The following is a 58,067-nucleotide window of genomic DNA, read 5'->3' as shown; positions in this document are numbered from 1 at the left end:
GGAGGTGCCTGCTAGCAGCCATCGCATGCTCTCATCGTCTCATCTCATCTCATCTCTGTCTGTTTCTCCTCTCATCCTCATCTTTCCCCTTTGCTCCCATCCTGGTTGTAATTGGGTTTTTTATCGATGTTTCCTGCTAGTTTCGTCGTCTGCTGTTCCATCCACCGTCATTATGGGTTATACTACTACGTTTTCCAATGGGTTCCTATAGAAGGTGTTTGCCTCTAAGGCTAGACTCTGCAAGGTTCTGTTGCCGTTGAGTTCAATGATTCTACCACCCTTGGGTTATAGTCTGTCCTTATGATGGGTTCTACTGCCTCTGGATTCTATTGCCATTGAGTTCTCAACAGGTTCTGCTTTAAGTTACATTGCAGCTTGCTTCCGTCATGGGTTCCACTGTCGTTTGGTTCTGCTTTGTGTTATGCCGTTGCTGAGGTTTGCTATGGGTTCTGCCACCGATGGCTTCTTTATGGGTTCCATTGGTACTCGTGCTTTTCGTAGATCTTTGTCTTTACGGTTGGTTTCTTTTGGTTGGACTGCCATTGATCTTTTGATTGTATTTGGATTTTTGTACACCTGGTTTCTATCGAACGCCCGTTGCAGGATGGTGTTTAAGGAATGCTCTCTCTCTCTCTCTCTTAAAAAATGTCTTCTACGAAAGAACAATAGAGAAACAAGAAAACACCACATAGGCATTACCAAGGTTAACATGGTTTGACTCGTTTACAGTCTACTTTCATGACCAAAAGCTTTCTCTTAAGGTGTATCCTGAGTAGATGCTTACTTGATATATATATATATATATATATATATATATGGATAGATGCCGTGAACGTTCATTTGGTTCCTTTTTATGCATTAATTGACCCGTCAAGTTACATCATTGCACCAAATTATCTATTTGCTTACCTATCAATGGATGCACAGCCTATGCATATAACCAGCGATCAATCCCTATTATGGGCGAGCAGTACCTTCCTCATGCAACATTGTTGGTCTGTAACGATCTGACGTGGTTAGCGTGAGCGGCTTCCATACTTTCATGCGTGTTTTACTATGCTAAGATATGATCTTCTCAATATAGCTAAAAAAAGGAGGAGCCAGAGATGTACCATTGAATCATTCAAAAGGAAAATTACAAAGTAAAGTTCCAAATTAATCACTATAATAAAGCATCTTGGACAAACATATTAATTTGATCAACTTCAATGGAACATTCTAAAGAAAAAAGAACTTACGTCGGGACTTCCGATTACGCAGCTGACACTTATAACCAGTGTCATGCATATTATCTATTCATGACAGAAACAATGTGCTAAATAGCCTTCCCCCTTTGAATGTAAGCCCATTCTTGTACTGAATCAACTACTTTAGCCACTATCGATCCCTTCATTAGTAAAAAAAGAACCGTCATATTTGCTTCAATAATAATATATAATAGGTTCTTCTAATTTTAAGTGGAAAAATATTTGCAAAATGTGGTATACGCTGAGTCGATAATACTCTCATCGGACAATGTTGTTTTAAACTAAAAAACCAGAGAAAAGGACTGCAGATTAGGTGTTTCAGTCAAAAAATGTGATTTGTCAGGTCTTATGATCTGCTTAAAGTTTTACATCTTCCGTGCATGGGTGCGCCAGCATATAGATTAGTAATATTGTTATTATTGTTGTATTAGACTACAACATTAATATATTTACTAGTGGAAAAGTCATTTTCTATTAAAATGAGATTAACTTATTGCTCTATGACAAGAGAGAATTGGCCTTTTCCTGTCTAACAAAATTACTATTGCCAGATCATCAGCTTCCCCACGTGTCCCTGTTCTTCGTTAGTTTTTACGTCGTGGAGGATGATTCTGCCTTCCCGCTATAGAGAGAATGAGAAGAATAGGTAGACAGAGATAGCGATTCCTTGTTTTTAGAGAGAGAAAGAAGATAAAGGGTTGGAAGAGAGAGAGAGAGAGAGAGAGATGGTGGTGGGGAGGTGGGGGGTTGTCTGGCTGAGGACGTCTATTGTTGGATCCGCAGCTAAGCCGGAACAGGGGAAGAGAGAGAGACAGAGAGAGAGGAAGGAAAATATTCCCCTGTTCCTGCTCAATCTTTCCGGTGGACCTAAAAGGAAATAGCAAAAGCCAAGATTGATCCACTGCTACCACCATCAAGATGTGCTTAATTTGATTGTCGTTCATCCTTCCCTTGATGGTCTTTGACTGCAGAAAGAAACAGGAATCCTGAATCTTTCTTAGTTGGAATGCCGAGGCTTTACCAAGTATGGAAGGGAAGCAACGTAAGTTTTTTCCTACCAAATTTCTGAATTTCATCTGTTATTTTGATGTTTGCTTGCCATGAAATATTTTTCCGTATCGAACTATCTGGCAGACGGTCGAGGAAAAAAAATAAAGATGGGTAGGTATGCCTTCAGCAAAAATTCACGTTCCCAGACAATTTACGTATCAGGGTTGCAATATTGAGTGTGCAATAGCATTCTAAGGTATAAACGCATGTCATATGACGCATCCTATATAGTGGTAATTTGATTTGTGGTTTCCGGTGGTGGAATTTAGAGATGAACAAGATTGTAAAGAAGATTACCTTTTCCAGGAATTGGCATTTACGTGCAACAGTTTTTCATCATGGGCAGAAAACTAATTTGCGAATGAGTCTCTGTTGCTTTTCTTTCTTTTTCTTTTTTTGCTTTTATACGCGACGGGACTAAATATCTTTTTTAGTCGATCATGTTTTCGGAACGTTAGAGTAGCACAAACCCAAATGATCATTATCGAAAAACATTCAATGGGGATTCGATGGTGCCTTTATGTTCGAATTCTATCGACAAATCGGACAATGGCAATTTAAGAGGCAAATTAGATTGGAATTTAAAGAGGTAATGTAGGTATATGTGCCATCACTTACAATTGCAGTTCATAGACTATGTTTCATCTGTTGGAATTATCCGTTTAATAAACCTTAATTAATAATATCATAAAAGAGTTGACCATTTATCTTTTACAATTATGATGTTTGCATTCAGGCTCACAACGGTCTTTTTCTTCTCATGTAAATGCGTATCCATTTTCTCTATACACGTATGAAGCGACACATCGCTTAAGTGAGTCAGAGAGATCACGGAGTGAGTGGGTCCTGCTCCCCTTGCCTGTGCTCATCACCGGACGGTAACGGCGGAGGAGAAATCGGCTTGCGGGTGAAGCTCCAACAATGGGCTATGGGCCACGCTCCCTTGCCACTGCGCTGAGACGCTCCTCCGAATGGAGCATGCTACCGCTACCAGTGGTTGCAGGTTACTTCTCTCTTTGTAAGACTTTTTATTTGTTACTGCCAATCCTCGCTATTGTTGGTCGGCAGTTTCAGCTCGCTTTTTTTTTTTTTTTTGCTGCCGATTTTGCGATGCCGGCATCGGGTGCTCGTCGGCAACCCACCCACTGCCCTTCCCCTTTGTTGCAGATGCAAAGTGACCGAAGAACAGGGACCAGGGTCGCTGGCTTGGGTCACTGGCATCCGGTGCTCGCCGGTGACTTGTTGGTTTTTTCTCCAAAAAAAAAAATTTAAAAAAAGGGAGGGCGACAGAGAAGAAGGGCGCTGTGGCGTACTAGGCGGCCATACTATTCTGTGAAAAGCCGAGAGGGAGCGCAGAACCCCTTCCGATTGCTGTCGACAGAAAGGGAGGAGGAAGGCTCTCCATTTCAACCCCTCCCGATGGCAACGCTGGCACTGATGGATGCCAACACCAGCCGTATAAGGATAAGGGAGGTTGTAGGGAGGGCCGTAAAGGCCTTCCATTAATAGTGGAAGGGAGAGTAAGAGAGGCAAGGGCCACCGCACGACGGCCCATTCTTCTCTCATTCTTCCTCCTCCCCTGTCCTACCATATGCACACTGGGGTTGGGAGAGCACAACGCCGCCCATTCGGTTGTACTTACCTCCGGCAAGCAGGGATCCGGCGGCAGACGCGTCCCATGACCAGCCATATCCATGGTCTGCGATGGTTCTTTCTTTCTACCGGCGACCTAGGGCAGCAGTGATGGCGGTGAGCGGGGTGTGGCGGTGAGGGGTGTCTTGCTGCACTCTCTCCCCTCACCAAGACGATGAGGGTTTCCTTTGGAGCCCTAACTTTTTTTTTTTTTTAATAAAGGCGTGGATACGGTGAACTGATCCGATCAAGAGCACGGTCCGGTTTTGGGACATTCCAGATGCATTTCCTGTTTTCTTTTATACATTTAAATGCTCTCCATTGCTTTCATTTTAATTTTTCCTTAGACCCATATTTTGCTTTCATTTAGTTGTACATCGTTTACTAATGTGTGCAATTGAGCCAGACCGGATATGGATTACTTGTATGTTGGATTTTATGTTTGAGACCTGATCTGATCATTCGGAAATTGTATTAGATTAGGAAATGAGTAATTAGTCCAAATTCAAGTTATTTTTTCCAGATCTGAAGAAGTTATAGATCATTTTGGGTCAAAATTAAGATATCCTTTGACCTAGATCCGTTTTGGTTGACATTACGATCTGGATTTTATATTCAAGAATTTGAATTTTGGAGTAAAGTGAAATGCAACCACTCAATTTTGGTTTGCAGTTTGGATCCAGAACCTAACCCGAGCCTCTAACTTAGATGCAACAAAGTGTTATGGATCAAATGGGGGTCTATATCCAGAATGTTTAGACTCATACCCTCCTCCATCTTAACCGGATTTCAGTTCACGATCCAGTCAAGTTTATTTTTCAGATCCAAATAAAGAATTAAGGATCAAATATGACAGAATCTCTTTCTCTTGCAACTCAGTCCATTTGTTTTAAAACGGGTCTAGAATAAAGATTTTGGAAGAGGATTTAAATCAAGTTAGTTTCGATACCACATCAGGATCTAAATGGTGGTGAGCAGATCCAATAAGGCAATATGAATCAGTCTTCAAGTGTTTTTGGATACAGATCATTGTTTTACAATTAGGATCTCTTTAGTTAAAAGGTTGAATCCTTGATCCATAACTTAGATTTAGATCTGTTATTGAGATTCAACATGAAGCAATAAATTTGAATATGGTTTGAGTCTGGGTTCCATATTCAGGTCTTGATTAGAGCTTGAACTAAATTGATCCAATAAGAGAAAATGGATCATGGTTGGGCCATGTACGATCTGAACCTACCCTGGATTCATTTAAGGCCCATCTCATATTCAGATCTGGATAAAGGTTCTTCTAGACCCTTTCAGCAATCTAAATCCAATAAGGGATAATGGATCGAATTTGGGTCTGAATTCAGTTTTTTGTTCTTGGCATCAAGGTTCATTTGGTGAAAAATCAAGGATGATGGATTCTTATATGTGGATCCATGTTTGTTTTTGATCCACCTATCCACCATTTTTAGCGATATTCGAATATGTTAAGGATCCATTCAGTTTAGTTGAGTTTGGATCATAAAGTTTGGATCTAACATCTTTAGGGCCCGATCATAGCGTTTAGCCATAAAGAAACATTAGAAAGGATAGTAGGGATGGAAGAACATAGGCTGGGATTGACAAAGGTAGAAAATAAACTAAATCGGAAGGTGGAAAATAGGAAAAGAATAAACTTTTGGATTGTGTAAATCGTAGGAGGAAGTGCAGTGAAAACTATTGAAAGGAAGAATTATAGCAGAAGTTTGAAAGGTATGAGTTTGATTTTAGTTCATGTGAATACGAAATACATCCAATTTTTGGTAGGATCTTTAAAAATTTTGAGAGTGGTAATGATCTCAGATTCAATAAAGAGTGATTAGTGGGATGGAACTTCAATGCTTATAGATCAATCGATATGTATGAGGAAATAAGAAGGAAGTTCTCAAAGGAGAACTAGAAATTGTGCATAGGGAATGGTAGTGTTCCACCTCAAGCATGCTAGTTTGGCTAGCTAAACTGTGGTAGACTTCCTGCCTTTGATAATTTGCAAAGAGGAGTGAACTTGTTTCGATGTTGTTTTTATGAGAATATAAGGAAATAAATGGACGTTATAAAATGTAATGGAGTTGTTAGAGTGTGGGAGATTGAGTGCTTAAGAGGTTCGGCCGAAGAAGGGTTCCTTGACAAGAAGTTAAAGGTTGAAGTGCTTATTAATTAAGAGAAAGGTGCAGTTCTGTCATAAATGGATGATAAGGTGCTGGAACGTTTCATTCCATGTCATAGATTGAAAGCCCTGTGCGATCCTTAGAAATGACGCAGGTAGAGGTGTGAATGCCAGAGAAGCCGTGCAAGGTATGGATGTAGTTGAATTTGAACTTATAAAATGGACTTGAATAACATAAGAGATGCATATGTTCTAGTGATGTCATGAGAAATAATAAAGGGTGGCAGTCATGAGACATACGCCACTTAGAAGGTACGAGAAAATGAAATGGAAATCATTGGAGGAATGGAATGGTCACATAGAGCATCTCAAAAATGTTGAGATCCCTGGACGATTGGGAGGATGGTTAAGAGTTGTGTACAATCTGTCAGAAGGTATGAAACAGGATTGGGATTCGACCAAGGAGAGTGTTTTCTCATTGTCTGAGTGAATACAACTAGTTTGTAAGGGTTGTGTTCATGCTCTACTGTTCCTTTTTACGGCTAGATGCGTTGCATCCCTTGCTGTACATATGATTTTATTAGTAATAAAGAAAGGGAGCTAACTCCCAGCAATCATTTCATTATAATTAAAAAAATCAATTGATTCGTTCAAATTGGAATATCTTGCACTCATGAGAAATTGGATCCAAGAGAATGAAAGAGCACAGGCTTTTTAGTGGATGCTTGTCATTCATGTGAGAGGTGAGCTCTTTTTTGGAACATTAATCATTAACCGTAAAATTTTTGTTTCTTTTAGCACAACTCATCGAGTGCTTTACATAGTTCTGGTTGTATCTAGATTTTCCTACTAGTTTGAGTAGAGGTAGATTAGTATTACCACGTTCTATTGCATGTTGATATATTAGTCAAGTTAATGATATTCACATGGGCTTGACTGCTTGAGCCTTTTCCTTTCCGCCAATTTTGTGCACTGGCCCATTAAAAAAAAAAAAATTCTAAGCACTTTGACTTTGTCATATGGGTAGCATAGACCATATAATAGGTTTGGCATTTTTAAGAAAATTGAGGTGTAAAGAAATTACACACATTAATTTATCTATGTGGGGAGTTGGTATATATGCCTAAGAACTTACAGCAAGAACAACATTGGACACCTTGAACTACATAAATATATGTCTTCATGTATTTAAATGTGATTTTACAATTAGCTGACCAAGAAATACATATAATGTAAGCCATTTTTCAGGTTTGCATGTGTTCATTAACAAAAAAAAAAAAATCAATAACTCTTATAACACCAAAATTTTGAGGCAAAAGGTCAAGACTTTTTATAAAATTGAATGACATAGAAGCATAATTTGTAATAAATTAGGTTAGTTAAAGTTTGCATATTCAAATTAAGTCAAAACATGTTTAAATGTGTCAATTTAGTGGATTTTTTTTTACGTAATTCCAGCTTTTATGGTGCTTGATATAGACTTATAGTATGACCAAGTAGCCATTTTTTAGGTTTAGATGTGTTTTATGCTACGTGACATGGGTACATGGATTTGCCTCACGTATCCGCTCCGGTACGCGGGTATGGTCAGACCCGATCCAAACCAAAAAGTTTGTTCGACTTTATACACAAACTGAAGTCGAGCTCTGCAGCAAAGCTCGACTCACCTGCGTTTTCTGCAGCAGAGCTCTACCGCAGTGATGACTGGCGGCGACGCCGACATCCGGCGACCCATGGCGATGTCCAGTGGTGTCCGGTGGAAGCCAGGTAAGTGTTTTTTTTTTCTTTTAGATATTTCAACTTAGGGTTTCATTTTCTTGATTTGTTTTTTTTTTTGTTTGATTTGGGGATGTTTTTGTTTGAAGATTGAATGGTAAAACCATCGATCTTTCCATTTTCTTGATTTGGGGATGTTTTTGTTTCATATTGTGTTTGATTTTACGTGTAAAACCGCTGTGACACTTTTGTTGCTAGTCAAACTAATTACAGCACTGGAGGTGGAGCAAAATTGGTCGGCAGTCATTCTATTCTAATTTTTCAATGACATAAGACCTTCGTAATTATACCGTGGATGAGTGTACTAGTTTGTTATTAGCAAGGTTCACAGTGATGCATGATAAAAAGGTTTGAATGGGTCATAATTAAGAATCCAAAACATGAATGCATTAAGACATTTTAATTCCTTTGATTTAAAAATGGGGTGGATTTTGAGATTATAAGAGTAAACTATTAATGTTTTTTTTTTCATTTTATTATTTTTGAGAATATAAAATTTTCCGTACCCGCATACCCACAATTTTCAAAATTGCCGTGTCCGAACCCGTACCACCGTACCCGAACCCGTACCGTACCCGCACCCATGTGACATAGGTTTTATGACAAAAAGGAAAAATCAATTTCTCCTATAACACCAAGAAAGAAAATTGATGGCAACATACAAAAACTCTTTATCAAATCAACATGAACCAAAGAATGTATTATAATAAATAGTAGTTACGAACATGTTTACATCTTAAAATTAAGCTAAAAACTTATTTAACAGTGTGATTTAAACCTAAGTTGTTAGACATAAACCATATATAACTATATATATAGACACACACACATGAAAATTAGATTTTTATGACTCACAATCTTAAGAACTTAACTTGTTAAGGTAACTATGTCATAACCTCTTGCCCCTCCCCCTATATTCCATGGCAGAGCCAATAATTGTTGGCTACGGGGTACCAGTACATAAAAAAAAAAAAATTACAAATTAAAATGGATGTTGTTTAAAAAGCAAATCCAGTAGCTATGGTTATGAAAAAAATTGCAAGTTGGTCTAAAAAAAAAACTAGACAAATTTGCAATTAGTCTGTAGCCTTATCCTCTGTACTAAACAAATACCTTCTAATAAAATGTGTAAAAATGTGACTTTTTCATGATTAGCCTATTAGTGAAGCAGAGTTTTGGCTTATTCTCAGTTATCTCATGTTATAAATAAATATTTTTATCAAGACATGCAAATATAAGTACCTAAATGTGGTTAATATTTTAGGGAATTTGGTGAACCAACCTATGAGAAACGATAATCTCTAGCTGGAGTAGGAAAAATGAAAAATCACAGTGATTCAGTCAAAAGTATAAAATGATAATGATTTGTACTTTATTCAAAATTTAGGCATCAATTAAGTGATTAGTTGAACTTAAGTGAATAGCATGAAATGGAGAACTCTATTAAGTGATTAGTTGAACACAAAGGAATAGCATGAAATGGAGAACACCAAGAATAAGAGAATAAAAACATAATAGGTTGCGTAGTTGCACTAGAAGTAACTATCATCTGGCAAAAACCATGGTGCAAATTGCTCCATTGGCTCCTTTCTAGGGATTGCAAATGAATATATATATAGTTTGCATCAAAATAACATCCACAAAAAGATAATTGAATAATATATGCACTTAAGAACAATTCTTGACAATGCGACCTGATTTTATGATATTTGAACTATTCCAAAAATCTTGGAATATTATTTTTTAGGATTTCATTCTCAACTGTCACAATGCTTTTCCCTTAAGCATAATAAGTTTCCTATAATTTCTGAAGTTGGTAGCATTTTTAACATGCTATTATTCATCAACTTTCCATGTTTAGAGTAAGGAACAATAGTTGACAAACTTATTGTCATTATGCTATTATGCATAATTGCACACGAACAATTGTATTGGCACATGAGATTATATGTTCATGCTACATGCTCCACTGATATGTAGTTCAAATTGTTAAGTCAATTTATTTCTTATTCGATTAAAACTTTAAATTTATGTTCTTCTAAATCTATGTTGAGCAAAGCTTAGCCAAGAGTTAAGATTACATTGTTCATACATGATATATTGTGATATTTCAATTGCACTCCCAACTTCGAAAAATCTTGGGCAGAGTTTGAGCAGCGCTAGGTACATTAATAAGAAAGTTCATGAGACAAGTCCAAAAAGGTTATGTTCATTGTTAAACAATTTGGGCCCAATCGAACTACTTAGAAGTTAGAATGAATTCGCTTGCCAACGCTATTTCCATCCCATCTCCCGAAGAAATATGGTGCCATTTCCCTTTTCTCTCTCTATACAACAGGGGCAGAGTGAGAGTGGAAGCGACTACTCTCTCTCTCTCTCTCTGTGTGTGTGTGTGTGCAGGAGCACCCGCTAGGGTTGACATGCATGGGGCAGCCCCAAAAAAAATCTCAGAGGTTGTACAGCTTTATGCTTGATTACTTTTACAAATGTATCTAAATTTGAGAATGCTCTTGACTCTTTTATTATCAGTCATTTCATTAAGTTGTGGATATGCTATTGCAAGTTTCAGTTTCAACATAGTTGAACAAACCTTCTATATTTCATTTCTAGTATGCATGACAATGCATTTTTTTGTTATTTCAGAAGTTCTTCTGTGGAGGAAGGCTTATATTTGGTCCAGATGTGGGATCACTCTTTATCTCCACCTTCTTGATCTTGACTCCTTCAATAGTTTTTTGTTCTCAAGTGGCTACAAAAATTACCCTACACTCACCAAATCTTGGAAGTGCTGTATTGATTGTGGCTGTGTTCCTCACAATATGGGTAAATGACATTTGCATTTAATGCTTGGTTTCTCATCTCTGTAATTGTACATCGTTTGGATAGTTTTTTGAGAAAATAAAAGAATGTGATACCAACATAAGCATCAACTCATGCAAGATTGCAATCTTATTCATTGGATATATGAAGCCTTGCCTCGACCAATGGTGTTTTCTTGTCTGCTGGTCTTGGAAAAGTTAAAAAAATAACAGGCTAAGGAGCTGAATGGGATCTGCTAAGGAATCCATTGCTGATCCTTTTCCTTTCTATTTAAGTGTAAATCCACTTGAACCTTTCTTAAGTTGCTTAAACTGATTTTCCATTACCATCATATTGTACTTTTCTTCTCCACTTATTGCCTCAAAAATAGTTGGTAGGACTATTAAAGTTGAAATTGGATTTCTTTAGCTTTTGTTTACCACTTCTGCCATTGCCACTTCTGTAGTTTGCTAATTATGTTTCAGGAAAGATATGTTCAATATATTTCTGATCCTGAAGAATTTTTCTTTGCATTAGTGCTACGGATGTTCTCTTTAGCAACATTTACTTTGTTTATAGGCTACTAAATTCGTCATCTGATGAGAAAACTTCTTAAATAATGTGCAGGATTTGCTGGTTCTCATCTTGACATCAGGTAGAGATCCAGGTATTGTGCCCAGGAATACACGACCCCCTGAGGTGGAAGAAGGCTTTGATGATGCTCTTGCATCAATGGAATGGGTGAATGATAGAGTACCACAATTAAGGCTACCACGAACTAAGGATGTCACTGTAAATGGTGTTACAGTGAGGGTCAAATTCTGCGACACATGTTTGCTTTATCGGCCTCCTCGTGCTTCACATTGCTCCATCTGCAACAACTGTGTTCAAAGATTTGATCATCATTGTCCATGGGTTGGTCAGTGCATTGGATTAGTAAGTCAACAATGCACGAACTAGTCTTTTAACAATTTAACAGGTAGCATCTTGCATGAATGACTTAACTTTTCGTTAGTTTCTGGTTTCTGATGCTTTGTCATTGACAACATAATAATGGCAGAAGTTGTGAATGCACATGAACCTATGACGTAAATGCTTTTAGATCTACAATAATGTAGTTTTATCTATATGTGCTATGTAATGTATGCTATCACTTATATAAAGAAAGAGGTCGTCTATGAATATCATTTTGAAGATGGTCATATTAGAGGAGAAGAGAAGTATATGATTTGAAGGAACAAAATATTTTGAGTGCTTTGACATCCAAATTTCCTTTAGGGTATGTCTTGAAGCCAACAAATGGTCATATTGCTCATGCCTCTGAGTTCCTAAAAGGTGATACTTATAAAATTTACATGCTCATCTTCCAAAAGGTTGTTGCAAGTTACAAGGATTTATATCATTGTCTTTGAGGAAATAAAAAAAGGAACAAAGTCAATATGTTCCGTTGCTGTGTAAGCTATGTCACAAGGATGCTTCTAAATGGCTGCCGCACATGTGTCAATGCTAGTGCTGGTGCTTATACATAGCTCATCCAGTTCAGTCAGCCGAACCAAAACTGACTATTTTAAATGTGCATACTATGTCACACGGGTGCGGATGCGATATGGGTGCGGATACGGGGATACGGGTGCAGATACGGCAATTTTCAAAATTTTCGGATACGCGGACACGGCTACATTAAATATTCTAAAAAATGATAAGATTAAAAAAAACATTAAATTAATAGTTCACTCTTACAATCTGTTTTATCACAAAAGTACTGAATATTTGAAAGGATTGTTCATGGAAATAATTGGATGCATCACAAAAAATTGATGAAATGAAAAAAACATTAAATTTTTATTTTTTATTTTTTGCCGTGTCGTAGACGAGTCCTGTGTCGGAATCGGCGAGTCGGCGAGTCGACACGGGTACGCGGCCTCTTTAGCCGCGTCAGTGTGACATAGTGTGCATATAATGAAGCTATCTCTAATGCAAAAAGTATATATGTAAATATAGATAAATAAGGCAACTAATCAGTTAAATACACACACACACACACACACACACATATATATATATATATATATATATATATATATATTATTTATATATGTCCTCACCACACTCACACCTAAATTTTGTTGAAAAATTGCTGCATCCGAACCTACACCAGCACCTGAACTCCACACCCATGTGACAGGTGTGAAGAGGTTAGTATATTTAAGAGTCTCTGAGTAGTCATTATTTAGTTTGAAATATAGAAGAAAGCCAATATTATTTCTATTTAAAAGTGCAGTAGGTAGTGGAAAGCAAAATTTAGGTCATCCAGGTGCAGTTTGTCATAGCCAAGGTGTTAAAATATAAATCCTTCACCAGCACGTTGAAGAGGAGTCTCTTAAGATTCCACCTCCTTGTAGAATGTGTTAAGATATTTAATGTCTTTGTAACATGTGAAGAGTCTCCTAGGATTCTATGTTGTAGTTAATATCCTTGTAATATGTGAAGTCTCTTAGGTTTCTATGATGTAATTAATGTCCTTGGAGCTTGTGAAATCTCCTAGGATTCTACGATTGGAGACTCTTAGAATTCTGGAAATGAGATTATAAATAGAGGCTGTGCAAACCATTTTGGCTACGGCTTCTTCTCCTCAGCTTCTTCTTGTTTTCATTCTCTCTCTCTCTCTCTATCTTCCTGCGTGAGTATTGTTTTCTGGTTACAGATATTGGTGCTAGATTTCTATCAGGGTATCAGAGCGCCAGGTTACGTTATCTCTACCCAACGAAATGCCTAAACAGGTCTGATCTGGTCAGAACTCTCTTCTCATCTTGTCTGTATCCTGAATTTACGTTTCTCTTGCGTAATTCTTGTTCCTATTTCTTCTTGCTTACCTAATGACACATCTTGTTATATCGTGTCTTCTTTCTCTCTCATCTTCTACCTATATACCCTTCCTTTTTGCTGTCATGGAAACCTTTCGCATTCTGGCATGTCCTCAAGTTTTCTTCCTCACCTTATTACCGAAAAACTCAACCATGAGAATTATCATGGTCAAGGCCTCTTTGGACATCTCGATGGTTCAACAAAGGCTCCACCAATATCCGTTTTGCAGGAAATAAAAAATGAGGCAGGAGAAGTTATTGCTGTTCATGAAGATAGCAACCCTGAACATGCTCTGTGGATGAGACGTGACCAAAGTCTAGTTGCGTATATTTTGTCCACTTTATCTCAACAAGTGTTACTTTCAGTTTCTGATGATTGTACTGCAGAAGAATTATGGGAAACCCTTGCTGATACCTTTTCCCAAATATCAGAAGCTCGAATTATGTACTTAAAGAAAGAATTTCAGAATTTGAGCAAAGGTTCAACGTCTATCATGGATTATTTGGGGCGTATTAAGGCCGTCGCAGACCAACTTTCTGCCTCAGGGAATAACATTTCTGATAAGGAAAAGGTGCAGCAAACCTTGAATGGACTTGGACATGATTATCATGCTTTCATTATAGCTCTTGAGGTCCTTCCTGTTCTGTCTTCCTTCAACGAACTACAAGGTAAACTTCTCCAACACGAAATGAATATGAAAAGAGTCATTGAAAGGACTGATCAAGGGAACTCCCAAAATGTGTTGGCTATGAATGTAAAGTTTGGTAAGAGCCATGGGAACTCCAACCGTGGTGGTCGTGACATTCTACCAACACCACATAACCAAGGTATGTCTCCTTTGGATACTTCAAGAAAAATACCAATTTGTTTTCAGTGCAACAAGAAAGGGCACATGAAGGCACAGTGCTGATTTAATCCTCAAAATAAAAACAAAGGGGTAAGACATGATTATAAACAAGGAGGACAAAGTTCTAAATGCACCGCTGAAGATATGCAACAGCTATTGATGACCGCATTCTCAAAGATGACTACAAAGCAAAATGAGCAGGGAGAATGGTTCTTGGATTCAGGTGCAGCTACCCATGTGACAGGAATGCAGATAAATTGACTAACTTATCCCCTCATTACGGTAGAAGTTGCATTATAACAGGTGATGGAAAATCTCTTCCCATTACACATATTGGAAATGCACATATTCTATTGTCATCCTCGTCTTTATCACTGTCTAATGTTGTTCTTGCTCCCAATATCAAAAAGAACATCATATCCATTTCTAAACTCATTGATGATACAAGCTCTTCTGTTGAATTCACACCTTCTTCTGTCTATGCCAAGGACCTCCAAACGAAGAAAATGTTCGCTAGAGGGGAGCGTCAAGGGAATATGTACGTCCTCAAGGAATGTCTACCCAAGGATTCATCCACTTTTGATATAGGATTGAAGACATTTTCTCTTTCCCATAATGCGTCATCAGTGCCAATTTCTTGCCATTTTCAATCAAAAGTAAGGGGCCCTAACCAATTTTTGGAGTATGATCTGTGGCATAGTCGGCTAGGACACTGTGGTCGACATTTCATTGAAAAACTTGTCACAGATAGTCTCATTCCAACATCAAGCTTACCTCTTACTTCAAGTGTCAAAAAATGTTCAAGTTGTGGACTTTGTAAGAGTCATGTTTTACCTTTCCATAATATAAATCAAAGGGCTTCCAAACCTTTTGAAACTATTTTTTCTGATGTATGGGGGCCAACCCCTATTGATTCCATGTCTGGGGGCCAACCCCTATTGATTCCATGTCTGGGTCAAGATATTATGTCTTATTCATTGATTCTTAATCACGTTTCACCTGGATTTACTTCATAAAACACAAATCAGAAGTACCCCACATATTTCGAAACTTCTATGCCATGATTCAAACCAAATTTTCATCAAATGTGGTGCATTTTCAATGTGATGGAGGGGGAGAATATTCCTCGCTTGATTTTTTTGAATTTCTACGTGAAAAAGGGATAACTAGACAAATCTCCTGCCCTTACACACCACAAAAAAATGGTGTAGTTGAGCGAAAACATCGACATATAGTTGAAAGCGCCATGAGCATGATGCATGATACTAATGTGCCCATTTCCTTGTGGGCTGAAGCCTTCCATACTGCTGTATACAATAAATTGTTTGCCTATGACACTCTTGATGTCTAAATCGTCATATTTTACACTCTTAGGCAAACAACCTGATTACAAGAACTTGAAGATTTTTGGTTGTGTATGCTATGTTCACGTTGATGCTGCCTTGAGGAACAAGTTTCAAGACAAAGCTATTCATTGTAGATTCGTTGGATATGCTGATGAATATAAAGGTTTTCGATGCTATGATCCAACAACTAAACGTCAAAACTTTAAGAAATGCCATTTGTGAAGAACATAGTTTTGATGATACAAATGAAATGCCTATGACCATTGAATCTTATGATCCCTGGACCAGTACACAGTTATTCAATGCAGATCCTGTTATAGAAAATGATGTGCCTCAAAATGAAGATCCAGAGAGAGCAATACAACCGTTGGATATGGCTCAAAGTGAAAATCAAGAAGATCCAACACAGTCATCAAGTCATCACGAAAGCAATAATGAAGAACAGAGCAACAATGCACATTGGTATTCGGGTCTTATCTACAGTCGACGACTAAGGGACAGAGATGCTCACAGTGAAGAAGACAACATACCCCACCTTAGAAGATCCCAACGCAGTCGTCATCCCATACTTGATTTTCAGTTATTCATGGCAAAAGTTGGCAAGGAGGAAGAACCTACTTCATTTGATCAAGCATCAAAATCACATCATTGGAGAAAGGCTATGAAAGAAAAAATGGATGCCTTGCATGAATGTGGAACATGGGAGATCGTTCCGAGGCCACACGAAAAGAACGTAATGGGCTCCAAATGGGTATACAAAATTAAATACAAACCTGAAGACATTATAGAAAGACACAAAGCAAGGTTAGTAGCAAAAGGGTTTACACAACAATATGGAGAAGATTATGATGAGACATTTAGCCCTGTGATCAAAATGGGAACAATTCGCGTGATTATATCATTGGCAGTTGAATATGGATGGAGACTACATCAAATGGACGTGAAGAATGCTTTTCTTCATGGTGATTTAAGGGAGGAAGTATATATGGAACAACCTCCAGGATACACGAAAGGAGACTCTCATGCATGGGTTTGCAAACTAAGAAAATCTATTTATGGACTTAAATAGGCCTCACGGTCATGGTTTGACAGTTTCTCCTGCAAGATTCAAGAATGTGGTTTTCGGAGATGTCCTCTAGATCACTCTCTTTTCATTTATCGAAAGGAAAACATATTTACTTTACTTCTTATATATGTTGATGATATTGTTATCACAGGCAATTCAGAAAAACACATAGAAGAAGCTAAAGTTTTGATGATGCAAAACTTCAAAATGAAAGAGCTTGGTGATTTACGATTCTTTCTTGGAGTGGAGATTGATAGGCACAATAATCTCCTCACATTGACACAACAGAAATACACGTTGGATCTGCTGAAAAAGTCAGGTATGTCTGATTGTAAGCCTGTTGGAACTCTTAGTGTTCTAAATCAAAGACTAAGTGCTCAGGATGGGGAGTTATATGAAGATCCTATGCAATATCGAAGTATTGTTGGGGCACTTCAATATCTTACATTTACTAGACCAGATATTATATATGCTGTGAATCAAGTATCTCAATTTATGCATGCACCTAGAGATACTCACATGGATGCTGTCAAAAGAATATTAAGTTATCTTAAAGGGACAACAGGAAATGGCATAGTTTATGGTAAGAGTGAAAATATAACTACTGGACATCAACTTATGACATTCACAGATGCAGATTGGGCTGGAGATCCCGACCAAAGAAAGTCCATTTCTGGTTTTTGTATTTTTATTGGACGTAATCTTGTGTCTTGGAGTTGTCGAAAGCAAAAGGCAGTAGCAAGATCCAGCATTGAAGCTGAATACAGATGCATGGCTGCAGGTACTGCTGAAGTTACATGGGTTAGACATTTGCTAGAAGACATTGGAGAAAAGATTAAAGCATCAATGTTAATGTGCGATAATCAAAGCGCTATTGCCTCTAATCCCATACAACATGGTCGAACAAAGCACATTGAGATTGATCAACACTTTGTTAGACAAAAGGTGCAAGACAAGGAGATTCAACCTATTTATGTTCGTACAGATGAACAAGTTGCAGACTTATTTATAAAAGGATTAACAAAGGAACGATTCTGGTTTCTAAAAGGCAAGTTGTACATGGTGCAAAACCATGCACAACTTGAGGGAGGGTGTTAAAATATAAATCCTTCACCAGCACGTTGAAGAGGAGTCTCTTAGGATTCCACCTCCTTGTAGAATGTGTTAAGATATTTAATGTCCTTGTAACATGTGAAGAGTCTCCTAGGATTCTATGTTGTAGTTAATATCCTTGTAATATGTGAAGTCTCTTAGGTTTCTATGATGTAATTAATGTCCTTGGAGCTTGTGAAATCTCCTAGGATTCTACGATTGGAGACTCTTAGAATTCTGGAAATGGGATTATAAATAGAGGCCATGCAAACCATTTTGGCTACGGCTTCTTCTCCTCAGCTTCTTCTTGTTTTCATTCTCTCTCTCTCTCTCTCTCTCTCTCTCTATCTACCTGCCTGAGTACTGTTTTCTGGTTACAGATATTGGTGCTAGATTTCTATCACAAGGTAAGAAACTAAAGGTATTTATTCATTAATATTTTTCATCTTTATAAATGAATTTTACGATCGTTTTACTAGATGGCAATTGTCAGTATAAAACAAAAGGATGTATCTTGCAAAATGAGGGTTTTCACCATCAATTTTAAACTTTAGAGACTGTGTCAGATGTGCTGCTGCTACAAAATTGAAAACTTTGAAAAGCTTACGTGCATCAACATGGACACACCTACATATATGAGTGGGCAGGGTGACATTAGGGAGAAGAGGGCAGCATGATAAAGCTCTATTTCAACCCCCCAAATTTCTACAAGGAAGAGAGAGAAAATGGAGAGAGAGAGAGTCGTTCCAATGTGCTCAGCCATGAGACACATTTTTTATTGCATCTTAGCTATGATCAGTAAAGAAAATGCATACTATAGTGTTAAAGGATGCAAAACAACATCCCTGTCATGTCTGTGTAACATGTCCGTTTCTATGATTCTAGAAGGAAATATAGATAAGCCATGTCAAAATTCCAGGTCTTAGATAAAAGCATATATAAGTTGCGTGATACTTGTAACATGAATGATAATGTAGCCTTCTTAAATTATATTGTCTTTTGGTTTGCATATTTTTAGAGAACATGCAAAGTTTTTTTTTTTTTTTTTCTCTAAACATAATGAACTTTCCATGAATAGGATCATCTATATGTCCACAAGTTATTTTTATTGATCAAAGATTTTTTTATCTTTGTTGCGACCAGAGAGAGTGTGTGTAATGTTCTAATTAACTTTACCCTAATCTCAAAGCTAAAAGAGATTACGACTGGCGGTAACAAAAATTACAATATCAGTCTAAATAAAATAAGATAAACGTTAAAAACAAACACTCTAACTTCTTAACATTGCAGAAAGACTCTAAACGATAGTTAAAGATATTTAACACTCTTCCTCAAGCTGGAGCATAGATATTGATTATGCTCAGCTTGTTACATCCTCTCAAGAAGTCGCCCATGGGAAGAGCCTTGGTAAAAATGTCAACCGCTTGATCTTCAGATGAGACAAAATAGTACTAATTTCTCCCTCCTGTACTAAGTCACGAACATAATGACAATCCACTTCAATGTGTTTCGTCCTCTCGTGGAAAACATATTTGTTGGCAATATAGGTGGCTGCCCTATTGTATTATCACAATACATCTTCATTGGGAGATTCACTGATATAACCAAATCTAAAATCACTAATCTGACTCATGACATTTCAGTTGCAGTTTGGGCTATAGTCCTATATTCAGACTCAACATTAGATTAGACAACCACATTCTGCTTCTTTCTCTTTCAAGATATAAGATTACCTTCAGCAAGGACACGAAAACCTGTAGTAGACTTCTTGTCATCCACAGATCTTGTATAATCAGCATCATTAAAAGCTTTTATGTTAATGCATTCTCCCTTTTTGAACTATAACCCCTTGCCAAGGGCTGATTTTGAGTATCTTACCACCATAATGCAGCCTCCCAATGAACCTTTGAGGGTTTTTTCATGAATTGACTTAGCTTATTTACAACAAAGCTAATGTCAGGCCAAGTGACAAGTGACAGTCAAATATAAAAGTTTCCCTATCAGAGATCTATATGTTCTTGAGTCATCTGATTCATCGTCATGAATATGAACTCGTGGATTCATAGGAAGTGTGGTAGGTTTGGCCCCAATAAACTTGTTTCCTGCAAAAGATCAAGAACATATTTTTGTCAGCTTCATCAGTGGGTCCTGCCGTAGGCGACTTTCGCCTAGAGTAAACCTGCCCAAACAAACGGTCATGTCCTTCCTTATCCACAGTTGAACATCCATCATCCTCATTGTGCTCTAGAGGGTTAGTAACCTCAATCTCTTCCTTCTTGTATTTCAAAAAATCTGTAAACTGAATCTCTTGATTGGGAGAATACTCTTCTCTCATTGTAGACCTCTCCCCCTGAAGAGAATTCTCACCAAAATATGAAGCATGTTCCAGGAAGGTGACATCTTTGGTAACATAGGCACGACCTGTGGAAGGGTCTCGACACTTATATCATTTTTGAGTGGGGGAATAACCTAAAAAAACAGAAAAATGCCCTTAACCGACCTAGGATCAAGCTTTTTAATATTAGGACTGTGATTGTAAATAAAACAAACACATCCAAAAACTCTAGGTGGAAGAGAGAAAGGTTCACGACTCCCTGATAACATAGAGTGAGGCGTCTGTCCATTCAACACACGACGAGACATACGGTTAATTAAATACGCATTGGTCAACACAGCATCCCCCCAATATTTTTTTGGAACATGACATTGAAAAAGAAGTGCCCGAGTCATATTCAGTAACTGGCGATTCTTTCGTTCAGCAACTCCATTTTGAGGAGGAGTATAACTACAAGAAGTTTCATGAACAATTCCCTTTTTCCGAAAGAAGCTATCGACAGACTGGCATGTATACTCACGAGCATTGTCAGAACGAAAGGTCTTAACAGATGCTCCATATTGAGTTTCCACATAAGCAATGAAAGTCTCTATGACAGTAGGAACTTCACTATGGTCTTTCAGCAAATAAACAATGATGTTACGAGAACAATCATCTATAAAGGTGATAAAATACTGAAAACCATGACAAGAAGGAATTCCCGAAGGCCCCCATACATCAGAGTGAATCATGGCAAACACCTCGTTAGAACGATGGGTAGACACAGGTATGAAGCCCTAACATGTTTGGCCAGGTGACAGACATCACAAGACACCATAGTCATATCTAACCTGGAACACAGATCAGGAAATAACTGTCTTAGAATTCCAAAAGGAAGGTGTCCAAGGCGCTCATGCCAATGCAGAATCGATTGAAGGGAGTCCTCTCTACTCTTCGTTGTTTTGCTGGCGGCTGTCATGAGGGCAGTAGCGGCACTCATAGGTAAACGATATAGCCCTTCAGAAAACAAACCAATCACAATCCTCTTTCCTGTCACCAAGTCCTGCAGAACACAACGATCAGCAGAAAAAATAAGTTCACAATTCAACTCTTTTGTAATCTTGCTAATCGACAAGAGGTTCAAGGGAAGGTGAGGAACATGTAGAACATTGTGGACTAAGAACTTGTTCAAAAGTGAGAGACTCCCTTTTCCAGCCATAGAAATAGAGGAACCATCGGCAAGAGACACCCATTCCTTTCCTGACGAAAACTTATACCCATGAAAGACCTTAGGGTCGCCAGCCATATGGTGGGTAGCACCACTGTCAATAATCCACTTCCCCCATATGAGAATCCGCCACCACGTCGGGTTCACCAAAGCAAAAAAGGCCTAACCAAGAAACAGGCACAAAGAAGGAACATCAAACGGCAACCGGGAACAGCAAATGGGATGATGCTGGGTGGTGACATTGGGAGCTGAGAGATCAGTGCGACAGATCTCCACGGGCTTCACGCACAGGAAAAGAACAGTGGCAACCGGCACACACCAGACGATGACAAACAGCAAGGGAGGCCTCAGGCAACAGCAACAGAGCACAAAATGGCGGGCGACGGCGAGCGCTGAGCGATGGACAATGCTAGGCGCTGACAGATGCTGAGCGACGGGGACTTAGGGCGACGGCAGAAAAGGCGGAGCTGGGCTGCACTGGCGATGGAGCACGACGGGCGTGAGTTGGGCAACGATGCTGGGCTGCAGCCAGAAACCAGTAGCAAGAGCAGCCGGAATCGGCAGCAACAATGGAAGCGGCGGCGGCAGCAGCAGCGGTGGAAGCGGTGGCGGCAGAATAAGAGCCGCGAGCGATGGAAAGGTCAGGGCCGAAACTTCACGACCGGCAAAAATTTTCACAAACTAGTCACGGCTCTGATACCATGTAGAAACAGTAAAAGCGAGAAGAACACGGATGTAACGTGGAAAACCCTCAACGAGAGGTAGAAAAAACCACGGGTGAGGAGGTCTGGTGCCCACTAGCCGCCAGACTCTCTCTCTCTTAAAACTTTATTCACTTCAGAAATTAGGGTTACAAGTCTTTAAGTAAGGCCCAACAAGGGCTACAAGCTGGATCGGGTCTGGACCCTGACCTGGTCCTGGTCCCAAAACCCATCTTTACATGTTTCAACAGGTCTAATCAGAATCAGGCGACTGTTGCTGAGAGCCTTGTCGTAGGCTTTCACGCAAGAGCGCCGACATCGCCTGTTGCTCCACCATCATGGCCTCCAACAGTGCGTCCACTACGTTCAGGCGTTGATCCATCCCATGCATCCGCCCTTCCAGGCCGCCGATCACCGTTTCCACTTGATTTTTGTGTTGTTCCACCGCTGCAAAGGCGTCGCGCGCAGTGATTCTCTCCGCCATGGTCGCTGGAGCTATGATACCTTGTTAGCCTCGGTTTAGCTAACCACCACTACAGCCGCTCGCTGCAGTACTCACACACACAGCTATAGGAAGCCCAGCTCCTCTTCACGTCAACAATAATCTTCATTAGGGTTTGATTACCCTTAAGATGGTTTAAGTACATGACGTGCTGGGTTGGGTTGCACACTCTAACTAGACCCGACCCGTACAAAAGAAATTACTAAAGCAAAAACACACGGACAAAAGTTAAAATAAATTGAAATACTTGCGCCTAACAGAAACGATCACATGACACAGGTGGAGAGGAGGGAGTAGAGTCAAGTGAAACTGGAGGAATAGGAAGAAGAACCAAAATTGGCATCTCAGACGTAGTGGGACTTGGAGAGGAGAAGTAAGGACGAGACTCAAAGAATGTGACATCCGCATAAGCTATTTCTTGGTTTGGGGATCAAAGCACTGATATCCTTTTTGATTGGCAGAATATCCAATGAATATGCATTTGATTGCTTGGACAACAAGTTTGTTTCTATTTAGGCCTAAGATGTGTGCAAAACAGGTGCATCAAAATATTTTGACAGATATGTGAAATAACAGTCGATTTGGATATAGTATTTGAATGGGAATTCGTTCTTGGATGGCGGACGAGGGCAACCAGTTAATAAGGTAACATGCAGTAAGAATGACATCACCCAAAAAATAGGCGGGCATATGAGTATGCAACATGAGAGTGCGGGACATCTAGAAGTTGCTCTCGGCAACACCATTTTGTTGAGACGTGTGTGGACAAGTATATTGTGGTCAAATTCCGTGATTGGCATAAAATTGAAGTAGGACTGAAGATTTGAATTCAAAAGCGTTATCAGTGTGAATATTTTTCACAATAAAACCAAACGGAGTTTTTATTTCATTGACAAATTTATGAAAAAATACAAATTATTTCAGATCTTTCGCGTAATAAGAATACCCAACTGGTTCTAGTAAAATCATCAACCAAAACAAGATAATACCAGAAACGAGAACGAAAAGCAACCCTGCTAGGACCCCATACATCCATATGAAGAAGATCAAAAGGACTCTGACTAGATGGACTCTGAATCGAAGGGAAACTGCTCAGTGTATGTTTGCCTAATTGGAATGCATCACATAGAAAGACTCTGATGCAGAAATATTTGGAAACACGTGACGAAGTTTGGCCACAGATGGATGACCCAGTCTGAGACACCGCCGTAAAGGAGAGGTCCTCGATGTGAAGGAAGATGCAACTTTGTTTGGGATAGAAAGGAAATAGAGTCCCTTAAGTTCGTGGCTGCCACCAATCGCCTTCCCAGTTTGTAAGTCCTGAAAGAACATGAACCAGGATAAAAATTGACTCTACACTATAAATCAGTAGCCAGTTAATCACTAGTCAGTTGCCTAATAGATAACAGATTAATTGTAAAACGAGGAGAATATAACACGTGTAATGGTGCCCAAGTGTGGGAAACAAATATCACTGCACGAGGACATGTACCACGTCCCCTAGCTCCAACCTAAGAACTATGGCCATGTCCTCATGATACCACAAGTGCAGAGACTGGTGTGTCATGTGTAGGTTATGAGAGGGTGACTGCAAGGCGACTCAACCTATTATATGTATCTGCTAAGTCGAGAAGATCACTGCTTGTGAGATTTTGTGCCTTCGCCATAGAGTACTTGATGTTGTGATACTTTGCCACCATTGCAGATTCAAAATGTGATGGATAACAGTGCTGGCAAGGTGGCTTTAACCGTTCATAAGCAGCATCAATGTGGCAAAATATTGGAACAAGTCTTGATCACTTTGTTATATTTTGTACAATTCCTCTTCCACCTGTAAAATCTTAATAACAGTAGTAGCATCAGAATACGTTTTCTTCAAGGACGACCACATATCTTTGGCCTTGGTATAGTATGCAATTGGTGGGGCTATATGAGACTCCACGCTGTTCATAATCCACGACATCATAATGTTATTGTGTTCCACACAACCATTTTGCCTTTCTTCTCGACAGGTTCATTTTCTTCAAAAACATACTTCTTTCTATGACCTGCTGTAGGCATTATGAACATCCTAGGCCAGATTTTATAATTTGAACCGTTCAGCTTGATCGTGGTTCTATAAGAGAAGAAGTTTCCGGCCATCTTGTATTCATTAGAAACTTTGGATTTACTACCATCAGCCATGGTAAATTTTCCAACAAAAAAAAAAACACAATCCAACCGTACAATGTATGTGTACGAGATACAATAGTCAGCCACAACAGTCAAACACATGAGTAAATACCTCAACTGCCCAAGAATATCAGAGGCTAGGCGACAAAGAAGAGCACACAAGCCACATCACCTTCACAATTCTGAATCAGCCTTTTAAACAGCTGGTCTACATACTGCTACCAATTGAGCACCTGATGATTGTTAAATGTTATACTCCTCCACAGCGCACGACATAGTCTGCTCCACGAAAACTACTCCAAACAGCATCCACGAACAGCTTTCATACCCACGATCAGCAGATCGACTTTGCTCCACACGATCCACTTGAGGATCTGATCACGCTTTCGACATAGGCGTGATTAGGTCCTCCTCTACAGAGCACGACCAGGTCCTATTCCCTTACTGCCTCCTTGCTGCTGGGCCAATAGGTGGCAGAAGGAAATGAGGAAGAGGCGTACGGTAGAGAGCCACCAGAAAAAAAAGAGGGTCACTGGGAAACTTACTTGGCTTGCTGGCATTAGGTAAAGCCCCAGTCTGATACCATGTTACGATCAAAGAGAGAGAGTGCAATATTCTAATTAACTTTATTTACCCTACTCTCAAAGCTAAAAGAGATTAGGGCTGGCGGTAACAAAATACAATATCAGTCCAAATAAAATAAGATAAACTTTAGAAACACACACTCTAACTTCCTAATATTGCAGAAAGACTCTAAATGACAGTTAAAGATATTTAACAATCTTCATTGTTATTTTCATTTGAATCTATCTCCTGAAGTTGCTAGGAAGTCGCAAACCCTTAGAATGTTTACTCTCTTGATCATTGTTTTCCATGCAGTAATTTGTGTTTCTCAGAAATCCTAGTAATTTGTCATTCAATTTATTTTATAAGTTTTAGAATTTGCTGATATTTATATATGTGGCAGTTTGATTCTGCTTTTTTTTTTTTTAACCAAGTATGTATCTTTCATGGTTTTGGTGCAGCGTAACTATCGGTTCTTCTTCATGTTTATATCATCATCAACTTTTATGTGCATATATGTCTTTGCATTTTCTTGGGTGAACATTCTCATACGAAAATCAAATGGCAGCCTCTGGAAGGCAATGTCCCAAGAGGTTCCTTCTGTGGTGCTCATAGTGTACTGCTTCATAGCAGTGTGGTTTGTTGGTGGCCTAACTGTTTTCCATCTCTACTTAATCAGCACAAATCAGGTGACCTTTTCTTTTTGCTCCTGCATAAGTTTATATTAGTAAATAACAATTAGTTATCCAAGTAACAACAATTTAGCTAAAATATTTGCTGTCATATCGCATATGTTTATTTTGTTCGTTGTTCACACACACACACACACACACACAGAAACACACTCTCACATAAATATACACACATAAATACCTTATTTACTTAGGCTGCTGCATCAACTACTGTTAGTTATTTTTGGCACTTATCAACTAACCAAGTTCATTAACTAAATTTGTTAGCTAGTTCTCTCTCTCTCTGTCACACACATACACACTTACATTATATATATATATATATATATGTACACACACACACACACACACATTATTGTGACAAGTATCATCCTTGGGTTTTTGTCCGTGAGGTTTCTTTCAGATGTGTGTTTAGAAAGTTTACTGTTCTCTGGAATTCAAAATGTAAAAATTATATGTTAGAAATAATAGAAAAATGTGAAATTATGATTTTTTGGTAGTCCTATTAAAAAGGTGCTGATAAAAGTTGAAAATAATTTGTCAGATAAATGCAAATACAAAATCTGTAGACAACATTGATATGAATTGTATGAACACACACATATATAATTGACATATTCATTGAAGCTGACTTATGTTTACTATGGAACAGACTACTTATGAGAATTTTCGCTATCGGTATGACAAAAAGGAAAATCCGTATAACTTGGGTGTCTTCGAGAACTTTGAGGAAATATTTCTGTCAAAGATCCCACCTTCATTGAATAATTTTCGTCTACTGGTAGCAGAAGAACCTAATGAAATTTTTTCTCCAAGTATGAGAGGAGACTCCATTGGACCGATGGCAAAAATTGATATGGAAATTGGCAATGTGAAATCTGGATTCCCTGTTGACTTGCATCTTCCTGAGATTTTACAAGGCTTGGACTATAGTGGCATCAATGATAACTTGAAGAGCAGGGAGAACGATGATAATCATGCGTTTGGATCATTTGTTTACCCTGGGATAGAGAGAGGTATGGAGCAATGTGAAGTCAATGCAATAAAGGATCCAGCAGGCCATCATCACATCAGCATCATATCATGAGAGGTACGTTATTTTTACCAGAATAATTCAAATATAAATTGTAGTTATGCTAACAAACCTACAAATGGCTACCTTTTAAACAGTCACAATTCGTAGGGGTTCTTCAGCAAAGGAAAATTTTGACAGTGGAAAAAGTGTAATTTTATGTTAATCACATTATATTTTTCAAAAAAAGAAAAAGACCATTTATACAGATTTAAGAAAAAACAGATGTCATTTTTGGTTCTTAAAATTTCAATGAAAATGGTCACATAATACTTTTAAAAAATTGTTGCACGCACAAGCAATATTTTTCACCAGACAACTTGGTCAAGCTTTGTATGATAAGAAAACCTGAATAGTGAAAAAAAAAAACTCTCGGACGCCAGAAGTGCACTAAGATACAGAAACAGAAGAGAACTTTTGTAGGAAGCACACATGCATTTGGGACCAACCCAAATATATATACGTAAGGCAAGAAAGTGAATTAGTAGTTGTCTAGCTAAGGATGGCTGTGGATATGACCCTTGGGAGCTAGGCAGCAGCCATATCCTAAATACTAAAACAAAAACACAGAAAAGAATAGGAAAAAGAAAGAAAGTACATAAGAAAACTCTTTTAAAGTATATATCATATATAAATGTGTGTCTTATGCTTCTACGTACACATGTATGTGGTTATACTTTTATCGCCTCCTTCAAGCTTTCGGTATCCTAGTCAACAATTCCTCTAAACAAAGGTGAATGTGGGTGTAGGGAAAGTGCTTTGATAAAGAAAGCTACAAGCTCACGTTTCAGATGTACAAATAGCAAAGCTATAGTTTCTTTTAAGTATTCCTCTCAGAACTAATGATAGTCCATTTAAATATGTTTAATTAGCTTTTGCATAAAAAGTGTGGTTGGTTGTATTGTAAAATAGAACTTTTATTGTTACAGTAGAAGTTAGTTATTTCTTCAAAGCAAACTCTGTATCTTGATTGAGTTAATGAAGCCTTTTGACCTTCATGGTTGTGTAGTTATAGCTTGATATTTAGTCTTAAATATATAAGATATAAGCACTTTCTGTTGCCCTTAACACCTATAGAATGTCATCATTTATCTTAAAAAAAAGTAGAGGCAGAACAACAGTTATTTGGATCACTCTCTTGATCTAAATGAGTACAAGCAATTAAAATCTAGATGAGAAAGTGAGAACAAAAAGTGCCACCCTCAATCTGGACCAATGTAAGTGATTAAATCTAAATGAGATGGTGAGGATAAAAAATATCCCTTTATTAGCTAAGTTCTTAATGCATCAATCAATTCTAAGTGTTGCATATATATTTACATGGGCGACTTTTTGAGAAAAAATGTCTCTTCTCAGCAAAGATGACTTCAGTTAAAAAAAAAATGGCATAAAACCAAGACCTAACATTACAATTTGATTTCAAGTTGCATTTTATTTTTTTTAATAATTTTATAACAATGTTTGTGATTACCATGTTACCGAAATTTGAAAGCATAATCACAATGTATGCAGCTGAGTCTGTCATACACATGCATGCAGGTGCAGTTATATATATATATATATATATATATATATATATATATATATATATATATCCACATGCACAACTGCACCTGCATCACTTTTATGTGGGTGTGGATGTAGATTGTCATGTCCGTGTGACTCAAATATGGTACTAACAAAGCAATGTCAATATGACAGAACAAAATTTGCGAAGCCACTAGCTTTTGAGATATTTGCAAAAAGTAGCTTGATGTTTGAAAGTCTACAAATAACCTCTTCAGTTCAAAAAAAATACTCACAACACACTCTTCATGAATAAAAATTGAAAACATGAAATATGCTTAAAAACCCTTTTACCCTAATAAAGACTTTCTCACGGTCGGCATTTTTTTGGCCAGTCTCTTCACGGTTACACTATTACTAATGTGAATGTTTCTTCATAATCATTTTCATATTCTTGCATGTAAACTCAGCCTGGTATTACTTTATCTATCCATTGCTTTTGGTCTTGTCCTTGTAGACCTTCTATATGAAATGGCTTTCTTTCCTAAGGGCAGGCTTTGTATATAAAAAGTGTTTGCCCGTTAAGAGAATCCACCTTTTGATGCTGTAGTCATTCCTTAGCTTATTATTTGTTGAAGGTTTGATGGACAGTGAGAAGATAAACCTTAAATTTAGTAGAAATAGTCTCATATGAAACAAATCAATTTGTCGTTCTACACATCATTGTTCTTTTATGGTAGACTCTCCTAGATTTTAGGGTTCTACAATATTCTGTGAATTTTTCCAAGGGGAATAAGTTCTCATGTTATTAATGAGGTCTTCTTTCATATGAACATTTGTGAGATTTTCATGGCTATCAATAAAGTTTGGCTAAATATCACCTTATTCATTGGTGCCAGCAAAAAAACAAAAATCACATATTGACAAATTCTCGAGGAAAAAGAAAAAGAAAAAAAAAGGAACTTCCTTAGGAGGCATTTGATTATCCTGAATTTCTAGTACAAGGGTCTGAACTATCTGGTGGCCCACCTTAAGTCCATGGTTTTGTCAAACTCTATGTTTCCAAAGCATTTAAGGTTCCTGGTTGTTCCTCAGCTAAGTTCTTAGAATGGATTTCAAGCATGAAAGGCATCCAAAAGCCTCCTTATGTTTATGAAAACCATTTTTGTTTTTAATGAGTGAACCATTTCTTTCAAAATATATTTACAATTTTCTAAATTATAACATCTCTATCTAAGTCACATGGGTACTTCAGTAAGGTCCACGTACCCGTGTCGCCGTACCCATATCTAAAATGAGTAATAGGACACTCTCGGGTACCTTTAGATTCAAACTGCATAATTCTACTTTGATTTAATTTTTTCCATCTTACTTTTCATTCTACTCTTATAGTTATTGTTCGTTAACATACTAATGTTTTTATTTATATCTTTTGTTTACTAAAATGTTGCTTTCATTTTGATTTTTTTTGTGTTATTTTGCATATATAGATACATATATCCTGCCGTACCCCCGTACCCACATTTTTTTAAAGTTGTCATGTTTGTACCCATATCTCCATACCCGTACCCAAACTGTACCCGTACCCATGTGACTTAGATCTCTATGCATTACTGATCTTTGGTATCCTAGAACCCATGGTATGACTTCACATATGTTTATTATGCTTGCTAGGAGGTTTTTCTTTCAAAGATCTATTTTCACTTTTAATGGTGAACCATTTCTTCAAAAATGTATTTATCATTTTTCAATTTATAACATCTCTATGCTTACTAATCTTAGGTATCCTAAAACACATCTCTATGCTTACTTTTAAAGTTAATTATGCTTGCTAGCAACTCTTACTTTCAAAGATCAGTAATCTTTTGAAATTGGATTCCATATAATAAAGTCTTCAAATTGTTAAATATTCTTCAGAGAAAGGGAGGACAATCTATGAATAAAATATTCTAACATGAAGTTAACTTTTGACCAAATTTGTGAAGACATTTCGAAATTAGCAATATCATACTTGTTATGGTACATACTTTGGGCTAAACCATTTAGTTAAGGAGTATAGGAGCATTATTTTCTTATATGAAATAACCTAAACTTTCTAAACTTTAATTCTTTGGTCAAGGCACAATTTCTCTCTATTGTGAGAGTTCTAGTGTCTGAATCAAATTGGTTTTTGCATAATGTTATGAAATATTTTGCAAGTTTAAAGACTTTGATTTAAGGATAAGGAAGTATATCCAATAATATCTTGTAAAGTGATTAAGAAAGGAAACCTAATGACGAATGCAGGTTCTCCAACATCCAAATATGCTAACTAAATGGCTTCTTGGTTGCAAATTTGCTATTACTGCAAAACAGCTTTCTTATTTTTCTAGGAAAGCATCCATGGCTTTGAGATTTCTTTAGAGAAATTTTTGAATTTTGATATGTCAAAAACTTGTTTATGTTGGAAGGGCACAGTCCCTACTACTCTATGCCGCATATGGGCTGGGTGCGGGTGCCGATGCACCACATATCAGAAAATTTAGCAGCAGGTGTATATATATATATATATATATATATATTGCTATATGTTTGTAATTTTTTTACTGCAAAATAAGTTTTTTGTTCAAAGGTCATTTTGCTCGTTGGGTGCATTTTAAATTGAATGTGAGTGTTGGGTGCATTTGAAGGGCATATGGACATAGAATGTAGTTTACTTTTAAAATTTTAAATTGTATAAAATGAAACTCTTTTGAAGTATAGGCAGTCTGGTTGTGCTTTTTAAAGGATAGTGCATCTTGAGGACACATGGATATAGAATGTAGTTCATTTTTAAAATTTAAAATTGAATAAAATTAAAGTTTTTTTTTAAATATAGGCAGTCTGGTCATCCTTTTTAAAGAGGGAGAGAGAGAGCTGAAAGTTTGAAAAAAAAAAGCGAGAAGAAATAAAATAAAGCTTTTTTTTTAAATTACACGCAGTCCAGTCATCCTTCTTAAAGAACAGTAAAGGACTACAGACTTCTGGGCCATTTGCTGTTTTCCTTTTTAAAGAGAGAGAGAGAGAGAGCTGTATGTTTGAAAAAGAAAAAGAGAGAAAATAAAATAAAGCTTTCTTTTAAAAAATTCTAAATTAACTAACCTTAATCTTTGTATTAACTAACCCTAATCTCACTAATAAAGAGATTAGGGCCGTAGTAGAGACTTACAAATAACATCAACCAAAAATAAAGAAATGTTTAAACTTCAAAAAGAACTCCTAACTATTAAAGATTGCAAAGGACGTCTTAGAAACTTCAACTCTTCTAATTTAACATTCCCCCTCAAGCTGGAGCATACATATTAATTATGATCAGCTTGTCACAACATCTAAAGAAATCACTAATAGAAAGAACTTTGGTGAAGATATATGCAGTTTGATCTTTAGATGATACATGAATGGTGTCTATAGTTCCTCTTTGAAGAAGGTCTCAAATGTAATGGCAGTCCACTTCAATATGTTTAGTTCTCTCATAGAAAACTGGATTATTTGCAATGTATGTGGCTGCCCTATTGTCACAATACATCCTCATGGAATGAGGATTGACACACTTAAGCTAGATAGCATGGATTCAGCCCATGTCATTTCAATGACAGTTTGAGCTATAGCCCTGTACTGGGATTCTGCACTAGATATTGACACTACACCTTGCTTTCTGTTTCTCCAAGATATAAGGTTGCCTCCCACAAATACACAGAATCTTGTGGTAGATTTCTTGTCTTCAATTGAGCCTACATAATCAGGATCACTGTAGGCTTCCACTTTCGAGGTCTTGCCTTTTGTGAATAAAAGTCTTTTACCTAGAGATGATCTCAAATATTTGACCACCATTAATGTTGCATCCCAATGAACTTTCCTAGGTCTGTTCATGAATTGACTTAGCTTTTCCATTGCAAAGCTAAAGTCAGGTCACAGTAACATACAAGAGCTTCCCAATAAGGGATATGTATGATCGAGAGTCCACCAATTTTGATTGGTCATCATGAAGATGTATGCGTGGATTCATAGGTAGAGAGGCCGGTTTAGCTCCTAGCATACCGGTGTTCTGCAATAAATCAAAAACATACTTTCGTTGGGATAGAACTACACCTTCCCTATTGCAAGCAACCTCTATTCCCAGAAAATATTATAGTTGACCAAGATCTTTTGTCACAAAGTGTCTTTGGAGAAACAAGTTTGTATCAGAAATTTCTTGATCGGAGTCACCTGTTAGGATAATATCATCAACATAAACTGCTAGAATGGTCATACCCCTAGAATTCTTCTTGATAAACAGAGAATGATCAAGAGAGGATCTCGCAAAGACACACTTTGAGACCACCTCAGAGAACTTGTGGAACCACGCAGGAGGACTCTACTTGTGTCCATATATAGCCTTCTTCAGTTGCGCATTTTCCTACACTCTTTTTATCATTCAAACCTTGGTGGCTACTGCATATAGATAGTTTCGTCGAGATCATCATACAAAAAGGTATTTTTGGCATCAAACTGATACATGTGCCAATTATGGTGTACAACTACTGAGATGATAAGATGGATGGTCCTCTACCAAGCAGCAAGAGAAAAAGTTTCAAAGAGAACAACACCATAGGTTTGTGTTTAGCCCTTAGCAACCAACCTAGCTTTGTATCTTTCTATGGAACCATCAGAATGATATTTCATGGTGAATATTCACTTGGAGCCAACAATGTTACAATAAGGAGGATGATCAACAAGTTCCCAGGTGCCCCGCTGAACCATGACATCTATCTCATCCTGCATAGCTTGTCTCCATTGGGTATCTAATAAAGTCTGTTGGTGACAAGTAGGAACTGCATGGACAGTCATAGCTTGAATAAATTGTTGCATACTTTTTCCAACACCGTCAGTAGAAACAAATGAGAGATAGGATGCAAAGTACATTATCACTTGCCTTTGCAAAGAGTAATAGGTAAGTCCTAGTAGGGACAAGATATATCTATAATGGGCTCACATGGACTAGGTATACTCACCTCAGATGTACTTACCTCTTGAGAAGAAGTTGAGGAATGATCATGAGAAGGGTCTTGTCGATCTGTGTAGACCAGCGGAGGATCACAAAACTTGGTGACACCAAAAGGGGACTCACATGGGAATGACTCAAATGGAATGGGAGGGTTAGGTAGCGCATTGGAATCTCCCACGACCTCCTCCTGATCCTCAGCTTGTGCCCCTCCTCCTGGAGAAACTACCCCCATGGCCTTCTGAAGCCACCAAAGCAGAGGTAGGAGCATCAGTGGAAGGTTGAGAAAGGGTCACAAGCTCACAGCAAGATGACTGAGTCTATTGTAAGCCTCAACTAGGTCAGGGATTTCTGCTCCAGTCAACTTCTGCGCCTTTGCTATTGCGTATTCGAGAGTGAGCCCTTGTAGAAACTTTGCCACCATAGACTGTTTACCATGAGTCTTGTGGCATGTGGGACATGGAGGACACAGAACATTCAGTCTTTCATAGATTGACTTGATGGAAGCAAAATACTGAGCAAGACTTTGATCACTCTGTCGCAAATTAAGTAATTCCTCCTCCACCTTCAAGATCTTGCTAACATTCTTGTCGTTAGAGTACGTTAGTTTCAAAAATCCCACATTTGTTTGGCAGAGGTATAATATGCAATAATCTGTGGTTGCACACTATTTATTATTCATGCCATGACAATATTATTATCTTTCTTTCACGTACTATATTTTCTACTCTTCACCACAAACTCTTTTCTTCTATAACATGCTCATTCTGATGTCCAATCACTGACATCATAAGCACACGAGACCAAATGTCATAATTAGATCTATTTAACTTTACAGTAGAGCCATAAGAAAAGGGATTGCTCGTGTTCTTATGCTCATATTGCATTTCTGTCTTGCTTCATCAGCCACAATGCGAGACTAGACAATATTATCTGATCGCACTTTAATAAAATCAAGAGTATAGCACAAAATAATCAACTTGAGAGGATTTAGGCAACAGAATTTTTCAGCATCAATAAAAATACTTAAAAAAATATCTATCGACTTGCTTTTCATTAAATCAGTCCACCAATCACAACAATCAACTTGAGAGGATCTAGGCAGCAGAATTTTCAATATCAATAAAAGTACTTAAAAAAATCTATCAACTTGCTGTTCAGTAAATCAGTCTACCAAACTCCCACGTAGTAGCTTCATACCATTGCTTACTAGAATCCACATCTGCATATGAGAAAGATAATCAATCTAATAAGATTATACCCAACTTGCAACCACTTTTCCACAGTCAGCCAAAAAAAAATCTGATTAGAATCTGGTCCATGTACAGCTACTCTTCCACAAGCCCGGATCTGACTCAGAACTTGCCAACACAACCCCCGTGCAGTTGCTGACGCTCCACTACATCCACGTTGGGAACCTAATCACACATACCTCTCATGTGTGATTAGGTTTCCCTTCTATGCTGCTCCACTATCTCCCGATCAGCAGAGAGAAGAGAGAAAGGAAGCTAGAGGAAGAAAAGAGGTGGGAGAGAGAAGAGGAGAAGAAGTCGCCAGAAAGTCACGTCCACATTCGAAGGGTGGATATTGCTGGCTTGGATACCATGTTATGCCGGTAGTCTTAGAGATAGAAAATCTTCTTATTAACTAACCCTAATCTCACTAATAAAGAGATTAGGGCAGCAGTAGAGACTTACAAATAACATCAACCAAAAATAGAGAAATGTTTAAAGAGAACTTCTAACTATTAAATATTGCAAAGGACCACCTAGAAACTTAAAGTCTTCTAATTTAACAAAAATATTGGCAGTCTAGTCATCATTCTTAAAGAATAGTAAAAGGATGATAGACTGTTGGGCCATTTGCTGTTTTCCTATATATATATATATATATATATATATATATATATAGAGAGAGAGAGAGAGATAGAGAGAGAGAGAGAGAATGCTGCATGAGAGGGGGGAAAGTTAGGAGGCAAACAATAAGAGGGAGAGGAAAAAGGGAAAAAGGGAGGAAAAAAAAAAAAAGGTGTCGCTTCGGTGCACGTTGAAGCTACAGCAGCACCTGCATCGTGTTGAAATGGATGTTGGGTGCAGTTTCAAGCACCAGTGTGACTTATCTCTTGCCACACATCAATTCCTTTTTCACCAATACCATAGATTGCTTTCTTTAGAATAAATAAATAGTTGATGTGGCAAAGGTCTCTGTTTCTATGTCCTTCCCCCATCAACTCTCAAAACTGGTGACCTTATATTAGACAATCTTTTGATCAGAACGTTTTTGCATGGACAGATCTGAGATTTGAAAACTGGAGAAGAGATTTAAATGTAAGCTTGGTGTATATCTTACATTTGAAATTTTTCAAGAGTTTTCAATGGGTGAGTCACCGAATAAAACAAAGAGGCCTAGGAGTTGGAATAGAATTCAATACAACGTTGTATTGGGGTTCATGTGAAATAATGCACTAGAGCGCAAAAAGCATGAAGACTACTCAAGGGAGATGGGATAGACATGTTCACCATTCTCATGAGAGGCTGAAGAGAATTTACAAGTGAGTAACATAAAACCAATAACCTTTGTCCTTTTTTGTTTGTTGTTATTGGACATACAACAAAAGTGGAAAACCTTTTTAACCTTGAATTTGAGACATACCTGTAGTTGGTTTTTCACAATGGTTGGAGATTATTTTGTGATACTTTCCCCATTTTCCTTAATTATTAACAAAATGTGAACATCTACAGGACTTCATGTGAGAACTTGGTTCAAAAATGATCTTCTCTTTCACATGTATAGTTTTCATCATTTTTGCTCACACAAAAGCCTAATCTCTTCAATACTTATTCTTATAAGAATTTCATCAAGCGGAAGAAGTGATAAAAAAGCACGAAGACACACTGTTTCTCTCAAATTCTGGCCTCAATGCATCCAAAAGAAAAAGTGCTATTCCTCTATTTGCTCACTTGCCATATATATCGACGTATTTATGTTGCTAACTTTCCATTTTGCCTCATACGAGTCAATTTCGCATATTAGAAACCTCAAGGAAGTAATTTAACTATTTTTACTTGTACTTTTATTTTCCTTTTAGCTAATAGTTATGAGCTGTATCTTTCCAAATACGCATACTCTTAGTATAATTCCAAGCTTCACACGGATGCTTAAAGATCAAAGAGTTCACCATTTCCCTATTTACCCTACTCATTTTTCACGATGTGATTCTGAAAAAATTTCCTTTGCCACGTGTCGTCTTATTCATCCATTGTCCTTTTTCAGTTTGTTTCCTTCAAGAACTTTTTCAGATTCCAAGTTTGTAAGCGTTGTTTAAGTTCAAGACTGGCATGTACCTGTACGAACCTCCAACTCTTTTTCATTTGATATGAGTCTTTATGTGTCCAGACCAAGCTATGTGGTTGTTGCCATCAGCTTGAAGGAGGGATTGGGACTGTACTCGGAGATGGAGAGCAAAACTGCCATATCTGAATCAGTCTTTTGTAGATAAAAAATGGAGAAGATTGCCAACACAAAATGAAATATCTTGAAAATAAATTTCCCTCACAAGGGCAATTCCAGAGATTATTTATGATATTGCATGAAAATGGCATTCTTGAGTCAGGATACCATATTATAATGGCTCAACACAGGAAGCTTCTTCAACAAATGGCTTTATCAAGCTATGTATGCACGAGTATTATTCACGTATGTTCACCAAAGCGTACATTCGTAAAAGGTGCACTAAGACACCTAAAAAAAAAAAAAGAACGTCCCTTGGCTGCATGCCGAAAACCTAAATAATCGTACACGTTTATCTAGCGAACAACAGCTACATCTAACTTAAGACCGAGTCAGAGACCAAAAGTTCAATTTCTTAGTTACATGTCTTAGCCAGCCTGCTAATCAACCAAAAGTAATGGGCTTTACCTACTGAACTGAATACTTTTTTCATTTTTTTTCTGGTACGACATTTTATTCTGCTGTTAATGTCCTCAGGTTCTAAATGAAGGATTGGTGGTTGCTCCAAGGTATTCATTCTCGTGGATGTCAACATTATTTCACCATAGAGGCTTCCTGCATTTAGTCTTCATCCTCTTCACATGTAAGGTTGAACATTCTTGGCTTCTCGATTATGCAGCGACATGGTTAGTGGAGCTTGTATGCAGCTGAAACACATCATAAAGTCTGCTTTTCATAGAGAGGAAGGACGAAGGAAGAAGTGAGAAAAAGAAAATCTTTCTATTTATTGAACCTTGCTACTGTATTATCGTATTTATGGATGTCTATGAAATTTTAATAGTTGTGTGCATACTTTTGTACATTGTTTCCATATGATTCCTTTGCTAGTGCGTACAGCAAATTAAGCAAAGGACAATGCCTTTACACCGTGGGTGCAAGTCGATCTGCTGATGAAGGCGAGGAAATGGTTATTATCAGTTCCATCATCAGCAAGGTCATTGTCACATAATCTTTAGTTCCATGGCAAGATTAGAGTGTTTCTGCAATGCTTTATCCAACTGCTGGCTCACTTAGTAATCGGCTTTGCATTTCTGATGCTATGAGCTTGTTTTTGATACTGCTGATCAGGTTGGCTCTGCCAGCAAGTTGGAATACAATCGTCGGTGATGTCAGCATTATTGTAATGATTCCAAACTCAGTAGTGCTGCGTGGGCCTTAGAACAGGAATGCAAGCCTATTCGAAATGAACATCATCTAGTCAACATTTTTGGCGGATGGTTCTGTGGTCTTCCATCTTCGGAGCCATCTCGGCAAGTCGGAGGTGCAGAAGGATCAGAATTAGGTGGAGATTGTGCAGTTTTGGCCGTGCAAATCTTAGATAAATCCATATCCATATGCAGCCTTTACACAATGCTGAACTCTAGCCTTAAATGAAATCACTTGAGTTTCATTGTAAAAAATGACGAAGCAAAAAAGGTCTGTAGCCATTATTATCTCACAATAAAATGAAATAATTTGAGATGGTCATTGTAAAAAATTATGAGCAAAAAAGTTATGTAGATATTTAAGTATATATGGTCCGTGAATGTGGCCTTCATATTTACTTATCGTCATTGGCTGTCAGCTGGTTCAATCATTTTCTAGTTAACAAATGGTTTAAGTACTTATTCTGATGCAAAGACGAAACGGTCAAAGACTTGCAACCATCTGTGATGGCGTGTATACACACCCTAGTGAACACCCGATAAGCAACTGAGGCAAATGAACACTTTCTCTAATCTGAGAAGAAATGACAATGATGAAGTGCAAGCTAGACCATCGGGATTGGCCTCGAGTCACTGAAGGCCGACCCCAAGATGAGAGCTAGTTTTGCCATCTGTAGTGCAGCTTGTTTTGCGTCTCTGAGGGCATCACTTTTAGCGAAGTGTTCTTGGGTACTACCATTGAAGATACGTTCACTGATGCCGTAGCTCGCATTTGTCACGGTCAATATTTACCTGACACGATTCCTTTTTTACAATAGTCAGAGAGAGGGGACCATATTTACACCAAAAAAAACGCTTTAGTAACAGTTAGAACAGTTGCTAAAAACTTAAGGACAAACCATTGACAAGTTTTTAGCCACAGTTCTAAAGCTAACAATATTATGAACAGTAACTGATGCTTCTGTGGCTAAAAAAACCTAGCCACGGTTTATAATTTCTAGCGATGGTTTTCATATACATTTATTCACCCACAAAAGATATTACCAAAAATCAGTTTAATTCTAAAATTACATTCACAAACTTGTTTTTTATTGATCAACCGATGTACAATTTTTAGTTACGTCCGCAACTTTTCATCTACAGCTAAACCTAACGAGTCAGTTTTTTTTTTTGCAACAGCGCCTGCACCAGATCTTCCTGAACGAGGAAACGGAAACCAAATTGAAACAAAATGCATAGTTGAGTGTAGACTGCTCAAGTTTCCATTGATACTAGATCAGCATAGAGAAATAAATTAATTGCCTGCTCTACGAGAAGATTTACTGAAAGAAAACGTCACCAATCATCCATCAAAGAAACACCATCAGACATCATGAATAGAAAATAGCAAATTTGGAATGTAATAGGCCAACATTGTGAGACCATTTCTACATATTCAATAGCTACTGTTTCCAACAAAAGAAGATTGAGCTTGCAATTAAACATACAGGTGTATGATATGATGAAGAAGAATAGTCCGGTACATAAAAAGCACTCAGGACCAAAGGCACTTTTCATGTCGTTCGGATTAGACATAAAATACATATAGATTATATACAAATACACATTGGCACCTTGCACCAGAAACTAATATATATATATATTTGCCTAGCTAGGCAAATATCCATGTACATTTATTACCTTTTGAGATGTTTGACTAGCAGAAATGCATACATAGTAACTGTATAAGCGATACCCATTCATTTCATGGCATGCCAAACCTTCAGACGAATATGGTGTGGCATATAGAATCATCGTACAAATACGTACACTGATTGAATAAGCACTATCTGAATTTGGGTTTGTCATCGCACACAAACAACTCAAGAAAAAGATAAAGAGAACATGAGGAGAAAAGCTCCCAATATTTTACATGGTTCAAGCCACCAGCACTATTAGAATTTGGGTTTGTCATCGCACGCAAACAACTCAAGAACATAATAGAGAGAACAGGAAGAGAAAAACACACAATATTTTACATGGTTCAATGAAACCCCACCTACATCCACGATAATCTCACGCACTTTTTCAACCAGCATTGACAGTCGTGATATTCTTGTCATGATCTCTTAGTTTGTTATATTGTACATAGCGATTTGTTTATAGCCTTGGTCAAGCTAATTTGTTAGAGGTCGGTTTTCTCAACTTCCCTGAATTTCATTCTTATTGCCAACCGCCTTGCATGATCTTTCCTTATTGTCATCTTCTGCCAAGGTGTCATGAGCTTTCTTCCAAGCTTTATCGCCACCTTCCTTAATACTTCCCTTAAGCTGATTCATGAAGGATTTAGCTTGTCTAAATTCATTAAATTTTGGACCTGAAAGGTTGCGTGAGAATATCTGCAATTTGAAGATTTGTGCCTATAAACTTGGCTAACATTTTCCATCTGCAGCTTGTTGTCTAATGAAACAAGAGTCTATTTTGATATGTTTCATTCTGGCATGGAAGACTGGGTTGGCAGCATGATATGCTGCACTCAAGTTGTCACACCATAAGACCAGTTTCTCATCTCCCTTGACTCCAAGTTCATCTAGGATTTGTTGCATCCATAAGATTTTTGACACTTCCCCTACAATGGCTTTGTATTCAGCCCCTATGCTGGGTTTGGCTACTGTTTGCCACTTACTCGTCTTCCAAGAGATTAGATTTGAACCTAAAAATGGCAGGTATGCACAACAGATTTTATGTCATCTGGGCAACCTGCTAAGTCGGCATTTGAGAACATGTTGAGTACCAATGAGTTCCTTATCGATTTCAAATCCAAAATTCATCATCCCTTTTGGATATCATAGTATACAATTGACATATTGCCAATGTTCGATATATGGTTCATGCTTGACATGACTTATTCACTGTCTAGGCTATGTCAGGTCTGGTAAAGGTCGCAGATTGTGGCACCCCTACTATACTGCGATACCTATGATGGTCAACAAATTTCTTCTTGCCAAATTTTGGAGTTACTGGGCAAACTATAGGGCAAACAAAGCTTTGATTCATTATTTCCTGCCCTAACGAGGATGTTCGTTATATATTTCCTTTGTGTGAGAACCATTTCAGTTTTAACGTGCAAAACCTCCATTCCTAGGAAGTGATGTATGATTCTGATATGTTTGATTAACGTCCTGCTGCTGCACCTACCACTCCAAGCCGCTGGCCAAGGCAAGAATTACTCTCACAATAGTAGGTTTAATCACTAGCAAAATGGTTTCACCATAATCTATTCTTTTTTTTTTTTCACTAAATCCATTGGCATCTAAACAAGCATTATATCTAGCAATGGTCCCATTAGTATTGCGTTTTAACTTAAAAAGCCGTTTACAACCGATGGTGTTGGATGCATGTTTAGGTGGGACAAGGGACCAAGTTAGGTTTCTAATAAGATCTGACATTTCATCAACCATGGATTGTTTGCACTTGGGTTGACACAAGGGTTCTTCACGTGCTATGGGTTTGGATTCAATAGTTTAGCTTATGAACAATTTAGGTTGCTGGTTCCCATCCATACTTCTAGTTATCATATGGTGAGTCTGGACTGGTTGGCTAGGTTCACTTGGCTGTGCATCGGATAGGTCAAGAACAGTGGAGAGCTCAGAGGTAATGAGGAACTCAATGGCTTGGTTGAGCTAGGACCAAGTCTTCATGATCACTCAAGTGAGGTCAGTATATGTCCCAAATCAACTTGAACTTCTCATCTATCACTATTCTCATATATGGGGCTCAAGTTAGATAACATTGTTAGCACGTAAGAGGTCTTGGTTCAGGCACCAAATTTATTTTGAAGTGAGACCTTATCCAAGTTTCTACAAGTCAAAACATATAACAGATCTGAAATCATAATAGACAAACCTTGTGATTAGCACCATAACCAGTGAAAATGCATGGTCGTGATATGGGCTTTAGTTTGCACCTGCAATATGGAGTCAAGAGAGAAAAATATGTACAACCAAAAACTCTCAGGTTATCACAAGGGCTTGTTAAAAAGAATCTCAAATGAACTCTTGTTTTCAGCATTTGAACTTCGAAACCTGTTTATCAAGTTGACAATAATTCAAAAGGAATCAATCCAAAATTTAGACGGCATGGAGGCATGTACCAGTAAAGAAAGGTATATCATCTATGTAACATCACAAAGTTTTTTTTCAACTATTCCATTTTGCTCGGGTGTAAGGACACATCACTCGTCGCCTTATACCATGAGTCAACAAAAACTACAAAAATTTTCTCCTATAAACTCTCTCTGATTGTCACTATGAAAAATTTTAATCTTTGAGTCTAGCCAGTATTCAATCACCAATCAGAAATCAGCAAAGCAAGTGAAGGCATCCGATTTATTCTTAAGCATGAACAGCTAAGAGAATTTTGAAAATTCATCCACAATTAACAAATAAAGTATGAATCCCTCTCCAGATAGTACAGCCGACTGCTCCCAAACCTCCACATGAATAAGTTAGGAGTAGCCTTAGCAACAAAGTCAAATTTGTTAAACAGAAGTTATGAAATTTGCACATCATAGTCCATATACGTAATTGGGAAATGAGGCTCCTTAAACAAAAATCTGCCTATGTCTCTCAAGCAACTCTATGATCTTAGAATGGGTACGTCATAAATGACAATGCCATAATAAGAAATGCTTATTTCCTTTCTGAGACACCAAAGCAGTAGACAACATCAATAAAGTCATCCCTTGAGAGGCCCTTCAATCAGCATATTCCTTGTCGCATGATCCTTAACACAAATCCATTGTCATCAAACATAAACAAGCACTTATTATCTTTATCAAAACAAGCAATTGAAATCAAATTTTGGGCCAATGAAGGGGCATGCAAAACATCATACAACTAAAATCTAGATGAATCGCGAACAGGAGTCTTACCAGTATTAGTAATAGTCATCTAGTCACCATTTCCCACAACAAGACCATCAATCTCATCTTGTTTTTGCATATTGAAAGATTTCCAGCCTCAGATGTGACATGATGGATAAACCCTGTATGGCTGTATCTAGAATCCATGAAGAGTTCAAAGTTCGATCAAGTACCATAGTAGCAAGAGCTTTGGGGATGTCATAGCAGGTTCAGCAGCATGATTCTTTAGTCTATGCACTTGTCTTAGTGGAATACCATGACATAGTAGAGGGATGACCATGTTGGTTTTAACAACGATCTTCAAGCCATCTTTATTTGCCACAGTAGTCCACAACTTCCACCACTACAACCCATAACTCTCCCACGAGTAAAACAAGCTGATCCACATCCACGTCCTTGTCCACCAGTAACAGCAACAATAGAAGATGGAGCGTCACCCTATCACTAAGGAAGAGCACTTCCAAGGTAATTAAATCGATTACATGCATTCCCACGAGTTGGAGTGTCATTGTCAGTATGCATTTGCACCTTGGTAACTGAATAATCTGGTAACAGCCCTGAGAGAAATCATGCAACCTTTGTTGGCTCTTGGTGTGACTTATTTTTGTTATGGCATGGTAGACACAAGGATTTAATTCTTTCATAGGCTGATCAGACAGATGCATAATATTGAACTACATTTTAATAATTTTGGTGAAACTGAAAAGTTTCTTGTTCAACCTACAGCTCGACTACCATTCCTGTCCTGTGAATATGCATCACATAAGATATCCTATGTCTTTGGTAGTTGTATAATAGATTAACTAATTTATGTAGCTAGATGCCCTTCATGATCTAGATTGTTACAATATCACTATTCTTAGTCCATATCACATATTTATTTTTCTCCGCTAATTTTTTTGAAGTAGGATATGTTTATGATGATGCCTTGAGTTCGACCTCAAAGAAGCTTTAGACCATTGCATGAAACTGTTGTCATCCAATTTTACATAGCATCTATAAGATATATGCGTAGGACCAAATGGTTTATAATCTGATGAAATTTGGAAAACACAAACTAGACATGTAGGATAAAAACATGGTTTTTATGGATCATCAATGTTATTTCTAGTTAGAGAGATATATCTTTCTAAAGTTCACTTAAATTCCAAAGTTTATGCAATTTCAGATTTTGCATAAACTCAAAAGCTATATCTCTAAAACACATGATCAAGCCAAATGAAACAATTTAAAAGCTTGCAACCATTAATTTAAACATGTTTAAACCTAAAATAATAATCAAAATAGAATAGAAAACAAAGAGAGAGGGAACATATATGTGACCTAGGAGCTTGAGCTTGAGAGAGTTCATATGGGATGTCCACACCCCCCCCCCACCCCACCCCCAAGGTTTCTCAATTTATAGGGAGTTAGAGGCTCCCAAATGAGCTGGAGTCTCATGTCAAAATCCTAACTTTGGAGTTCAGAAAACATGGATTGATGACATGTTAGGTCATAAAACACAAAACTTTATGTCAAAATAGAAATTTGGAGATAGATTTGTTTTTATCTTTTCAATGCGAAAGAGAATTCAGAGATATATGAAAGACAATACAATCTCAAAGAAGTGTTGATCGATTCATGAAAGATGGTTTTGGTTGATATGAACCCTCAAAAATGAACAATTCACAAACATGAAGTGGAGAAAACACACCTCAAACCATGTATTATAATTGCTATTCAATGGAAAATGTTTGTTTTGGCTCCATATAAACACTGATTCAGTTATTGTCTGCACCAGATTGCTAAGCTTTGAATTCTACACAGTTCTTGTCATTCTACAAAGATTGAAGTCTAAGATAGAATGAGAAATTGAAGGTACATTAAATTAACATAATGCATATAAGTGCCCACATGTGCATCATGGATCTAGATTTGATAATAGGATCTTGATCAGGATCGAAATCTAAAAGTTCTAGAATTCAGATATGGATATGATAGAATTATTTCAATCATTATCTGAGATTAAGATATGAGATATGAAATGATGAATCAAGATTTGCATGTGTTCATTTCTAAGCTATTTTTTATCAAATATAAGTTAGTAAACTTGTTTTGGAAGATCCTAGTGACTTGTAGAGATGGAAATAATTTAGTTGATCTTGGGTAAAGCAATTCCCAGGATTTTCAAGATGCAAAAATAAGGAAAAATTGACCAAATTGAGGATGATCAAGCTCAAATGGTCATTTTCTAAATGGAAACAACTTGAGTGATCTAGGTCCTGGTGTTAGATACCTTGGAATACATTTGCTCTACTATAATTCATGCCCCCTACATTTGAAATGTTTTAGAAAAACTAGTTCAACATACCATTTATGAGGGTAAAATAGTCACTTTGATCTACAGAAGTTTTTCAGTGTCTACAATGTGCACTCAAATTGTTGTAAGATCTTAGGGTTAAAGAGTCATGTTTCTTATATAATAATTCATTAGTTTCTTCCATTATCCTTTCTAAAGATATTTACCAAAAAGAGTAAGCACATCATTGATCGAGCCGTATAGTTTCTTTAAGAACTATATACCAATGTCGATAAAGAAGATGAATTGAAGCATTTGCAAGAAAAAAATATATTGACATCATGTTGCTCATCAAGCTTGATGTATTCACCTTTAGAAACAAGAAGTTCTGGTCCTTGAGGTATAATATCAACAGTTTCGTGTCCATTCGATGCATCAGATATGGTTATTTCATATCCACCTTTCTTTTCTTTATGTACTATTTTACTTACTATCCCTGCTGCTAAAGTATTATAGACTGTATTGTTACTCTTGCTCCCATCAGGATAAATCTGACCCCTTCCCCTGTTCCCACCTACATATATAGGATATTTTAAGAAGTGAACCTCTTTCTTAGTAGCGGGATCTGGAGAAAGGAAAAAAATAACTCTGCTGACATTTTTCGACATCATGATTCATCTACCTGTTATCTAGTCTATGAAGTTTTATTGGGAGAGACATGTGTTGGATGTATCTGATTGAAAAGTAAGTGTAAATAATATTTTATATTATTTCAATTTATGATTTTCTTAACCTGTAAATACTAATCTTTACAATTTTTTTTAAGGTACTTACTTAAATTCAAATCATACGTGCATAATAAAATTCAACTAGAAGGGTCCATCGCTAAAGGGTACTTGGCTGATGAAAGTTTGACTTTTTTCTCAAGGTACTTATGTGGTATAGAAACACACTTTAATGGATGTGAAAAAAATTCTGAAGATATCAAGTCAAGACAAAGTTTCACATACTCGAAGACATGTTGCTTTTTTGGAGTATATGAATTGATTAATATGGACAACCAAATGCTCCAACAAGTATACATGTATATTTTGTTGAATCATAACATGTTGATGCAATATTTGCAAGTAATTACAAAAATATTTACAAATATATTTTTCAAGTTTCCAACAAAGGAACTATAAATGTTACATACATTTTTTTAAATCATACCTTGGTGGCTAAAACAACAAAAGCATTTACAATTATAATTCCAAGATTCCAACAAAATAACTATAAAATTTTCAAACAATCAAAATCAACATACCAGATGTATAGTGACATTTACAAAGTCTCTTTGAGCTTGTAAAACCTACAAGAAGAAAAAAGTTACATTAGTATTAGCAAAGCATATAGTTTTCAAACAATCACATACTTGAAAATGCATATACTGTAATTAATGTTTACCAATTAGTTTAAAGATGTTTGACTTTTTTCAAGAACTGCCATCAACATCTTTGCTTGGCCTTCTAATTCACGTATCTTATTAGCTTGAGTGTCTTGCATCTCCATCCGTTGCTTCAATTGGCATATCTTGTCGGCTTGAGCACCTTCAAGTCAACCCATCTATCGATTGATTTAGTATTACATGTTGAGCCAAATCACTTTTGCGAGGAAGTGCATAAAAAAATGTAGATGGTTTAACACCTTCTAGGAAACCAAAAAAATTTTATTGCGAGAATTACCATTTTCCCCCTCTTAATGGAGATTTTTGTGCCAATTTTTTCAAACATCTTTTAAACAAAGGCCAAAGATCACATGGACATAGGATTTCATAACCCAAATGTTAGGCAGTTGGGCCTAGATTACCCAACTTACTACCAGTTAGAAAAATAACCATTTTGCCCTTGATCCAATTTCATTTTGCCCAAATTTTGTCCAATTTTCATGAAATAGCTCTAGAACTCTTGGTAATTATGTTTTACCATTTAAATTATGAAAATTCTCATATTCACGAATGACAAGGAACTTCCACAACCCATTTAGCTCATATTTGTCGAATTTAGCTCAAAATGGCCCATTTCTACTGTTTTTGAGCAATTCTTCACATTAACTTCATTTTCAAATCTTTTTCAGTAGCATCAGACTATTTTCAGTGAACTGTCACTTACCAAAGTCAAATTCCAATCATAAACCTTACTTTTCCCTCCATTTCAGCTGAAATGAGCTAACTGGCTCAATGATTTGCATAATCTCAGCATTGGCACTTTGTCAATCACCACTAAACTCACATTAAAGTTAGAGTATTTTTAAAAATATTTTTACTCAGTAATCCTAATTTTGAGTTCTAGAGAGTTGTCCTAACGACTTTTGAGTGTCTTAGCAGAAATTCTCCTCATCCCTAGCTAGTCATCTTGTGCTGGGCTAGCAACATGTTCTTCAGTGCCAAAACTGACTATCTTTAGCTCAATTCAGATTAATTGATCATTAATCTTGCTCATTCTCAATTTCCACTCATTTCTCTCACATGTCTAGAGCTCTTAGTGACAACTCAAACTTCTAAGCTAAAATCCTTATAGTCCAAGAGTCCAATTGGATATTTCTTCACATTAGCATGATCAGACATGCTTCGACATAGTATTATCACCTTCAGTTCGGAGAGATCCATTCCCAATCATACAATCCATCACCATACTAAGCTGCTCAACCTTATCTAAATCCAGACACTAACACTTTTTGCTTCAAAGCTAAATTCTGACCAACCGGGGATTTTGATTTCAAATTTGAGCACACTAATGGATTCAGCATCATTCAAGGAGAATATCAATATGTTTATTTCTCATGAACATGGCTAAAATCACTCTTTTCCATTTTACTCTCAACATTTTCGTTTTACAGCTTCATCAATTTTGAAAATTTTGATTTTCCAAGGGCAAATCAAATCATTTTTTCATGAAACTTCACATGAGCACATATTTTTCATTGTCTATGATTCTAAAAAGTTTGATGTCCATCATGACTCATAGAACATGGTCTACAGGGTTAAAACCATCTTTTGGAAAAATGTATCATTTTCATATTTTCCTAAGTTCGGAACCACTTAAACCTAAGTAATTGTTTCATAACCTGAACCCAGTATGGCACATGCAGGTTTGAACCCACCTTGAACCTAGGATCAAATCAATCTATTTTGTTTGACCTAAAATTAAACCTAGTTGACCTTGAGCCTAATCTGGAATTGTGTCCTACCTAGCTCAGATTCAGTGCAAGCCCAGGTCAACCGTCTAGCATTGAGCTTGAGCTCACTGAACCCAAGCTGAGCCAAGTCATATGCTTGGATCTCAAATCCTGATTTTAAATTCCAAATCTATAATTTGGATTTGTAACCTACATTGTCTCAGATCTGGATCTCATGTCTGGTATTCAAAATCACTTTTCTCAATCCAAATGATGGTCTAAACCTCTTATCTAAATAAAAAATCCAAACCCATACTCAAATTCATATTAGAATCCAAATCAAGCATCAAATCTTCAATCAAAAGTCCTTATCTGATCCATCTTGAACTAGATCAATCCTGGCCATCCATTTCATGGCTGGCTAGGTTTTTCCATATTTTTCAAAAAGAAATTCTCTAGAATGCCGCCCCCCACATTTGAAACACTCTAATATCTTAAAAATCAAAATTTAATTACCACATCATTAGAACGGTGCTAGCCCTTGATCATTTTTTTTGACAAATCACCACCCTAGATCTGTTGACACCTCAGCAATCCATGCTTTTATTTTCTAAAATATCTAATTGTCTAAAGTTGTCTAGGATTTAGCCACGAACATTATGAATAGAGGGGAGGGGCTTCCAGCCCTCTAATCCTCTCTATTTGGCATGATTTTCTAAGGTTCTTGTGAGGTTTCTCAAGGGGTTTGGACAAGGACCAGGAAAACAGAAAGAAGAACTAAGAAGAGGAAGAAGAAGAAGAAGAAGAAGAATAAGAAGAGAACAAGAAGACAAAAAGGCAGTGTTTCCTTCTCTCTCTCTCTCTCTCTCTCTCCACGGACTTCATGTAGGCACTCTTTTTCTCATTGCCGCCCCTTCTTACTTCATTACTTTATTCTTTTACATAGATTGAAATACAGATACACATGCACATAGTTCATTGTCTTCATGCATATATGTTTGATTTGGTTGTTTTGCTTCCTTTGATTAGTGTATTTAGTTGTTATTTTGTTGTTCATATGCTTCATTTTAAATTTGAATATGATTATTTGATTCATTCATGTGATTAATTTCATCACATTTAAGGGTTTTTATTCAAATCTAGTTTAAGAGATATTATATTTTAAGTTAGGAGAAAGTTCGACTTACTGTCGCGAAATTGACTTTCACCTAATTTCAATGATTGTATCTCTCAAACCAGAAATCGTTTTCACAATCAATAAAAAAAACCTTGTTTTGTGTACTTACCAGTTTTCAACTATTTTTGTTATGATTTGGCCCCTCTGTTGTGTCAATTTTCAAAACTGGTTTTTCTGTCTCAGATTTTCGACAGAACAAAGTCCTAAACTTTTCTTATATTACTGAATTTGGTTCTCTCGATTCAGAGGTCCAAATCGAGTTCTGTAAAAGCCAAAAGTTTTCTATAGGTGTCTAATTTTTTCACTTAAAATTTCATTTAATTCCATATTGATTTCCCCCTACAATTTAATAATTTTTTTTGGATCTGTTGTATATAACTTTCTACAGCTTTTTGTAGAACTATGCAAAAAACAAATTTTTTTCTTGACTTTGATATGCATTATTTTGTTTGTAGTAGCACATTTTGAATGCTTTCAAATTCTATAGTTTGTCTTCATGTCGTGACTCTATCCCCAAATTTCATCCAAAAATGAGTTTTCTACCCTTCAAATAGGATCACAAAGTCAGATGTTTGCATAGTTCACCGCAAAAAACAGATTTGTAGCAACTTTGCTGCTTTCTCATTTTAATGTCTGAAGTTCTTTTCTAAATATGTAAGTTTTTGTAGACCCCGATAAATAACATTGAAATAAGATCAAATCAGGTCAGTGGCTTCGTGCGACACTGGAGTATTCCAATATGTGGTTTTAGTTTGAAAACATTGGGCAATTTACTTTATAACTATTATTCCTATGATTGTTACTGTATTTGCATTGAAGAGATGCAACAAAAATGTTTGGATCATTGTGCAATGTCCTAATCAAATGCCTAGCGGCATGATCAAATCTGATGATAATTTCATATGTGGCAATTCCACGATGTTCTGAACTCCACCCATGTACTGTCTTAATGGGTGAATAGCCTCTTTATTTCACCATTACAAGTGTATCCCTTTAAAGTGTTTTTTTGTTGAGTCAAGAAAAAGTTGTGCATTGATCTTGTAAACATTAATGATACATAGAAGCAAAGCCCACTAACAAGCAAAGGCTTCCTATGAGGCCACCATTAGTAGGGCAGCTATGAAGCAAGTGCTTGGACAAAAGGATGATATGATTGAAAGATCCTTTTTTGGCTCTCTCTTCAGCCCTATGTCTCCTATTCCTAGGGGTTATTCCTCCATTCATCTGTCCATATACTAGAACTACCTTAGATTGTGTAATATTTTCTTCATTAGTCACCTTGGATTCTTTCATTTCCTAATATGTAGAGAACCTACAAACCAAATTTCAGGTTGAGTTATGCTTTCTAACCTCACTTTCAATCTATTTGAAATTAATATAGAAACTGTCGCAATGACTTGGTCATTTCTATAGAATTCTTGTTTTTCAGGTCACTGCACCAACTTATTTGATGCATAGCTCTCTTATTTAAGGGCCTTTTCTTATACATTAAGCTTATGTAGATTCCTGATAAGTAGACTCTATAAATCAAATTTTACCTTAATCCATGCAGATTTGCTACGTCTCTCATATTGGTAAAGTCCATGATTTAAACTGCTTTGTGCTTTTCTGTTCTTCTAATCAATTTGTTGAACAACCTTGGTTTTAAAGTTTATATCTTTATGTCTATAAGAGCTTTTTAAAAAATTTCAATTAGGATTGAAATCTTGATATACAAAGAGTGAGTATAACAAGTTTCATGGTCATTGAATATCATGACGTTAACTTCACAGTCGTGCAACATGAGTTGTGAGGTTATTTTATTGTTTTCTAGTACTTGCTCAAATTTTAAAATCTATGAGAAATTGTCATTTCTGTAGCAACTTTGTAGATAGATAACTTTTTCTTTCTTGTTTGTTTTCAAATATGTAAAGTTTGCTAATTCTCCATTATATAGAGAATCTACAAGAAAATTTTTCTATTGATCCAAGTTATTTTGATATGTCATAAGTTGTGCAAATTCATAACAATAAAATTGTTTTCTGTAGAAAATTTATTTTTTCACCTGTTTTATTGCACAACATCTTTTATAAAAAAAAGGATTCTATGGATTCATCACTTGGAACTGATTTTTTAATATGTGGAAATTTGTCTTCTAAAATTTTGTGAAGTTTGAAGATCATTAGCCTATGTTGCAGTTTTCTAGGACTTAGCTAATTTTTTGTTTTCTACCTAGTTGGAGATTTTTTATCTGAGTTTTTGATTTTCAATCAATTATTTCTATCTTTCTTCGAAGAAAAACCCCAAATCAATACAATTAATCATGTGAATCATTATTCAAGGATTTTAAAATATGTCTGGTTGATTAGCTATATCATGCATCGTTAAATGTGCATTATTTTAAAAATGATGCATTTGGACTTCAGTAAATGAATTTAGGGTTTTGGATTACTTTGCAACAATATATTCTCCTCTATAAGCTTGATTTATCAAGTGAGAGCCTTAATTTCAATCTGAATGCTACATTATTTACAAATATTATGTCATTCATGCATATATATTTGTCTTGCTTGGTTTTATTTTTGTTAAGGTGCTTAACTGTGTGCATTCATGTAGTTTGCTTTGGTAATTCATTCATTCATTTGAAAATGCACATACACCTAGGTTTCATATTAATCAAGTTAAGATCATCAGTTATATACATTTGGTAATATCTCATGTATATGCTTGTTTTAAATTGTTACATGAAAACATAGCTTTCAAAATCATAGTTCTCAAATGCACATTTTCAAATTGGCATCTTTTAAACATATTTTTCTAAAAACCTAGAATCATTCATGATTGAGATCTAATCCTTAGGATTAAATTTACTCAAAACCTTGGTATTCTCTCATTATCTTAGCCAAGACATGATATTGAGTCTACAACCACGTGCCATGACTTAACATACATAAAACCCCTAGTCAGGTTAAACGTAAAACCTAGTTGGGCCAAAATAAAATCTCAGTCAGGTTTGATCTAAACCTTAGTTAGATGGAGATCTTGGAGGACTTGAATCATACTTGAATGAATTGCATATTGAATTTGAGATCGAATAGAAGATTAGATTTTGATTTGATAAAAGTTAATATGATTTTGGTCAAAGGAATTGGGTTATTGAACTCATATCTTATGAGAATTTGGTACTAGATCTGGACTTCACATCAATATTTTGGATTTGGATCTCATGTAATTCAGATTGAAATTTCAAACCTTCATCTAAAACCCTAAAGCCCTAAACCCAGAGATTGAATTATTAAATTTCATTTTGGATTTAGATCATGAATTTTAAATCAAGAATCATTTTGGAATTTGATCAACACCAAGTCAGAATTTGAACTTAAAATCTCATTAGAATGATCCTAAGTGTAAACCCAATAGTTGGATCAACTACTGAATGTTTGAATCATCCTTAGATAACGAATGTTGATTTGAATTCTGAATCAAGATCTTCCTAGGTCCACGTCCCAAGCTTAGATGCCAGATCTCAATTATGTATTGAATCTAGTTTGCATGTATTCATATTAGATGTAAGAATTTACCCTTGCATGGATCTATCTTGGTATGGATCATGAACTATGTCATGCAGATCATAGATCTAAAATCTAGGTTTGGATTCGAATAGGAAAGGATAGACCCTGGACCTAGATTGCTCTGGGTTAGGTTGGTTTAGACTCGCTCAAAATGTGTTGGACCTAGCTTACTCTTGGTCTAGATTTAGCTGGACACAAGTCAAACTGGACTCATGTCAAACTGGGTTCAATTCTAATTAAACAAGTTCAGCTAGGTTTGAACTGGGTTGAACTTAATTCCGAGCTAGTTTAGATCTTGAGTGGTCCTTACTGTGGCCTAGTCTGGGGCCCGAACATCCTAGGCTTGGCTCATGCAGCTCCAAACTTAGGTTTATACAAAAATAATACATGTATATGCAAACGAAAATTCTTTTCTTGGCATAAAACTGCACTAGGGAAGGCTAATTGTGCAGTCTAACCACACAGGAGAGTAGACTGGGTTCAGTTTAGGTGGCACGCCAAGTTTGACTAAAAAATTTCTCAATGCACCCTTGAAAAATCACATTCTTCAAAATTGACTAAGCTGAAATTGAACATGTGAATGGACATGTGAAGGTAAAATGGAAAGTGAGGATTTTAGTCTTATATGTGAGAATTGAACACACCAGGACTCCCCTTGAGTGACACTGAATTCATTTCTATGCTCAAATTGAAAATTGGCATTCCATATATCCAAAAAATAAGTTTAGAAATCACTAGTAACAATGTTTTGGCATGGACACCCCAAGAGTGACAAGAAAACTACATTTGTGCTCAATCTAAGATATAATTGTTTGAACTAATGGCAAGGATAGTCAGATCCAGCATTGAAGAATATGAATCCAGCTCAATTTAGGCTCACTCGCTTGAATTAGGCAAAAAAGATGACAAACTTGCAAAAATAGGAAAATGGGGTACCATTTCATAGAAATGGTTGCTTTAACTTTGGAATTCAAGTTTGGAAGCTAGAAATGAAGCTGGAAATATTTTGTTGACACTTGAGAGAACCTATCATGGGTCTGATTAGGTCTATTGGTCTTTTGATGATGAGAAGTAAAGGAAAAGTTAAGGAAATGGGTCATTGCTAGACCATTTATGATCAAATGCAAGCGAGTAAACTTGTTCTGAGAGTTCCAGATGACTTCCAGGGATGAAAATAACCCTGACTAATAGTGGGCCAAACAATTCTCAAGATTCCAATATTAGGTCTAGAAAATTAGGTAAAAATGTGTCAAAATAAGGTGGTTAGGTGCAAAATCATCATTTTTTCTAGATGGAAACAACCTGGGTGACTGGATCAATATGGTGTTTGATACCTATAATATATATTTTGATCTGGTTGTTCATGGCCCCTATAGTTGAAATCTTCTTGGAAAATCAATTCATAATTTCATTCATGAATGGTAAAATGGTCATTTTGACCTATACAAATTTGGGGTGTAATAGATTGACCTCTATGCTACTAAGTTGATATGAAGCCACGCTTAGTGCCAAAGACAATGTACATCAAACCACAAGGAATTTCACATCGTTTGCAGAAGAACTTCTGATCAGAACAATTCTCGCCTTTGGATCATACACTCTTTATTTCTTTTCTTTTCTTATTCCTTTTCTTAGCTTTGGCAGATTTGGCTCTTGTTATTAATTTTTGTATTTTGTTTTATTTTTTTTTTCATGAGGCAGAATTTCGCCTACAAGGAAAATACCTCACCACCCGGCAAAATACCATGAAGCCTCACCATTTTGGTGGTTATGTATATTTCTTTCATGTACAATGCCATATCTATTGGGCTCTCTACTGAATCTACTATAGGAAAGTTTTACATCGATAGCTCCCAAACCAGTTGGCCTTAAGAGTTGTTTGGCATTAAGAACATGTAAAAGTTATAGGAATCTACTTCAAAATTGGGGTATATTCATAGGAAACTTGTTCAAGTGTCTTATCAATCTACCCCAACTTTGAAGTAGATTAATGGAATACCCACATGTTGTTCCTATTGCCAAATGACCCCTTAAGGTACCAACTATAAATTACTCCCCAAACATACATGCTCGAGTTTAGAAGGTTTTAGGAGACATAATTATATAGAAGTTCATGGGTCAGATAACTACACAAAATAGACACAAACAAGTTTTACGCATATGTAGTACTTTTGAGTGCTGACACAGACTATACTTGCCTCAAGCCCATCCCTCAACACTTGTTTTACATTGTCTTTTCTTGATTGGTTTGAACCAGTTTAGTTCATTGTTCTTCTACAAATTTCGGTAGATTCCTGTGGCCTTTCAGCCATCCAAATCAATTATATTTCCTAGATTTCGGCTCTCTCCATGTCATTGAGTTTCTTTCTTGGTTCATATTACAATGCTATTGAAATTCTTCCTCTTTAAGCTCCTTCAAAAAGTGGTTAGAAATTGCCTTTTTCTTGAAAACGTTAAAATCTCACAAACAGATCTCATTTGGGATAGTTCAAAATTTGTATTGTGTTTTGCCATTAAATGCTGGGTGTTCTTGTGTGTGTACGAGTTTGAAGGTTTGTAGTGCTTTATGTGCAAAATTTCTTGACAATAAACCATGCACACAACCTTGGTGGAAAATAGACTCACCTCCATTTCAATTGAAATAAGATGGGACCCATCCAGTTGGTTTGATGATCTACTATTCCTAGCACCTTTACTAGTGGTAATCAATCTAAGGTCCAAAACAACTATGCCTAATGCTTAATATTCAAAAGAACGTGTAATGCACATGCATATGAACTATGTTTAGAATGAACTATGCGTATCTGAAACATTGAAAAGGTTATCAAATCAACTCGGTTTCCCTTATGATTTGGCCTATGGATTCTTTGCACAACAAAAAAAAAATAGGAATTGACAGTTTTGAAAAAAGTTAAATAGAGAGAAAGAAACCACATCACAAATGTGATGAAAAAATATAATTCTGCAAAAAAGTTATAGAAAAATAGTTTTTAGTAAATCATCTAATTTCTGGCCAAATTACCTTGAAATTGGCTGAAATTCGGCGAGGAGATACTAGACACATATATTTAACTTTTACCTTTTACAAAATGCAAATTAGACTTTTCAATCAAGAAATATAGCTTTCCATAGTTAGGTAAAGTTTCAAATTTTCTACAATTCTGAATTTTTCATAAACTTGAAAAGTTGTTTCACTAAAGTTAGAAAAGACATTAAATTTTCAAATGTCACGGCTGTTTGCTTCCTTAAAAATTATTTGGTTTTTGGAATGCTCCAAAAAAATGAGGTTTTATTTTGAAATGAGAAAGAAATGGACTCGCCCGTTGGTACGAGGATTGACCGTTCCTAGCGCCTTTAGTAGGAGTAACCAATCCAAGGGCTATCTTTATTCTTGATGCATTTCAGTTTAGCTTAAACATCTTTTATTCGAAATGCAGTGTGGTGTTTGAGAAAATACTAAAAATTTGATGTTTCAAATTTTTGAGCAAGTTTGGAAGAATCATTTGAAAGTGTAAAATATTTTGATTTTGAGAAATTTTAAATGGAGAAATCTTTACAAATATCATTTGGAGAGCTTTAAAGATCACTTTTTGAAGTCACTTAAGTTTTCTCTTAAGACTTTAATAAGTTTGAGATTTTGCTCTAATTCAGTTACTATCTAGTTAGAGCTTCATCTCATCTTGCTTAAGTTCTTTTAGAGAGGTGTTTGTAATCATTTGTAATGTTAAGTGAATGTAGATTTATGAATGCATTGACCTATATGATTAAAAAGAAATCATTTATTCCTACCATAACATTAATCTAAAAGCATTCATACCATCACATACATATAAGTTTCTTATTTTTATAATTGTCATAAGTATTTTTATGAAAAGATAAAAAATTTTGAAAATGGAATGAGGTTGTAGACCATTAAGTATGATTCTAATATTGGGTCATTACTTGAGTTTTGGTCTTGGTACTTGAGTTTTGGTCTTGGTGAAGCTAGCAAATAAAACATTAAAACTTTAGGTCTTCGAGGAAAATATTTGAAAGAATGGAAAAGAATGAATACTTTAATATAATAGGGAGAAAGAGAGAGAGAAAGAGATTTTGAAAATCATAAAATAAAAGGTTTAAAAAGGAGAGAGCTAAGTATACATATACATACTTACATGTACATATATATGTATATATATACATATGTATACGTATATGAAAGTTTGTGAAAAAGAAGTATTAACTCAAATGAAGAGGGAGAAGATCTTAGAAAGAGAGAGAGAGAGAGATTTTAAAGTGCAAAAGAGATAGAGGAATATATATATATATATATATATATATATATATATATATATATATATATATATATATATATATATATATATATATATATAGTCATCTCACATATATGTATATAACACGTATATATGTATATATTTTCATGAGAGTTGAAATCAAGAAATAAGTTAAAAATATCTGACTTTGATTTTTTATGTCGGTCAGAGAGGAACTTGGGCTCATGCAAGAGCCTATGCTAAGTCCCCAAGGCCTCAAGAGAGGATTTTTGCTTTTGAAAATCTTTTGAAAATTTTGATTCAAAATATTTTACATGTAAACATAAAACCATAATCATTTTTTTATTACAAGAAAAACTATTTCTCCCCTCATTAGGTATGGAAGAAAATCAAACATACATGAAATAAAAAGCAACGTAATAAAACATTGATTGGGGTCATAATCGGGTGATTAAAAAAGAAACAAAAT

General features: G+C 36.5%; 1 protein-coding gene across 6 annotated transcripts; it reads left to right on the top strand.

Annotated features, from left to right (window-relative positions):
• The first annotated feature begins 1,984 nt into the window (after window positions 1-1,984).
• On the top strand, window positions 1,985-38,606 carry LOC116261086 (probable protein S-acyltransferase 4). Of its 6 annotated transcripts, XR_004174236.2 has the most exons (9): window positions 1,985-2,289; window positions 10,483-10,662; window positions 11,266-11,574; window positions 25,797-26,024; window positions 26,680-27,117; window positions 37,592-37,623; window positions 37,734-37,814; window positions 37,943-38,048; window positions 38,183-38,605. XR_004174236.2 is itself a non-coding variant. In XM_031639694.2 (6 exons), the coding sequence occupies exons 1-5, from the start codon at window positions 2,254-2,256 to the stop codon at window positions 27,112-27,114; spliced, it is 1,188 nt and encodes a 395-aa protein (XP_031495554.1). In that variant the 5' UTR covers window positions 1,985-2,253; the 3' UTR covers window positions 27,115-27,117; window positions 37,592-38,606. The 6 variants fall into 6 exon arrangements, 2 of the variants coding, with proteins under 2 accessions (XP_031495554.1, XP_031495555.1); XR_004174235.2 differs by having other exon boundaries at window positions 37,734-38,048; window positions 38,183-38,606; XR_007574326.1 differs by having other exon boundaries at window positions 37,592-37,814; window positions 38,183-38,604.
• Window positions 38,607-58,067: the final 19,461 nt, after the last annotated feature.

This window comes from Nymphaea colorata, chromosome 9, assembly GCF_008831285.2.
Source record: "Nymphaea colorata isolate Beijing-Zhang1983 chromosome 9, ASM883128v2, whole genome shotgun sequence".
In the NCBI taxonomy this organism is placed as follows: Eukaryota; Viridiplantae; Streptophyta; class Magnoliopsida; order Nymphaeales; family Nymphaeaceae; genus Nymphaea; species Nymphaea colorata.
The sequence above is the reverse complement of the archived record's forward strand: the minus strand, read 5'-3'. Positions and strand labels throughout refer to the sequence as shown.

Coding starts and splice junctions, on each gene's coding strand:
- LOC116261086 (XM_031639694.2), top strand. CDS start 2,254: ATGCCGAGGCTTTACCAAGTATGGAAGGGAAGCAAC. Junction 2,290..10,482: donor AAGTATGGAAGGGAAGCAAC/GTAAGTTTTTTC, acceptor TTGTTATTTCAG/AAGTTCTTCTGTGGAGGAAG. Junction 11,575..25,796: donor TTGGTCAGTGCATTGGATTA/GTAAGTCAACAA, acceptor GTTTTGGTGCAG/CGTAACTATCGGTTCTTCTT.